The sequence below is a fragment of the Diadema antillarum genome, unplaced genomic scaffold (genome assembly GCF_040938485.1).
Source record: "Diadema antillarum isolate AM-2024a unplaced genomic scaffold, OU_Dant_1.0 seq00000345_RagTag, whole genome shotgun sequence".
NCBI classification, from domain to species: Eukaryota; Metazoa; Echinodermata; class Echinoidea; order Diadematoida; family Diadematidae; genus Diadema; species Diadema antillarum.
Window position 1 is genome coordinate 167287 of NW_027271356.1, and position 51296 is coordinate 218582.

Below are 51296 nucleotides of genomic sequence, written 5' to 3' on the forward strand. Positions count from 1 at the left end.
TCTTCTTTTCTTTGTAATTACGACGCTATGTCCAGTCTTGTTCAATCGATTGTATCATGTTATTTGTGTTTGAGATGTGAAACAATCAATCAATCAATCAATCAATGGGTATATGTCTCCGTGATGCTGGATTCATTTGTGTGTGTGTGTGTGTGTTTGTGTGTGTAGGAAAATCAACCATACAAAAATATCAATACTTACAGAAACACATCAGACCCTAGTGAATTTAATGTACATGTACTACAGAAGTCATTCTCCAGACATGACTGTCATTTCACCATATATTGTCTATTCAAATACAGAAACAATCATTTTCCCCTAATCTGTACAGACGGTTTCTGACAGTTGCTTTTAATTTTTTCACTCCCAGCTCATGTTCTGTGAGAAATTTTCCAGCCATCACAAACGCACAGACATCATGAACATCTCACTCCACGTTTGACTTCCTTTGTTCTTTCACAATTCCTGCACACACATATCATGTACAATGTTGTCAGAATGACAGAGCTTTACTGCCATTGCTCCTGGTTTTGCTCAAGGGTGTGCAAGCACTCATGTCACAATATAAGTCCATGGGACAGGCAGTTTTCATGCATTATATCCAAATGTCATAAAAACTGAACAATAATGTATGTGAAGATACATCACTGTACATCCATAACCATTTTGAGACCTGAATTTTCACTTCATTGTAAGAAGATTTTTGTTACGGCAGGAGTGCACCGATTTTCATTACTCCTCACACCACATCTCAACTCTATGTTCATACACATATTACACTTTTTCCCCTTCTTTCATTCTTTCTTTTCTTCAAAAATCACATATGCACACATCCACTTCCAATGCACAAAGTGTTGGGCCATCTAAGACTTTGCAGCTGATATATTTTCATACATTAACAAATTTTTCTTTGGGGCATGTTTTCTTTCATCACTACTGAACACATCCCCACAACTTACGTTTCACCTTTCTCCCATTCTTTCCTGTTCTTCTTTCTCTCTTTCACATATCATCTAACCACATCCCTTGAACCATATACTGTTGTTACAGAAAAGAGCCAAATTGAGAATCGGCATCACAATCTTGGTTACTAGTAATGTGTCATTTATTACTTTTTACAGTCTGAAGAAGAGGACTTGATCAGTCAACTGATCCGGGTGTTGTGAGTTTGATGTGGCTAAAACTGGCACCATGCGGCTCAAGTGTTGTTGATGCAAGTTGATGATGGCTGCCTCATGCAATGGAACCAGCGTTGCTGGCAATACGGGGCCACATGTCTGCACATTCCTTGGCTACTGGACCTGTGATGGCAGAACCTGCCGAATACAAAACAATGGGGGGGGGGGGGAGGGGTCAGTACACTGAAAACATAGTGTGCAAAAGGCCATCTTCATCAATAGATATACCACTTTGCCAAATACTATACAGAGAGTGAATAGTCAGGAGAGCAATGGTTCAAGATTTCATTTTAAGTGAAAGATGAGGCACTCTCTTCAACGAGGTACAGCCCAGTTAACAGAGCATCTCATCTTTCACAGAATGCAAAATCTTGTTCCATTGCATGGATACAGCCCATATACAGTTCTGATATTGCTGCATTCACTTAACTGATAAGTATACTTGCAACTCTCACTATAATGAAGTCCTCGGGACCCTCAGTTTCCTTTCTTTTTATCAACATTTCATTATGGCTACAAAATTCTATTCGTTACATCAAAATTTTGTTATACCCAAACTGAACAAATACACAATGAAAAACATAGAGCGGATAATGTTGGGACCTGAATTTTTACTTTGGTGTAAGTGGAATTTCATTATAATCTGGTTTGTTATAATGGAAGTGCACTGTACAGACAGTAATAGCGGCACATTAATTTTTACTTGTAACGAGATTCATCATAATCATATTTGTTATAACAGGAGTGCACAGAATTTGATTTCACTCCCTTCTCAGAAAGCTGCTGCATTTAAAAACAAAGAAAGGTAATTGTATCACACACAGTATTTCTAATAAAATGAAGTTCAAATGAGTAAACCTCTAAAAGTTTAATATTTGGGTCAGTTTAAAAGCTCCAGAAACCTTTAAACTTATCATGACAAGTATCGGGCACTGACAAAGGGTTCATCTCGAAAGATGGAGTCCTTTCTATGGTTACATTCCTTCAATTTGACGATGTTTGACATGTTCAGTCTATGCACAAAATGACACTAAATCTTGTCAACATATTTGAGTTCTATCCGGTCATTAAGCTTCAATGTGTATGAATATCAAATTAAGGCTGATAAAAACAATCAAATGCTAGGGTCTGTGTGTCCATAATTGACAGCCACAGGACAACATCACAAGCCACAACTCTGGATTGACAGCACAGCCTCCCTTTACTGCAGGAGATCTCAATTTTTCTACACAATATAGAATAAGGATGCATATATTATTGTTGATCTCTGATCTTAAAATAAATATTTTTTTTTTCATAGTTCATTTGAATAACTGACCTTTCATTTCTCCTTTGTTGTTCACTATGACCCCTGCATTGTCTTCGAAGTAGAGCACTACGCCTTCTCTTCTTCTGATGGGTTTCCGTTGTCGAATGATGACAGCAGGCATGACTGAAACACAAGATTACCATGTCTGTATCATATTTTGTTCATGAAGCATTTTGTGGATGCACAAAACTTTGTACATGTGCATATACTCAGGTCAAATTACTCAACCCTTGTCAGGGGCCACGGAACACTTTTTAGGGTGGGGCAGCCCCAATTGGGGGGTGTCAAGGGTCAATATACAATACCCACAATTCCATCGCTCCTGTTTTATTTCATCTCCTGTTAACCTTGATAGACATAGCAGTGGGCAGCAAGGAGGGTCCTCCACAGAAAGGAGTCTTCCACACAACTCTCAACTCTTGTAGTGCCTCCTTCTCCATTGGAGAAATACAGAATAGCAAGAATTACATTCCACATACTAAGAATGTTGCAAGAGGATTGGTCCAGAGCTGATCACATGATGAAGCGTAGTTTTGCCCATCACATCACTTGGGAAGAAAAGTTCATTACACTCTATGTTGATAGTACCTTTTGTTTCGCTGATCTCCACACAGTCCACACAGTCCTAACGCAAGATGAGTACGCGCGAAATGAAAGTGCGTTGCACTGTGGACTATCATGTGACCTAGGTCACTTGACAGTACACAGTGCAATGCACTTTCACTTCGGTGCCGCGCGGTGAGCGCAGCAAATTCATTGTTTTGTCATCTACGTGCACACGTAGCCTAAGCCCTAAGGATACCTAAAGACAGTTAAAACGGTTTCAGATGTGGAATAAAATGGGAATATTTAGGACCCTAGATGTGGAATATAAAGCAAACAATCAACTTTTAGTTTCAGGCAATGAGACAAACTATCACTTCCTCGGCGATCTGAATGTGTACGCTATCATTCCTCAGCTGCGCTTCAGAAAGATAGCTACATCCAGATCACCTCGGAAGTGATAGTTTGTCCAATCAGCTTCACCAACATTGATTATTTGCTTACTATTGTGGTAACTTTGCCATCCAATGGTAACTACCATGGCAACAATACTCAACAGCCAATCAAAATCAAGAATTTCATGGAAGTTACCATTGGATGGCAATGTTACCCTACTAGTAACTTTTATGCAACGGGCCCCTGGTTGCTATACTATCGTCACAAACTACAACTAGAAATGTCGCTATGGCGACTGATGCCTCCGCCATAATGCATGATTCTCCCAATGGGTGTATAGTATAATGTCTTCACAATGTGTGATGACAGTTTCCCATAACTGGCAAAATACTGAAATGACAGGTTTGTCAGAAATATCTTGAATGTTCACTTTCCTTGAACTACGTTTGCTATAATTGTCTATTAAAGAGTGCAGGTACATGTATTTTTTTATTTATTTATTTATTTATTCAGTTTTCTTTACCCAGGGTAGCCCCATCAGTGGTTTAAACACTGTTATCCTAGGGGGCCCTGCAACAGAATGACAAAATATAACAGTTCAACAAACACAAAATAATAAATCAAGGACATTCCTTTTTACATCATAACATCAGCACAATATCAATATTCTATATAAATGAAAAAAATGTAAAGTTAATCGTTGACGACAATAATATAATTTGGGGAATTGAGGATTTTTACTTGACTTCTGACTGGCCCTTTTATAAGTTTATGCATTGAGTAATTTTCAAGGTATGAAGACAGAGTGTAATTACAGTATAAAATATATATATATATATATATATATATATATATATTGCATTTAAACCTGGCCTTGACCCTTAACCTTTGACCTTTGACCTTCTGGCAGGAAATTTCCAAGAGAACATTTTCACCTAATCTTTGACCTTTTGACCTTTGACCTTATGACATGAAACTCTCTCTGGAGAATTTTTATGCAGTAGTACATGTCTACACTAAGTTTCAAGAAAATACCTTTGGGCACTGCATGGATATGGGGGAAATAGCAACATTTTTAGCATTTGATCTTGACCTTTTGACCTTTGACCTCTTGCCAATGTCCCTAAAATCTACTCAACTAATTGCCCCATCATACATCATCCTTGGACCAAGTTTGGTGAAAGCTGCTTCATCCAGTTTTGAGTTATCACGTATAAAGATATATTTTAGGATTTGACCTTGATCTTTGACCTTTGACCTCTGTCCGATTTCACTCAAAAATTAATCAAGTAATTGTCCCACCATACATCATCCTTGGACAAAGTTTGGTGAAATTTGCTTGATCCAGTCTTGAGTTATCGCGTAAACAGATACAATTTCATGATTTGACCTTGACCTTTGATCTTTGGCCAATTTCACCCAAAATCTAATCAAGTAATTGCCCCATCATACTTTATACTTGGACCAAGTTTGGTAAAATTCCAGTCAATATTACTCAAGTTATCGCGTAAACGAATGCGGACGGACGTACGGACGTACGGACGTACGGACGTACAGACGTACGTACGGACGTACGTACGGACGGACGGACAACCCGAAAACATAATGCCTCCGGCACCACTTCGTGGCGGAGGCATAAAAATATCAACAGCACAATATACAAAACAGATACACTCATATGTGCTACTGTAAAAGCGGAAATTCTCGCAGTGTTGAAATTTTCTTGCATTTCACGCAACCGGAGACTTGCGCGAAAAATAAAAGCATGCGAATATCTTTGCTTGCTATATGTTGCAGGAGTGCATGTCTTATCTCCGCGGAATTAAAAACATGCAAAGCCAACCTTATTCGGCCGAGCGTGAACAATTACATGAACGAAATTATCCACCTTTACAGTATATGCCAGTCTTCATTACATCCCTCTTGCCTAGTTTTTCCTTCGGCACTTACATGTGTGTCAGAAAGGCTACAACTTGACATTTGGCACCTACAATGAACATCTGTTTGATACTAAAATGAACTGAGAAGTACAACCTTTGACCTTGAACAAATCACCTTTTGCCTCACAACCCAATAGTCTAATAGTTCATCCTTGTATGAACAGACAAAACAACCTCTGTCAAAATTACCTGAATTTCTTCTCAAGCTACAAAATTTCACTAACTTGTGATATTGACACAAATTGTCAGATAGTATAAAATTTCAAAACACAAAACTTGCTAAATTGGAAAAAAAAATGTACACAACTATATCAATATTACATGGCAAGAATGAATGCCATTACTGTACCAAATATATTACTTCATTCCATGGGACTCACCCTTTTTCCTGAGTTCTGGCTTGCCTTTCTTGACAGTTGCAACAACCATGTCCCCGAGACCAGCAGCAGGCAACCTGTTCAGCCTACCCTTGATGCCGCTGACAGCAATGATGTACAGGTTCTTGGCACCTACACAACCATAATCAAAGAAATATACACACATCATATTAGTGTGGTTTGAAGGACACCATGCTGGTACAGCACATGAACATAGCTTTAGTATGATTTGTGGTAGCAATAAGCATAGAAATTTTGCAGATTACAGCACTTGGAAAGATGGTATTTTAAGTATAACATATTGTAAGTAAAAGACATAAAAGATGCGAGATATTTGATATCTATCTAGGGTGTCATGATGGCATAACCCTTCTATTTTTTCACTCTTTGTTTCTCTTGAGAGGTATTGAGGGGTAGGAGGAAGGACGTGAAGAAAATTAACAATCCCAAATATATGACACTAGCACACATGGTTACCTTTTACGATCGAAACACAAATGGAGATTTATAATCACATCATTAGCACGCCTTATATTTACAATCAAGAGGGCAATATTAGGTCATTGCATAAGGTGTGAAATAGCTAAGCATTAGCAAACCGATACAAAACATTGGGATATCCTGTTATTTTTGCTAAACAAAATATTGGACTGATAAAACACCACGTTCTTTTGATTCTTTGGAATGCAGACAGCCAGACAGGACAACTTGTAACATAGTTCACCCTCACATTTGAAATAATCTGAGATAAATTTGTGATGTAATAGCAAATTATTACCTCCTCCAAGGAAAGAAGTTATGTTTTCATTGGTGTTTGTTTGTTTGTTTATCTGTGTGAAAAATAACTCAAAAAGTTGTGAACAGATTTGGATGAAACTTATGGGAAAGGTTGACAATGACAGGAGAAACAGATGATTAAATTTTTGTAAGAATTTTTTATCTTTTGGCAGGTAGGGCCAATGAACATGGGAGTTCAAGCTGCAAGTATTTGAGGTTTGCCTGCGCACACTTGAGTGCGTGCTCTGCTCGGGCAGGTGCTGCTCAGCTGGAAGCTGATGACGTTCAACAAAAGGATTCTATATTGGGAAATTGGGCTATTTTCACTTTCAATATGCATATGAGTGGAAATCACTGATCTAGATGGAAGAAGACCAGCGACAAAAATGATAAGCTGCCTGGAAGAGGTCAGCTCTCTCAGAGTGCTTTCTAGTTATTTTTATCATTGTTGTTATTAGTAGTAGTATTAGTATTACAGTTGAACCTCTCGTATCCAGACAAGTAGGGACCGGGGCTCATCCGGATAAGGGATTTGGCCGGATACGAGAGACTCAATGCTTTATACATGTACATATACATACACATGTGCTGACATAGCCCATTGTAGTACCACATGTAGTAATGTGTATACTGCAACCTTTTCATTGTTACACTCAGTAACAGACCCCAAAATAGAGGTTCGTGTTTGCAAGAATGAAATCCTTTTGTTTTATAAATTCTTGGGATTATTACCTAAGTAATTATTAAGAAATGTATCAAGTACATCTTGAAAATATCCAGTATGAGTCGACGAAACTACGCTTCAAAATTCAATCATCACGGCTCGGCAAAGTCGACTGTAGGTCGCCATTGTTAGATGGTCTCCCTCTCTCTCTCTCTTTGTGTGTGTACTGTGTGTGAACAATTTTTGAGTGTTCAATATCATTCGTTGCTCAGCCAATGACTCGAAACAATGCATGTCTATCTAGTCATATCGACGGCTGTGTATGGACCTATATGTGGCAATGCGATATGAGAGGATTCGAGCGCATAATCTGTCCATGTTCTTGCGATGATTTGGGGATGTTTGGGGATGTTAAAATGTCTGAAGGTAAGCAATTTGGAAGGAAATTTGATGTAATGTATGTTAATCATGTTGGATTATCTTGGAAGTAATATGTAATTCATGTGTGTTTGTGTAGGAGTTCTCAAGGAGTTGGGAATCCCCCTTTCCTCCCGTAATTATATTTAAAAAATATAAAAAAATCACGGCGAGATTGCGTCCGTATAATAGAGAGATCCGGATAAAGGGAGGCCGGATAAGAGAAGTTCAACTGTACCATTATTTTGTGAGAAGAGGGAGTGCTTTCTGGTAGGATTTTATTATTGTCCCTTTCACTCTAAAGAGTCTGAATAAGAGCAGATTCTATGTCAATGATACCTGTATTGTCTGCACAGTTGACGACCGCCCCCACTGGCAGACCCAGTGAGATACGGAACTTGGATCCAGACGAACCTCCACGTCCTGCAAGATGAACCAAAGACATTGTGAAAGAAACATGAACACACTGATTATGCTAACAATAAGTGAAACAGAAGTCGAGAATATACCCCCCAATGCGATGGTCTCAGCATTGTGCAAATTGCTTTTAATCCAACTCAGTTGTATTAAATTCAGTCATTTGATTCTGATACGAAATCCATCATTGTGAGAAAACGAGCAAGATAAGCCCTACAGAATGTAAGAAAAATAATGTGAGTCGGTGATGCTGGTGTGTGATGATGTCTTCTAAATTTAATAGCGTTTGTCATTCAGCACTAGATGGCGCTCTCGCACACATACATCCAGTGCCGTATATTAATTTAAGAGAGTCTGGCCAACTGCTAATTTGGACGCCATGTCGTTACCGTGCGTATTACGCGTCACAGGATTAGCGTGTACGCTCAGACGTAACAAAATAACAAAGCCAAATAAGGGGCAGTTAACAATGGGCATTGCGTATGAGCGCACTTCAGTAACGACATGGCGCCTGTAGATCACGGGACCAGCTTTTGACCAATCACAGGCTTCAAAACACGTAAGCCAAAAACCGAGTTGGCCAGACTCTCTTAATATATGGCACTGTATACATCGTTTTCTATGCACGCAGTGCTCAACTTCTGAGCCCATTCGCGACAATCGCTAGCTGTATCAGTTATGACAGTAGTGCACTGATATCATTCTTTCCAAAGTAATACGGCCGTATGGCAAACAACATGTTCAAATCACAAACCTGAACTGCTTTTGCCTTCCTGTACATGGGTTTGTGTCTGCTACCTAACGCTAGTAGCCCAAGGAGGATGATCTATTCAGCACGCCGTGTCGAAATTTCGCACAATTGTCGTGACCTTTGGTGTATTTTGTACTTACGTACACGACGTAATTATTGTGGTTAAACACCAAACAAGCGGCTGTATCACAGACTAGAATGATCGATTATCGTTATGTCGCTCTTCCACATAATCGATCATCCACCATGCTACACTGTGACACAGCCATCGATCGGCTTACTTTTGAGTCAAAATTAGCTACTTTTCTGCTGTAATTGCCTATCAATGAAATTTCATGAAACCATCAGATATGGTCCATCTTGACATTTCCGATAGCAACAATAAGTTTTCATTGACAAATTAAGGAAGGAAATGGTAGGGGTGCATGGTGTGCATTTCTACATGATTACCACAGACTTTAGGGGAAGTAGAAACCCTAAAGATAGAACTACATAGCCCGCAGCAGCCCGACCAGACCCAGTGCCCAGACAGCGCCAGCCCAGGGCGGTGTGTTATTATCACGCGTACGGTGAACCACAAACGTTACAGACAGTAGCAAAGACTAGGGCCTACTTTACAAAGTAATGTTAAACCATTGTAAACGGGCTCTCGACCGACCGAGTGCTTCAAACTTCAAAGACTGGGGTAAAATCTAACGTTAGCTGTCCACCATGACTTTGTTTCCTTTAGTTGTTCTGTGTAGTTTCTTATTCGCATTCGTGTGTGGATAACCATATGCCGGTACGAGAAACACTTGCATTTTGCTGGTTGTAGCGAAAGCACGTACACTGTACGTCTCTCATTCATTGGTACACTATACCGAGGCATAGTGTTTTCCCTACGTACGGCTATGCATGGATAATGTGCATGCCTAAGAAGAACATTATCATCAGACATCAACGTGCATAGATGTGCGTAGATGTGAAATAAGACATCCCGTAGCATATATTCTCGGACTGTAATCATAAACAGCCCCTTACACGATGTAAAAAGAATAAAGAGGTATCAATTTGTTATGTGCAACAACTTAATTAGTAATTGATTCAATTGATTTTAAGCGATTTTACTGAGGCTTCGAAAAGTTCTCGTACCTCGCTTCGACATTTTGGAAGAAAGAGACAGACGAAAGGGGGCGCTATATCTAGTAAACATCAGACACACGAAAATCCGGACGAGGATTCTCAAATCGATCCGGCGCGCCGGATACATAGTACGATACATATGCCGAGGAGCATGTATCGTAGGCCTATGTTTTCATTTTGAGAGCACTGAAAAGTTATTGAAAGCTAGATTAATACATAGGAAATGATAAAAGAAAAAAGAATGAACAATTCATGGTTTCATTATCAAGTGTAAACATATCTATACTGAGCTTTGATTGAAAAGTGCAGTGACGTATCAAGGGAAAACGGCGCCCTGGGCAAGCGCGAAAATTGCGCCCCAAATTTCTGAAAAAGTGTTCAACCCCAACCCCATCCCTGTAGGACTTAAAAAAAAAAGTCCACATGATATGCTTTTTCAAACACTTAAGAAGGGCCTTTTGAGGGCGATTTAAATGTAATAAATTTTGATAAATCTTGGCGAGCGAGCGCAGCGAGCGAGCCGAAAATTTTTGTATTAGTACGAGCGAGTAAGCCGAAATTTGTATATTTCTGTGTATAGGAAACGTTGCACTTATCTAATAGTTCGTTGTACTTGTAAATCATAATGCTGGCACAAACACTGTTATAATGGTGGCTTGCCCTGTATATAATTATGAAATAACAGATCATGCGACAATTGAATCCAAAAGCTTGCTAAAACTTACAAATCAGTCAGTGCGAGCATATTTTCTTTTTCCGTTTTTGGCGCCCCCAGGGAGTGGCGCCCGGGGCACGTGCCCCCTTGCCCCCCCCCCCCCCCCCCTTCCCCTGTGATTGTGTGGTGTGCCCTGGGTTCAGTTCCACGAATGCAAGTAACTGGGGCGGATGTACGGGGGAAGGGGGTTTAAGGGTTTTTAAATCCCCCCGCTCCGTTTTTGTTCTTTGTTTTGTTTTGGGTTTCAAAGGATTAAACCCCCGTTTGTTTGTTTGTTTTATTTGCTTTTTACTTGTCAGCCCATTTTGGGAGAGAAGTGGCAGCAAAAATGAAATAAAAAATGTAAAAGTATGAAAAACTTTTTTTTTTTTTACTTCCTTCCTTTTTTCACACTTTTTTTTTTGTTGCGACCTATCGTCATTTGGTCAATCCCCCTTAGCAAATAGTAGATACCGCCCCTGAGCAAAGCAATAGTTTTCATGGAGTTTGATTCTACGGGATTGGTTTTTCAACTGTGCAGTGTTTGAACATTAAATTGTACTGTTCTCCCTCTATCGATCTTTAGGGTATCGTGCATTTTTTGAAACACAAACTCGAAGGTTTCTAAGTTTTTGTTTTTTTCTGGAAGTTATCGTTATGTGAGAGTTATGTAGTATGTGAATGAGATCGTGAGTCTGTTGCTGTGTAGGCCCACTACAGTGCAATGTTGTGCTGACAAAGACCGCATGCACTTCTCGCAATCCGACATGGCCAAACCTTAATACCCCATGTCCATGCAAGGTAAGACAAATCTGTGTGCGGATCACGCTTTTGAGTTTTGGGTGCCGCTTATTTTCTTACTTTTTCTTTTATTCAGAATAGAAATATTTTGAAACAATGTTGTGTGACATTGCAAGTACTTCTAACGCTTTAGAATTCATTAAACACAGTAGGCCTATTATAATTATTTCAAGTAACTATTTCACTACTTTACGACTTCACTATTTAGGCCTACATTGCTTGTATACTTTGTATCGCCTCTTGTTCGATGAAATGAAATTTATTTTAATTAGAATTCACAACATTTCACTGGTACTGCATTTGCAACCGGGATTATCATATAGATTTTTATGTCTACACGCATTACTCAACGTCTACACATTCGAAATATAATGATACATATGCATGATATATAGAATAGCTGTAAAGTCTGCAATACTTGTACAATTTGGTTTTGCGTGAGATTTATCAATAAACTATGTATGTGTGTTTGTGTTGTACTATTTCCCTTTAAGGGAAAGCCGAAAAGGATAATTATTTTAATGATAGCCTTATGATGATAAACAAGCAAGCTTCATTTATGTGATATTTTCTCTGAAAAAAAAAAATCATGCCCTGCAAACATATAAATTCTCTTGATTTAGAGATAGATTGAGATTTTTCAGGAAGAATTTCTGGACAGTCATTTCAAATATAATGACATTTGCCAAAATTGTTCAAGAAGATCTCTCCCCCCGTCACACTCCCCCCCCCCACCTCTTTCTCCTCCCCTCCCTCTCTATTACTCTTGCACAATGTTTATTTAAGAAAGTGACTTGTTTTCACGATATAACATTAGCTGACTTTGTCAATCTGAATTGCTACGAAAGAGAGCAAAAAAGAACAAAGAAAACATCACATGATAATTATGATATATTTAGAGCAGTGCTAAAGCTTTGCACGGGGGGGGGGTCTACTCGCTTAGGGGTTCAAGGCTCTACGGTATTGTCTGACATCATTATCCTTATTAAAATTATTGTTTTCATTTAAATTGTTGCTTGTTTACATATCTATGCATTTGTTGTGTGTGTGTGTGTATGTGTTTGTGCGTGTGTGTGTGTGCGTGTGTGTGTGTGCGTGTGTGTGTGTGTGTGTGTGTCACTGTGTGTGCTTGTATTTAGTTTAAAGGGATGGTACAGTAATTGGTGGAGATGAGGATTGGGCTTTTAACTTTTTGGGAGATACCAAGAAAACACTTATGAAACAGTACAGAGCATACCATTTTAAGAGGAACTCAAAGTTTATTTGATGAAAATCGGGTTTGGAATGACTGAAACATCCAAAAACGAAGTAAAACAAAGCGATCATAAGGTGGGTCCCACACTCTTTATCAGAGTCGCTCTGTTTTGGATATCTCAGCCATTTCAAAACCTATTTTCATCAAATAAACGTTGAATTACTCATGGAATTACATGCTCTTTCATATTTCATAGGAGGTTTCTCATTATCTCTCCAAAAAAAAAAAAAGTTAGAAACCTAAAAATAGGTCTCAACCAAAATTATACAATTCGTTTAAATGGCAGCTGGAAAGAACCACTAAAAGTACTTCGTCAAGCGATAAACAGAAACAAAAACAAAAGACACGTATTTTTGTGACACGAATGAAAATATAATTTAGTGTGACAGCATCATTCAATCGGGCATTTATAGGATTCGTTGTTGCCAAGCAACTACGGCAGTATTTCCAATGAAAAACGTAACAGGGTTTGAAAAAATGTAGCTGACAGTCAAAAGATCTATGATAACACGAGTCATTTAGACTATATAACAGTGATTACTACTTTTTCGGAGAATCTGCTATTGTTGTCAGCTTCCGATGCGTATCTTGGTGGGTATAGTTTCAGATGAGAAGCATATTGAAACACAATACAGAGACATGCAGTCAGGTGTAGAGAGTATAGATTACGGCAAGTTTATTTATACATTTTATTATGCAAATCTATGGTGCTCATACAATATTCCTATAGAGTACTATATATATATCCCTACATCGAATCAAAATCTTTGCACTACGCTTGGCGTCAGTAGGGGAGACCGGGTCTAGTTGTTACAATTTTCACATTTTTAGGTCTGTACAAAAAACGAATAGAGGAATCGGCTTCATTTTTGCTTTGAGGATACCTTATTTCCTCCTTTAATTAAAAACAGTACAAACTTTGGAAGTCCAGATAATATAAACAAGATATTACGTAATCAATAAACACAAAATTTTGTAACAACTTTCCCCGATGTTGGGGTAAGTTGTTACAGCACATGGGGTACTTTGTTACACCGTAGAAAGTCAACTCAAATCGGGTAATGCAGATCTGACGTGTTAGGTAATTCTTAATATTAACCTGTCTGGGTGTGCATGTTAGCCTATGCTGGGGTGTATGAGTGTGTTGGGTGTGTGTGGGTGTGTGTGGGTGTGTGTGTGTGTGGGGGGGGGGAAGTTTGTGTGTGTGTGTGTGTGTGTGTGTGTGTGTGTATAACCATAAATTCAATTGAAAGTGCATTGGGGTAAGTTGTTACACCACTCGATTCTCCAGACGGGTCAAGTTGTTGTAACAATTTGACCCAGTGCGTTTTCAAAAACTTTTCACACGTGTGGCCAATAAACAATCAAACATCACGTGTTGCTATTTTCACCAAAAGACAGCCAAAACACGCTTCTTTCAACCACATACTCATCACTTACTGGAGAAGAATGGATTTGGTGTAATAAAGAAAAATCGAATTTTTCAAAATTTTACTCGGAGAGGTAAAAAAAAGTGTTTTTTGGACCTATCTTCTACATGTGACGTCCAGGCAACGCCAGATTTCGCATGCAGAGATCGTTGGCTATACGTTTTGATTTGATATTACTTGTAACGCCCTCTTTTGATCATACCTAGAGAAAATGACAGTGTAACAACTTGCCCGTGTAACAACTAGACCCGGTCTCCCCTACATAATTATTCAAAAAGAGCCACTAATCCCCCCCCCCCCCCCAGAAAAAAAAAAATCAGGCTTTCTGTAAAATTTTTGTCTGAATGTTCTTGACACTATAAAAAAGAAAAATCGATATCAAAGAGTGATAGGCTACATTCCCAGAAAAAGTGATCAAACTATTACTCTCAAACTTTGATTTAGCTCTAAGTCCATTATATACACAAAATGTTTGAAAAGAAAAAAAACCTGAATTCTTCAAGTGCAAAAATGTATAATATCTATATAGTGAAAGAACCTGAGTGTTGGCTGAATCGTGAGTCTGTGCTTTATGTAGCAGTATCATGATCAATAATCACAACAGCGAAATACTGAACATTCATGATCTATATAGGCCCATATCACAATATTCCGTGCTTTATACCAAGTAAGTGTAATGTCAGAGGCATTCATTGCCATGGTAACTGGTTCGAAACAACCTCACCTGGCACGGTGTCGCTAACCATGCTTGCACTTGGTTCCAAGCCAAGCTAACTTAGTATATACAGCGTGTCCCAGAAAAAACGAAACCGAGTTTCCTCTTAATTTTTTAGTATCAAAATCATAAATTTGTTTAAAACGTTTCTCCTCTTTCATTTGGTGTACAACACAAAGTTTATAATCCACGCATGACTGAGTTAGAACAATAGACAGTAGTGCTACTCAATTTTCATTTGCACGCGGAAATGGTGATTTTAAGTTAATTTTTCAGACTTTTACAATTATGTTTTCGAAAAACAAAGTTCATGACCCGAACATCCATAATTTCTTCTTTTATATGAGACCTTATTCTTCAAATATGAACAACGCATGGTCGGAAAACATTTGCATGAAAATATGATTAATTTCTACCGATTCCACGGATAGTCGAAAAACAATCATTCAGCTCTCCCGAATGGGCTCGTCTGCGCGATTGAATTCACACAAAACAACCGCAGTGGCTGTGCTACAGTGAATGCTGTTTGGGGCGGGGCATTACAGACAATGCTGTATTGGGACAGAATGCCTGTTGTTGTAATGTATTTTGAATAAACTGAGATTTAACTAATAATTAAAGACTACTATCGTGAGTATTTTCAGGCTGCATGGAGTCTAATGACTATGGAAAATCAATGCTACAATGATCCGAACATTTTGATAATATTCTTGTTAGTCTCATGCTTTTTTCAGTCTTTTCATTCCTCGCTACATTTCAAAGACAATCACGGTTCTTCCTTCATAACTGAAGGGGAAGGCGGGACGTTTGTTTGTTTGTTTGGTTTTTTTTTTTAAGGGAGGGAAAAACAGAGATGAGGTTCCCAACTTTTTATCACTAAACTTGCACTCTTAACAATTCAAAAGTACAAGTGCAGTATAGACAGTCCTTTTGAGCTTTTTGTGTGATTTGGTGTGTGTGTGTGTGTGTGTGTGTGTGTGTGTGTGTGTTTGCTTGTTTGTTTATTTATTTTTGCATGCAAGTTTTTCTTTTTTGGTTGTTGTTGTTGTTGTTTTGTTTTGTTTCGTGTGGGTTTTTTTTTTTTTTGTTGTTGATTTTTTTAGGCGGGTCACTCTCACTTCAATCATTTGGTTGCCACTACTTCATTCACTCACTTCAAGCAACATCTCGTACAAGTAATCAATCATAACACATTCAATGAAATCAAGCAAACCGGAAGATCGCACCAAGAATTTTTTCAAACCATTCGCTGATTAAGCATGAATTATGTTTGGAATTAAAAATGAAATAACTTGAACTAAATTGAGTTTCATCGTGCTTTTTTTTTTATTATTTCATGATCATAACACAAAAATAAACTGATTAAGCTTGTCAATGAGAGTTCAAGTTCATGCAACATGACCGCCGTCTCTTTCGAGGCATGTCTGCGCCCTCGACCTCATGGTTCTCACTGTGCGGCGAATCAATCCTCTGTCCTGTCGGAGAGCGTCCACCGCTTCGACGATTCTGGCCGTCAGATCCTCAAGGTCACGAGGAGGAGTGACGAAGACTTTTCCCTTGAGGAAGCCCCAGAGAAAGAAGTCGCAAGGGGTGAGGTCAGGACTCCGCGGAGGCCATTCGATGGGATGATTCATGGCGACGACTCTGTCTTGGAAGAGCTGATGCAATCTCTACCTCACGATCAGTTGACGGTGGGCGGGCGCCCCATCCTGTATCCACCACAAGCGACGAAAGGCGCCGTTTCCATCTCGTGCATGTTCCCTTTCAAGGCGAGGAACTATCTCTTCGTCGATCAGGTGCATGTAGGCTTCTCCGTGTAGATTGCCGTTGAAAAAAAAAGGACCTATCAGAGCCCCGTTGCCGCAGAGACCGCACCACATAGAAACTTTCTCTCGGCTTGCATTCCTTTCATAAATGAATGCAGGTGGATCATGGTGAGGTGCGTACTGGCGGACGTTGTGACTGCAGACGCGGCCATTCATGAAAAAGGAGGACTCGTCGCCGATCACGATATTTTCCAGAAATCGTTCGCCGTGATCAAGAAGCCATCTGGAATACTGTAGACGACGCGCACGGTCTCCAGGCCGGAGCTGATGCCGACACAGCATCCTGTAGGGGTACCATCTCATATCTTGCCGAACAATGCGATGGAACGAAGACCTTGATATCGCCAGCCCATTCCTCCTCATAGAAACTTGGGGGTTGTCTTCCATGGTACGTCTTACTGCAGCCACATTTTCTTCTGACCTGACAGTCCTTCTTCGACCAGATCGACCCTTGTTGAGATTGAGGCTTGTCCCTTCATGCTGATACTTTCTGATGTGTCTCCAAAGCGTTGACTTCGCAGGAACATCACGATTTGGAAATCGGTCATGGAAGGCTGCTGCAACTTGTTGCAGGCTCCCAGAACGAGACCACTCCGTTACAATGAACACTCTTTGCTCTGTGGTCAGCTGCATGGTCAGGCAAGCTCATGATCGTCTGTTTTTTCGACCCTATTTACAGTCAAACTGCTTCTATTGTTCTCTTTATGTCCCCCCCCCCCACACACACACGCACACGCATTTGTGTAAATTCATCGGAGCATGACGGCCATTGTTATGTGCGAAGTCGGGAAATCTTAATGGCTCCTTCTTTAATTATCCCTCTTTCAGCGTAGAATTAAAGCATATTTTCAAATTAAGATTTCTCTAGCATATGTGAACCTTTTTTTACGCACGAGCTGTCATATGATAGGAAAAATAATGAATATTAAAGTTATAACTGTCATTGTTGAAAAGGAATGGCGAAAAAGTACGAAATATTCGCACAAAGTTACAATTTCCTCGTGCAAATGAAAATTTACTAGTACTACTGTCTATTGTTCTAACTCAGTCATGCGTGGATTATAAACTTTGTGTTGTACACCAAATGAAAGAGGAGAAACGTATCTTTTCATTCATGTACATTTCATAAAGAAAATTTATGATTTTGATACTAGAAAATTAAGAGGAAACTCGGTTTCGTTTTTTCTGGGACACGCTGTATAGAAGAAAATACTGCAACATCACTTCGGTACGCTCTAAACCATCTCTATAGTAATTTTCTCAGTCTGTTCGAACGACGATGAGGAAGCACTCATTGCAGTGCCGGTGGCGTGCAGCTAAGACAGTAGTAGACTATCACTATTTTGCTTTATAAAAATGATGAAGCAGATCCTCATCACCGACACTGACTGACTGAGACTTGAGAGCGGTACACGTGACCATACATACAGGCATTATTTGCTTAACACACAATTTTGCTTGTGTCTTGTCATAAGTAAAATAATGATGGGCCATTAGCACTTTCACGTTGCGATGACGACAGGACGAGATGTCACTGTTTTATGTAAAAGTATAGGAAGTACATATCATAAAGAGAGACTTTGAGATGAGGGTCATTCATCAAACAACATCATTTTGTAAGGCAAATAACATACATAATTTCATTGGAGCATGAGCATGATTACCCACTATCGGTACAATGTATACCTTTGAAACAGTCCAAACACCCTCAGCTATAATAATGCCAGGACGTATACTGTTCCAAAAGGTATAGGGCCTACATTCATAAGGGTAACTCGTATGCCCTCTGATAAATGAGATGTGTATTGCTTGTAGGCACCTACATTATTTTATACTGCAATGTGAACAAAAAACTGTAAAACAGTAACTTACATTTTTTTATACGTTCTTTTTTGCATTATTCATTTGTGTGTGCTTTTGTGTGTGTGTCTGTGTCTGTGTATGTGTGTCTGAGCATGTGCATGTGTATTAGTTAAGTTGGATATTGAAACCTTACAGCGGGGATTATTAGGTATTATGAGATAGGACAAGGATAAGAGTGTTTGATATGGACAAAACGAGATAAAACAAACCCTGTTCACTGATGATATTTCTCGGTTTGTGAAAGATAAGTTCTCAATCAATAGAAAACAATATCTTTTAGACGAATTAGGGAAAGTTATTGGTCTCAAAAGAAAAAAAAAATCAAGAGAAAACAATTCCATGGATAACAATCATCTCATGAGGAGGAGGGTAGATCAGAAGTTATCTTGTTCTTGAATGAAGTTCAAAGACTCAAAATTTCAGGCACTTGTTTTTTCTTTGGATGTCAAAGGAAAGCAGAATTGCAAATATAAAGAGACACTGAGCAAGACAATATAAAGACTAGTAACAGTGGCGGATCCAGAGGGGGGCGCAACCGACGCACGCCCCCTTTAATTGTCGTTAAAAACAAAAGAAATAAAATGAATAAAATGAAATGAAACCCGGAAGTGGCACCAGAAATATTAGTTGCGCCCCCCCCCCCTTTACAGAATTCCTGGATCCGCCCCTGAGTAAGGTACATTAAAGATAAGGTGGTACAAAGAATAAGAGACTTAACGCTTATGGATAGGGAAATACATCTTGTGAAGAATTTTACGTCATATCACTTATAGCTGGTCCTTGTCATAACATTTTCACAAGAGGGGTGAATATCTGCTTTGATTTTTTTACTATGGAATAGCAAAGATTGCATAGAGAGAAAGCAGCATAATATCAAGACTATGAGTTTAACGATTTTAAATGACAAATTTTCTGACATTTGCCGAGGCAAAAATGTTTAAGAATTGGGTTAAATGTATGGAGATAGATAATATTATAGGGAGAAATATATATGTATTTTGATTTCAGTTGCGAAACAGAGTATGAGTTAACTGATGTTCGAACGTGACTTTGATTCATCTGCTTTGACGCATAAAGCGCCATCATTCCTACTTCAAAATAGTAAATGCTTTAGCCATTAGCAGATATTGAGAAATGCAGACATTAATCCAACGATGTTGAACAAGAGTATACAGATATGTGAGGGGAAGGAGGGCGGACACAAGGGTGGACTTGGCGGAAGACGGGATGGTGGAGGGGACAGGCAAGGTTATAGAGGTACAGGGTTAGGAGGGCAGCTATATAAGGAGAGTTGTGTGGGAGTATACTTGCTCGTTGAATTGCTTTCATTATTCTCTAACATTGCCTGATATTGTTTCATTTTATTCATTTTATCTGATTGTTATCAATCAAACAATAGAAACATGGGCTCTGATTACAAGTTACTTAATTTTCAGTTTAACTGTTTGAGAAATAGTATAGGCCCTAACTGAAAAGAAGTATCTTTGTCTGGTGTGACCACATAATGCAATTTCGTTACTGCATTGTGCACTGATAGTACTGGTTTGATTTACTGTCTTGCATGATATGTGTTTAAAATAAATTGAATATAAGTTGTTGAAAGAATGGTGTGTGTGTGTGTGGTGTGTGTGTGTGTGTGTGTGGTGCAATCTTCTCCTATATACGCTTTCAATTCAATTTCAATTTCAAATTGAATTGAAAGTGTATATATAGGAGAAGATTGAACCACACACATACACACACACACACACACACACTCACACATACATGATAGGATTAGTTAACCCTGTTTCGGATAATTATCATGATTCATTTTCAAATTTATAGCGTTTGTAGTATAATTTCATGAATATTTAGATACATGCAGATGTTAACAAAACTGATAAAGTTTCATAATCCAATAATATAGTCTTTTCAGTCACACACTGCTCTGCTGAGAGCCCGACTAATTAATAACTATACTAATATACTCATTGCATTTCTTTCTGAAGGAATATATTGCAATGAACGCAGTTCCTAAGTACGAGCACAGTTCTCATTTTCAACTCAGCAACTAAGTGAATTGATTGAGAATGATAAGCCTATAGTTGATTTTATCGTGACATAGTGACTTTCATATAAATACGTTAATAAGTTAAAAGTTTATAAAATAATTGATGTTGAAATTTACGCATAAAACAATTTCGGATATTGCATACATTACACTTTCAGCAGTAAGCAATTGTGACATAAATAACCACTCCTTTCACATATTGACTACGCGACACTGAAAACTTTTGTAGAAACGGAAGCTCTTCTTCAAAAGAATTTGCAAGTTCTAAGAAAGTTCGTCTGAGGGGGAAAGACACAGATAATAATATTGAATAGCGCGCATCGATGTTCAAGCTAAGACTCCGTTAACTCTTAAAAACTCTGTCGAAATCATTTCTAAAACAGCTTATCTAGCTACCCATATCAAGTGATTATATCAAGGCAAGCTGCGACAACTTTACTACAAGTTCACACGACCAATTACATCTCGGGTCCCCATGTTGATGCTCCGCGGCTCATCCGGTATCGGTCGACACTTTGGATAGTATCCCCTGTATGATCACACGTGTTTTGATCATAATTTCTCTTTTTCGTTCAGTCTGTCACAGAGATGCTTCTTCATTTCACCTTGTATTTGCAGTCGAATGATTGTGTCTTTGAGGTTAATCTCCGTCTTCACTGAATGTTCATCTTCTGCTCTTACAAGATTACACATCCCCTTTGCTGCTGCGCCTCGACTTGTTGTGTCGCATCCTGGATTTTGGCGCTGCGTAGCCTCTGTTTTATCCCCCTGGCGTATTTCTTAGGAATGAACGGAGCCTTGCTCATGTGCCTGCGAGCATCAGCTGCCGTAGTCGGTCGCGATTCACTGATCCAACCATCCGCGCGGCTGACTGCGGTTTTTGGACGGAGTTCGACGGCGGGGGCATCCGGGTGGAGGATGTGGTGAGCAGCGTCGTGAGGTTGCATGAACCAAATCAGATCTGGGTCACTTACGCCCTCTCCGGTAGAATCATGTAAGGCGTCGGCTGAAAACTACATAGTAATTGTCACAAAATCGAGTTTAAAACATTTGGCATCAGTGCGGGTTGATTGTTGATAAAAACAATATTACTGCATTGAAGTTAAAAATAACAATCATTTATCTTCCAAATTAATGTATGTTACTCAATATCTAGACTCATGGCAGGGAAACTTCTTTTTCCGTAGGACATAAATAATGTTGTCCTGTTTCTTTCATTATTCTCAGAACCAGATGTTGCTTAAATCATTGCATTCAATATTACATATTTGAACAATTCTTACTTTCTTTGTATTCAAAGAGATAAATGACGTTTCATAAAAAATGCATTCAAACTATATTTTGCAGTAAAAACCTGAACCAAACTTACAAATTTGCTCAGGAAGTTAAGATACAGTATCCATCGTTACTATGTTAGCTTATCATTCAATATACCCTGATATATTAATATTGATTACGAGTGTTTTTCTTCTTTTTTTTTAAATTCCCAAATCTAAGCGTGTCATCATGATATGGGGCAATACATAATTTCATAATGATCAAAGAGAAACTAATTAATTTGTTATCTCGGACACATCTGTGAAGTTAGATTGTGAGAAGATTGAAATACGTTATTATTAGTGAATAATGATGGATAGCTTTTACCTCTTTCTTTTCCCCGACTTTCTCGAAGATTCGCTCAGCATCCGAAAGGGCAGTCTGCAATGACAATAGCGAAAACATGACTCGAGTCTTCTGAACTGTTCATGTTTGTCAAGTAACTTTTTACATTCGACGAAAACTCTCTGATTTTTCACAATTACTTACTAACATTGATGCTGCTTTAATCTTCTAGGTAAGAACTGTATCATTTTACCATCTGTGTCTGTGTAAAGATAAAGGCGTACGTAAACATTTAATCTTCTTGTATTATAGATTATTTGGCTTATCAATCTAACCAGCTGCGGTGTTGTTGACGTAGCATATAGTCAATATTATGCTCAGACTATCCTACTTTGAATACTTAGTTTAAATGCTATGTAATTATTTCTAACATGTAGAAACAATAAATCGATTTAAATCTAACCAGAGCGAATCAGACAAGAATGGGGTACCTGAAAGACGTCATTACTCGAGGTTTCGGAACTCCGTGTGAAGGGACACGGAGGGGCGTTGAAGGAGCCCTGGCTGAAGATAGCGCTGTGCAAACTGTCGCTCTGTTCCGAGTTGATGCCGAGGTCCTCCGAACCCACGAATCTCCAGTTGGCCGTTTTCGGATCACACGAGTACTGATGGGGAAGCACCGAAGACAAAATCACAGTGGCAAAATCTTTACGATTATTTGGCGTTCTCCAGCGTAAAACACCTATTAGTATAATTTGTATAATCACGTGACAAAGCTGACTGACCACAATGATGATGGCCTGTCGAAAGACCAGCCTATTTCATATCTTGGTTAGATCATGGTAGAAAGTGCTCTCGACTCTACCTGCGTTCGATTCCTGACCAATGCGCACATCCAAGAATGTGGTGTCTTGTCCAAATTGTTTTTTATGTTCCTCAGGAGGAAAAGAGTACTTGACAATGTTTAAGACTCCTTGGGAAGAGTATAGTGATTACATTGACGAAAATGCACCCTCCCCCCTTCCCAGTAGTAGTCGCAATATTAATGCGTTGATTATGATCACATCGTCATCATTGGCATCATCATTATTGTCATCATTATAGGGTTTTTTTGTTACCTGGGACAGCATCTTCCAGCCGTGTCGTCCTATCGCATCGACGGCTTCGAGGACGTAATCGACGACGGCATCCGAGAAAAAGAACGGCAGATTCAGTCGGATAAATCCTGGTCTGTTGCCATAGAAAGAGAGGAAAAGAGAGGAGGGGGCAGACAGAAATTTAAAGTTTGCTTATCTTTTCTCAGGGGCTAATCTTTTCTATACTCGCTTCTCATACACTCTGACGTGGTAACTTACCTTTGCAGATTATGCTCAATTTGATCGAAGAAAAAATATAATACTCACATTCAATCCCTAGAAGCATTATGAACTGCTTATAAGAATGATGAGTGAGGTGCCCGTTAAAGCTGATGGATATATTTCTTTTTGTTATTTCTATTTTTCCATGCTTTGGCGTATTTCCGTGACGTTGCGAAGATACGCATCAAGATGTCCTCAACAAGCTAAACTTGCTAAATCGTCTTGTACGTAACAGAGAGTAATAGTGCTGTCTGCGCTGTGAACAACTTCACATGTCAGTGACGTAAGATTGATTTCTGAAATCGATCAAAAAATATCAGTTTCAATTCACCGTTAGAGACACTTAACTGATGTACAAATACTTGCATCAAATGACTCCAACTATCATTACGTGATACTCACTTCATGATTTCCAGCGGCTCGGCTGTCGTTTTCAGCGATTGGACCATCTTTCTTGATTTCTTAATTTCAGGTGTTTCAAACTCACTGTACGAAAAAGACCACAATAACTGAACTTTATTCAGGGATGAGGTCTCCAGAAAAGCATATAAACCGTTTACAAATGAGTTCCCCTCAGATCGCAAAATAGGCTTGCTGTGTATAACCTTAGAGATGTCCATAATTCTTTCTAAAAGGAAGAAATCAAGAGGGTAAGTGCTAGTTTGCTCTTTGTCTCCTTGAACATTGATTATCTTGTCGGCTTCTAAACTCTTCATGGGATTTAAATCTCTAAAAGAATATACTTCTCGAAAAGGAAAAATGGACTCTCGGATAAATTGTTGGATGTTGGTAAGAAATGTCATTTTATGGGTATAGAAAACTACTATATGTGTCACAGAGACTTCTATTCAATATCGTCACCATAAGTAATTATCATCAAAGACAAATCTCTGTTTTATCTTGACAACAAGCCAGCGGACAACAAATTAAGTTATAGGAGAAGCTGTCCCCTACAATATTTAGAGCCACCAACCTGTCTTCTTTGAGAAAATAGATGAACTTTGCAGCCAGATCCTCGTCAATGCCAAGGAGATCCTGAAAGAAAGAAAAAAAGTGATACAATTTTATCAAGTCTTCCCCCTAACGCTGTGACATCTCAATCCTTATATAATGGAGCACAGGTGACATTAGGGAGATTTTTATTTTTCTCGTGATACTGCACACAAATAATAACGAGGAGGATAACAAAGTTACCTTAAAATTCTTTTTCAGTAATTTATACATTTTAGTATGGTAACTCGATGGGAAGTTAACGTAATCATCAACCGAGAGTGGTGTTCATCAAATTATCATAACCTACATCAGATCAGATCGTAAGGTACTTCGTGCTTGTGACGTACACTTCACACACATTAAATCATCTTATAAATCAAATGTGCAGTTTGGAATATGGAACAGGTAATAGAGTCTCCCGTTGAGGAGATGTTCAGAGTTGAAATCTCTGCTATCATACTAGCTGCCCATCATTTTTCACAACGTTACTCACCTGAGCGTACGGCCCCGCGCATGCGCATCCTCCCCTGGCCTGAATGCCGTAGAGGTCGTTGAGGAGGACGGCAATGAAGTTGTGATGTAGCATCTTGCCGGTCTTAAGGTGGATGATGAGGAAGGAGAAGATGGGTAACCGCTCTGCCCGCGTACTCCCCAAGAAGATGAAGCTAGGATTTAGCTTCCATTTCAGGAACGCCTTCCTGTTTATAGGATAACGTAAATCAATCGTTTAGACTGACAAAACTATAAGTAAACGCTTGTTGCCGCCGCTCGTGATAACCGGTGATGTTTGTTATTCCGAAGGTTCATTAATCCGAAAATGAAATGAGGTTCGTTATTCCGAGACACACGAATTCCCTATACATAGATGTTCGTTAATCCGAAGTGAAAAGAAGTTCGTTTATTCGAACATTGGTGACCTTATTCCGAAGGTTTGTTATTCGGAAACACACATATTCCCTAAACTTAGATGTTCGTTAATCCGAAGTGAAAAAGGATTCGTTAATCCAAACATTTTTGTGACGCTACTCCGAAAGTTCGTTGTTTCGGAGGTTTGTAGTTCTGTAAATATAACAAGGCTCGTTATTTCAAAGGTTCGTTAACTCGATAATGAACATATTAAGGTTCGTTATTCCGAAGGTTAGTTATCCGAATATGAAAAAAAAAATGGTTATCTCGAGAAAAAAAAAATAGATGCCTACCGTCGAACCTTCGGAATAACGAACTGTTTTACAATAAAAAGGTTTAACGTATTGCTGTTTGCTGAGTCACCGGCAGTTCGTGAGAGAAATGTTGCCTTCGCAGTTATTGAAGTCGATTCCAATTCCCAATGATATAATTATCGCATAACCACATGAAATTTAGGAAGGGGAAAGAAAGTGAGCGAAATTGCACTTAGCAAGACACGTGTACTTACTTTGTCAGCTCATGTTCTCGTTCCTCTATCAGGTCTGTACCAATGGCCTGCATAATTTCAAAAGTTTCAAAACAGTAGATTTATTATCAATATCAAATATTGCAGGAATGTGGAAGGATTCTGTACTATGCTAGTAACTATAAGCCACATTTCCTTGCAAAACTGGTGCTACAGATTCTGATGCATAATGACAAACATTATATCAACATGCAGGGCTGTACTTTACTCAAAACATGTAGAAACAGTAAGAAAGATGTCAATAAACTAGTAAAACTGTCCTGTAGGGCCACATGCCTTGGCTCGGATTTGTAAGAAAGAGAGGCATGGCTTTTATCTGTGAATTCCATGTAAGATGAAGCTGGTTCCTTCGAGCCACATATTAACAACAACAACAACAACGACGACGACGACGACAACAACGACGACGACGACAACAACAACAACAACAACAACAACAAAATTTCATCTCACGTGTTTCAGCTTGAAGGTGAGGCCTGCGCGGATAGATTCGACGATAGCTGGCGTCCCACCCTCCTCCCTGTCTTCGATGTTGGGCAAGTAGTGATGGGTTTCCCTGGTAACCTGCACGAAGAGGACACATCATTTTGGGATATAATGATGTCACTCTCCCTGTGTTTGACGTGGCGGTATTACACAATATCGCATTTATGGCAGCGTTAAGAAAAACATTATCGGTCAAAATGCCATCATCTCACATACCATCACCTCAATACCAATCAGCATCAGATAATGAAGATCACAAAACTCGCGAGTCAATTCAGCCCAATTTCATCGTCATCCCTGATTTTTCATCTCTCTTCTTTTGTTTCATCTTTGTCACGCCTAACATTTTACACATGTCTGGTTGTAGAAAGCTTTATTGCAATTGCTTCGATTTATGCACATTTGATTTTGAAATGAAGAAGAAAGATTTCAGAGTTGAAATTAATCTTCACGACACGAATGCTCAGGGGATCTCAGCTGTCCTTTTAGGTGAGACAAGCTAAGTTCAGTGCATGGGAAAGATAAGAATCGTCCCGTCACATCTCAGATGCGTGGATGTAGATTGGATTTTCGACATTGTTGCCGAATAGTCGTCGACTTACATAGAGCACCGTGCCTCCCCCGACAGAGTGTGGCACAGGATTAACAAACAGCTTCTTCTTTGCCAGCAGCACACCTGCAGTGGAGCAATAACAATGTAATCGTTTTTATTGACCCAAGACGCATATTATAATGTCATGGTAGAAAATGTCAGCTAGCAATATCTAAAATACCCATTATAATTCCAGAAACCATGTAGAAATGATCATATCATTATGTAACTACGCTTTTTAAAAGGAGACTCTTGATCGGGTTCATACAAGAAAAGTTCTGAAAACAAAAGTCAGCATTAAAAAAAAATTGTGAAAGTTTTTACACTAACAACACTATCTTTCAATATTAAGAAATGCCGCTCATGCAGATCTACATGCTCAAGAAAAAAGCTGATTTCCTTAACTGATGATTGAAATTAAACGTATGAGAGTTTTTCTCGATAAAGTTTCCAGTATCGTTTGATCGCCAAAACAGGATCAGTCTTTTAATATGGAACATGCATAAACAACGCAATCCAAGACATTGAAAATACAAACAAACAAACAAACAAACAAAGACGCAATAAATATCTGGCATGTTACACTGTTATAAAGTAATCATAAAACCTAGTGCTAAGTGTGACTTAATAGTAATGAATGTGGCTCAAATCTTCATATCTTCATTGGAGTCACTTTTTTTTTGCCACTAGCACACCAACTCATCACACTTTCTATATTTTAGCACTGTTCCTTAGTGTGGAATGAATCACTTGGTCAGTCAGTCTGTAATCCAAATTCCTATAGATTCGGATGTCGAAAGGTGAATATCGAATAAAATTACATTCTTGTATGCAAACTCTTTGCTTACCGGGCGTGCCAACTCCGCCGACGAACTTATGGGGTGACAGATAGACGGCGTCCTTACTGCAGTCCCCTTCGATACTGCTCGGAGGAAACAGTAAACATCCAGTATGAGTATATCACCACGAATCAAACTGCGAGCAATTCACAGGTTCAGTTGATCATTATTTAACCGAAAGCCAAATTTCATCAGATTCACAGTACAATGAGCAAAGTTCTGGGGCTTTTCCAGCGACATGAATGAGCATATTTTGGAGATTGCAATAGCTGTATACACCTCACTAAGACTAAGAGAGAACATTTTTTTTTTAATTATTATTATCATTACTCATGAAACCGTGACATCGAACCGTAAACGTTCAGTACGTCGAGGTGATCAAATGTACCTGATTGTGAGCAACAGTTGTCTTACTTTTAAGATTCCAATCTATATTTTAGTTTTACTTTTTACTTGACATCAGGAGGTGTGTGGATATCCCCTCTTTGAATACAGACTTGACATAAGATAATTTATAGCATGGTAGAAACTTTTTATGTCTACAGAGGTGACTTAGAATTTTTTTTAAAAATGAAATATTCAGGATCAAAATTCAAATATCGTTTCCTTTATGGTAATTCATTCTAAGTTCTTTTCGCTACTAAAGTCTAATGCTTTCAAAGAACTTACCCACTGTTTTCCGGATTCATGTCTATCCTCATGTATGGACCTAAAAGTTGACGAGAGAAGGGGGGGGGGGGAGGGAGGAGAGAATACTCAGTAGACAATACTCAAACTTAATTTCGCAGTTATCTGAGAATGAATGATGTATTAATGTATATATACAGGCCACTCCTGTTATAACAAAGTGCTCGGGACCGACAGTTGTTGTTTTGTCTGTTTGTTTGGGTTTTTTTCTCGTTATATATGAATTTCATTTCGTTGTAATAAGGTTTATAAAAATATGGAGACAATAATTTGGGGACCTGAATTCTTACTCCGATGTAACAAGAATTTCGTTGTATATACGAGCGCATCATATGCAATAGTTTCTTTAGGAGACGTAATTCTACAAAGAAAAGAAAAGGACAAGAAACAAAAACAGTGGGTCCAAACCTGCAGTAGCGTAGTCCCAGAAGGAGAGGGCGCCAAATTTGTGTAACAGCGCCGCCACGGCGTGAGTGTCGGAGATGATCCCAGTGACGTTCGATGCGGCCGAGAAGCAACCGATGAGCAGACAACCCTTTTTCTGATGTAACTGGAAATATGATATCAAAGAGTATATACCTATACTTACCTATACTTACTGGGCTGTTATCTTTTTATTTAGTGTCATTTAGCAAATGATGTAAAAATGCTCTTACTGAGAATGATTCTCTTTGATGGTGTTTATCCAGGTTTGTTATCATTTTATAATACAACTGCAAATGAAAGTTTATTGGTGAATTCAAATTGTAAAGGGATGAAAGTTAAGGTCAATAACTGATAATAGCTGGTGTAATAAATTGATGTAAACTAATGTTCTCCGAGGATATAGGCACCGAACAGTCAGGCATGCAGAGAAAGAAAATAATTTCTTAGATAGGAGTATCCTCTGCAAGAGATTTGCTGAAATTCGATAATGATGGAAGAATGAACGATGAAGGAACTAAAACGATATAGGTGAGTCAGCATGTTTTTTTCTCCAAAATTTAGGGAGCATAAACAAAGAGCACACTGTCGCTTTCTGTTCAGTATACCTACTCTGCGATAATCTTCTCTTTTTTTTTCTTTCTTTCAAACTAGACGGAGATTTTCAAAGCGTCAAGTTTTTATTTTTGTTTGCTTTTTTAAAGGTGGATCAAGGTGTCGTTCTAAAAGATAGCCGGCTTGATCAAGAGGAGTGTGTGTTGATGACCTTGCTCTCAATGAGCCCAATGTTAAAGCCTGCTTTGAGCTCTATAAATGGGGATGAAGTATCCAGACCCTTTTAATAATTCACAATGGATCACATCGATGCGCTTTTATCTTTGAATGGTCTCTGTGGGACCGACCAGCCCTTTGTAGCCTGCATGGATCAAGTCAAGCGTTCATGCGCTTAGAGTAAAAATAGCTTTCGACTATTTTATGGCTAGCCTAATTCCCTTCTCTTTGTTGCGTACCTTCGCCAGAGGAACGAGTCATTGTTTTAGATTTTTTGTTGTTGTGCATTCCCAGATTGTCCATATATTTTCATATAGGGTTAAATTTCAAGTGTGTTCAGTAGTCATTTTAATTTTAAACATCGTTATTTCTAGCGCGTTAGTAAAATGTGACTCATTAACTCACCACTAACTGTTGTTCCAGGATTCTGGTGTTTACCAATCCTTGATCGTCGTCTCGAATCCTGACAATCTATGATGAAATATTAGTTGGGTTTAAAAAAACAACAACAGCATAATCGTATGTAGACACAATCTGATGAAATGATTGGCAAAATTAAAAAGTAAAGCAATTTGCAAAAAAAAAAAATAGATAGATAAATAAATACGGCTATTCTAAGGTGAAGGAAGAAACAGCACTGTATGAGGACGCGTCAATAGCAAAGCCTCTCATATCCTTGAAATCTATCTTTAAAAGAACGCCTGCATAAAACTCACTTATCAATACACGTTGGGAGAGAAAGCAGCAAGCTGTTACCAAGCAACCAACATGGCATAAGGCATACCCCTTCCCTTCCCTTCCCTTCCACCTCTTTCCCAATCACCAACTTACAAGCAAACTAAAAAATGCTTACTTTTGCCCCAGACTCCTTCCAAGGTAGAATGTTGGAGTGGTGTTCATAGGGTCCAACAAACACCACCTGTAATATTAGGAACATAGACATCACAAGTATCATGTCTGAACGATTCAGGCAAAATAGTTGACTCGAGTATCGTCATTTTTTTTTTTCAAATCCTGGAAAATGGTATACGATAGGTTAAGATTTTATCGTGGAATCGAGTGCTAAGCGAACCCCACTTCTCTCTGTATGTTTGTCTGTATGTATGTCTGTTCGTCCGACTCTCTCTCTCTCTCTATCTTGTTATCTCTGTCTGTCTGTCTGTCTGCATGTCTTTGTCTGCCTGTCTTTTTTTTCTCTCGCTTTCTTTTTTGTCGTCGTCATGTTCTGATTTTTTTTTAATTTAGAGGTAATTCAAATCCTCTCCACAGTGATTGCCTCACGCATCACACAATACTCTATTTGTTCATTCATATATAATATATACGTCTTCTTATTGAAAATGGGGACATCGGAATTTCCCCCACACAATTGAAGTAGAGCATTCATACTGCGTCTTTGCAGAACTTCCCGAACCTGTCAGTTCTTTGTTAGAACTTGACCTTTTTTTTTCAACGGATAGAAATGTTTATACCGAAGCTGACGGTGGGGTGTTTTTATTTCATGAGTTTTGTTCACAAGCAGTTGCACTTTTTTTCTCTTTTCAGTCTCTTTATAAAAAGCGTCACTTTTCTATAACTGAAAATCATATTGAAAAAAAAAAACCAACGACACAAAGAGGGAATTGGTTGAAATGGGAATTGATTATGCCGACGTCAAAATCTCGCCTTGGGCAAATATTTTTCCAGGCCGTCAATAACTTGAACAAGAACTGTAATTCATCTAGGTATGAACGTTAAATGCGTTCCTTGTGTACTTGTACGACAGATCTTGTTGTAGTATTCGAGACGAATATCCCCGTACATTCCTCCTTGTGATCTGAAACGGAACTTTGAAGACCTGAAACCAATGTAACTCAAATTTTCACTCCATTGCCAATGGGGCTATTGCGTCCTCGTAAGAGTACTCACGCAAGATATTAGGATTTTAAGTGAAAAAAAACAACAACTTGATATCTGTATACTCTAGCAAGACAATGATTGAAGAAAACAAAACGCTTGGAGTAGAATGTGCAATAATAAGTCCCTCATCAGAATGGAAGGAATATCGGGCGATCCTCCTTACCGTTTTCTTGGCTCGGGCGCCCTTGAGCATGAGCGCGGAGACGAGTTTGTTGACGGCACCCGTCGTCCCGCTACCGGTGAAGATGAGAGCGTCCTCGTCGGTGGCGTTCACGCACTTCTTGATGATGTCTCTTTAAGATTATTTGATTTTTTTTAATTTGAATTAATTTGCAAGCATCTTTTTATGAGTCAATAAACAAACAAACAAACATATTCATAAAGTGCAGTGAAATTGTTTGGTTGGTTTTGAGAGAGAATTAGGAGAAGTTTGAGGACTTAGTGCGTGCAGCGATGCGAAGGTTTCCTCTTCTGAAAAGTTATCCGAGACAAAAGCCCTACGAATTGTATGCAATGCTTTTATTTCATAATGCAATACTATTCCACTATTCATTCTCGAACTGTCTTGAATCTACCAATATCAATTTTGCATTTTATGTGCTGTTATGTCTATGTGGTGCGCAATATCTGTCATGTTCTCCAAGCAAAAGATGGAGAAAAAAGCACCGAAAATTGGAATTTGGCTATCCTATATTTAAAGAAAAGCTTGGTAATCCAGCTTTTTTTATTTAACGCAATATTCATTCACCCAAGTTGTCTGATCAACAAAACAGGAGACAGAATAACCAGTGGTGAGCGGTATAGATGTGAAACATTTGGGGGAAAAAAGAGAGGGACCACTCCCAACATTATCTATAATACCTTGCTTCGTGCCGAAATTTGGTGGTCTGTCGTGCCATGAGTCCCGTTGTGGTATGCGTGTTGGCATACAAGGGTTGAACGTGGTCTTTGATGTAATCCTCAATGAAAGACAGCGGTCTGAAAAAAAAAAACGGAATTAAGACACTGCCACTTCTACCTAAATTTTGGCACGAAAATTTTGTATGTTTATGTCATAATTTTGAGCTGCGTATCTGTGAGGAAACGCAATTCTTATCATATGTGGTTTTAAAAAAATGAGGTTGATCCCAAAAGCCGTCGTGAGATTCTGAATTTAAATTTGGCACCTTTCGTGTGCAGGCTCGTTCAAAGTGTTGACATGAATTACTTTTTGACAAAGCATAAGACGATTGGTATAGTTTTTATCACATCATAGGTTACTCAACTAATATCTGTTTGGGTTTATTTCTATATTTTTGTTATTATCTGTGAGCATAGTCAGCATGAATGTTGGATCGCGGGTTTTTGTACTGACGAAATCGTTGAAAAATTTTCATGATGTTTTGTATTCGGAAACATTCATCATACATGTAGATTAAAGAATAATGTATGCTGACGGACCCTGTGAGAAAATTACGCATTGTTCCTGAATAACACTCTATGGATAATACACTCTTAATTTGACAGTGATAGGGGGCGTTCATCCACAGACGTGCATGATAATCCCCATGATTTTAAGTAGCCATGGTAGGTTGTTTGATTTGTCAGATGACATATCTGACTGTTTCCTTTCTTGCTGAATAAACGAGCCCTCTTACCATCAGTTTATGTTATAGTAAATCGTCATAAGCTTTCCGCACATCCGCCAGTCTGTTTAGGACCACTGTTATAAAAGTCTCATCAATTCAATACAAACGGAAGACAAATTTTGCGTTCGCGATACCTCCAACTTTTCAACGATTGCATCCCTCATCTTCTACCAGAGTAAAATCCACTCTACATGATTATTCTACAAAGGAGTCATCCAGAACACTCGCCCATTGTAATTTCTTTTGCGAGCAAAACTGCATTGTCGAATATATAGGCCTTCATGTTAAATTCTTCTTCATCCCCTCCCCCGCCCCCCCCCCCCCCCACTCTATTGATTCCTTGTATACACCACTATTTAGATAGGGGATATTGTTCTTACCTCCCCGACGCCGTATAGTCACAGTAGACCACTGGTGCAAAAGAAAAAGAGAGAAGGAACAACAACATCAACAAAATGGCTTTTTGATTCCAAAAGTATGATTCTCCCAGAATGATAATGGGGGTCGTCAGTCAGACGAGAAATATTATTTGCACTTGACTCTAAACTGATCGTGTGTGTTTGCATTGCATCGAAATCGAACTCTCAAGCTTTCATACTAAAAAAAAACTGTAGGAAAAAAAGTTTCTGATCAATCAAGGTGAGCCGAAATGTCAGTGGCAGAAAGAAAAGCGCCAAGAAGATAGATGGTCACCAAGCATTGACTAACATTATTGTGTATTCATTGTATAGACACACACACACACGCACAAACAACACGTACCAACAACTCGATACCAAACCTCACTCGTACGTCATAATCGATTCGAATATCACGCAGCGTGTTAGCATTAATCAGGGGGGCATTTCATGAAGGAACTTGTCGGATAAAATATCTGACAAGTCAATTATATCCGACAAGTTTTGAGAAATTCTTTAGTCTGATTGGCTGATTTCTCTGAACTTGTCGGATATAATTGACTTGTCGGACATTTTATCCGACAAGTTCCTTCATGAAATGCCCCCCAGGAGTCAAACAGCACAACTATAGGGATCATATAGAATGGTATTCTTTCTTACATCTATCTCATTTTGTTTTAACCTTTTTTTTCTCAAATTTTCTCAGGACCCGAGTCGTCACGTGAAACCCGGAATTTTATGTACCCTCTAGTTCTTTTTCATGTCGACTGACGTGATATCTCCATTAGTAACGAGAAAAAGAAACAATTGTTATATACCTTAGTTATTTACCATGACTACAACTAAGACACCTGTTCTGTGTACATGGCAACATCACGCTCATAAACATAGGCAACTTCAACTGAAGTGAGTTCTTGTGATGGGAATTATACACGATATAGATTATAAAATGGAGTCCCCGATTCTGACGAACATTGTCACAATAGCTTTTAAAGACATAATATTACATAAAAATGATCATCACCAACATATTCAATTCTCATGTCTGTCTATAAGCAATTCAGTCAAAGAACTTGTAATAGGCGGATAAAAGAAACACGGATTTCACTGATTGAGGTTGGAAAGGAAGAAACTAACACTTACGTATATAATGTTTTACATATTGGCTGCAAACCGGTAAAGCAATGTATAGGGTATGATACGTTTATACTTTAACCATACATTGTATGCAACATATACACACATACATATACTTACATATATGTAGACACACATACACACACACACATACACACGCATACACACACATACACACACATACGCATGCACACATACACACACTCATACAGATACACGTACACATGCACTTTATGTATATATTTTTTCTTTCTGTTCTGACATTTTCTTTGCTTAAAGTTGTCACTAATAAATCATTCGCTTGCTGTCAGTTTTCTCATTATTTGTTTTCATTATTACTTTATATTTATAATGTACATATATTTACAAGAATATAGGCAAAGGTTACTCATTGCCTTGAGTTTGTATCAATATAGAAGTTAATCGAAAGTAGGCCTACAGATCTCACACAGCATAAAAAAGGACAAAACATAATTAGAAACACCGAGTCCTTCATGTAAATTTGTGTGAAAGAATGACACAAAAACAAAAGACTAGCACGAGAAAACAACCTTAAAGGGATGGTATACTATTGGTTAAAGGAAGAATTCAGCTTTTAACTTTTAGCGATATGATTAGAAACCACTTCATGAAATGCTGAAACACATACAATTCTAAGAGGAATTCAAAATTTATCTGATGGAAATCGTTTTAAACGTGAAGTGGCTGAGATATCCAAAACAAAGTAAAACAAAGCGATCCTAATAAAAAGTGGGTCCCACCTTTAATTAGGATCGCTTTGTTCGGGATATCTTAGCCATTTCAAAATCAATTTTTATTAAATGAACTTTGAATTCCTCTTAGAATAACATGCCCTCTCATATTTTTTCATAAGAGATTTCTCATTATCTCAATTTTGAAAAAAAATCATGATAAAAACAATGGTAACCTCAAGCCCCATCTCAACCAAAACTGTACAATCCCTTTAAAACAAACGTCATTAAACATCACTAAAATCACTCCAGGACTGTAAAGTTGCATTTTCTTGCTCAGTGTTCGTTTTGTTCTTTTTTCCTATGTTGTCTTTTGGATATTCGAACGGATGCTGTCAAATCGGTGTACATGGTGGAAATCTGATTTTGGAATAGAGTTTTGTCGGTAGTATAAGCTGATTAATGCTGGACCACGACGCTTTTCTATGACTGGTACTATATCTTGGACTATTCACACTATTTGGCGTTGAGGTTTTTTACAAACTCATCTTAAAGTTTTCCGAGTTTGGGTCCATGTCTGGCACTTGTTTTGGCAACACGAGTCAAGCTGCATTGAAGTTAGCTGGTTACGCTAATAGAATTAAACTATTAAAGAAAATGACACGGGAGCAGCGTCTTTGAATTCCCCTTACCCTTTATTGAGCCTTTGTCACCCTTGAGTTGATCTTATGTCTACCTGCAAACCGTTTTCGATTACATCTCATTGTTACGACATCCTCTTAATCAGGTATCGTTTTAAGTAATCCTCTATTATTCTTGGTATTCTAAGTTCTACCAGACAAAGTATCGCCTCACCCCTCCCTTACCCCTCCCTCCTCATCCTCCCTCCCTTCTTCCTGTCTCTTTCTCTATGAAAAGGTAACTGACACTAATCTGTTAATCTTTGGGCGTCGAGCGGAACGTTCCATTCTCCAGAATAGAACGAAATGGAACTACTATAGTACCTTCCTTAAGCTACGCACTCCAGTCACGGCTATGAACATAGTGTAGACTAGTCATTCTGTGTAAAAGCCTATCGATATCCCATGAAAAAAACCGCACACGCACGCACGCACACACACACACACACACACACACACACACACACACACACACACACACACACACACAAGAACTTTACCGTAGAAGGGCATCAGCTACGGTTAGCACTGGTTAGGCTGGTTTTAAATTTTGCACAAAAATGTCCTGGAGACAACTAAAATAATTTGTGCAGATGCACTTGTGTAAATTTTTCATGTTGACCGCTGTAGACTGACCGAATCGTGACGTAATAAGTGTGTACGTCACTGTTTTAGCTTTCATGCATAAGCCTATGTCTTTTCGATTCCCTCCCCTACGTCACCCTCGCTAGTCACAAACAACCCTTGTGAAACGGGACAGGACGGAAGTCATGAAATATCCGTGTTGAATCACTCCTCGTGATTATTAACTTGATTTACATTAGATGACATGTGTAGTTAGGACTTTCCAAGAATTTTCTTTTTCACTGAAATGAAGAATCAAAATAAGCAAAGGTCAAAACAATAATTAACAATAATTTAACAAAACAAAATCATTATACAAATATACTTAAATGACAATCACGTAATTATCCAGGTGTTAAAATATAATAGCGATATAATCATCCTGTTTCCCTATCTTATATAATAGCAGTTGTGTCATAATATAGTAACCTTTCAATCAAACTGTTTCCAAGATCAGCATGATTCAATGACTCGTGTATTTCCTCTGCTTGTATAAATTTATCGACTTTATCCATGTCTGCGTGCAGTTGAGTTTGTTTAAGCAGTAAGTGTGTTTGTTTGTGCCCAGGTGTGTTCTCCAATTTAGTGTTCACTTTTTCTTTCTTTTTTTTGAGAGAGAGATGGAGAGAGAGAGAGAGAGAGAGAGGGAGTGAGAGAGAAAACGATGATGCCAGGAATAGACAACTGACATATGCCATTACGGACAGGTATTGGTAGTGGCTTTTCATGGATTAATGTGGTCACTCATGCGTTACGGGCAAGATTAAGACAAATATCTCTCGGGAGGAAAACAAAAAGAAACTGATTAAATGGTGGCTTTAACACTTCAAGATGCGTTTCTAGATTTAGAGAAATTTGACCATAGTCTGACAGGTCAGAGTAAGTTAGACGAGTACTTTGAACTCTTCTGGCAAATATAGGTCATCGATTGTTTTTTTCGTAAGTACGTTACATTTGTACGTAAGCGTCATTCAGTCTGCCTGATCCGTTAAACAAAAAATAAACGAACGCGAGCGCGCGCACAAACATGCACACACGAATTCACACACACACACACACACATATATAATGTCGTTATATAATTTAATATATGTAGATATTTAGATATTCATATATGTAATACAGTTTACATTCAAATATATATATATATATATATATATATATATATATATATACATATATATATACATATATATACATATACATATTCATATACTTATAATATGTAATACAGAGCTTGACACTACTTTTTTTTCAAAAAATTGATCAAAAATAAAAGGAAATATAACAATCTAGGCCCTATTTCGAATCTTAGTTGCCCAGACACGCCACCCAAAGATGGGCTGTTTGAAATTTTGGTGGCTCGACGTCAATTTTTACTGGCGCCGGACCACCGGACCATCCGACCACCAGGCTTCCGCTAAAGTCGAGCCGTTAATACGGAATACAAACTGCACACCAGATGATAGCATGATTCATAAGAAAATTGAATATCTAACCTAGTCGTTCTCCAAATGGTCCCGGAGACCACGTGTCCTTCCCGATTACGTGTTCTTCCACGTAGCTGAGCAGAGCACGTCCCTCGGCTTGGTCGTTTTCGCGACCGTTTTCGCTTCCAGAGCTGTGGCCCGAGTCGGGTGAACTCTCTCCGCCACGACGAACTTTTCCAACGTGTTCCTCTACGATCGCGTCATCGAGATCGCGCAGGAGTTCGTCGGCAGCACCGAGGGTGATGTCCACGCCACTGATTGTCCGATTGGACGACGTCATGTTGGAAGCAGATGTGGGTTCTTGTCGTGTTTCTATTACGATATTTTCTTCATAACAAATGTCACAGTGGCGCGCGTCGAAATTGCAAGATTTTTAATGGTATTCAATCTTGGAAAAGTTTGGAAATAATATGCTTGTCAAACATTTTCAGCCCATAGCATATCTTCCATCCGATTTTCGTATAGCTCTCTGAAATGACAATAGAAAAAAAAAACACTTTAACTAGTTGCAAAGCTTTCAAGATGACTTGCAGCTGACATGATTTAGGGCTAAAGTTTTTCACTCATAGCTGAGGCGACGAACTCATGGCAAATCGAGGTGAACAAACAAGAAATACATGAAAGGGAAACAATGCTATGGCAAAGGAAACAGTTAATGTTTGTGCAAAGAAAAATACATTACAATTTCATACATTACCCTCTGAAGCACGCAGGTAAAATGACCTGCTCGTTTTTCATGCACAATTTGTCTTCAAATTATCTGTATGCAGCGATAATACATATTGAACTTGTTACACGTGAGATCCGCACATGAATGAATGTACGTTATAATCTCTTTTAACAAGAGCTAAAAAATGTCACGCTTGAAGACCTTTTGAACGTTAGGACATAACACAGATCCCGAATTTTCGATACTATAAGCAACAGCAATAGGGTCGAACTTTTCGTCTATGTCATGGTAGGCGGTTGGACAATAATATACGCATGTCTGTCTGCCAATGAAAGCGACAAGTTAAGCTCTCGCAGACAAAAAAAAAATCTTTCTCAATTATGAGGGAGAAAGAATAAAGGCAAGCGGATTGAACATTCAACTGTATCATTTCTTTTCTGTGGTCAGTTTCGCAGGTGTGCAGAGTTGTATGTTTGACTCTGTCGAGGTATGTCGAGTACCGACCGACAAGAGTGCTCATTCGTTTCCTTTGCCCCCCTTTGTACCCATCACAAGTTCGCTCGACCCTGCACCAACATTTTAATCTCTCGCTATATGGGACAAGCATATAGTGTAAAGACTTGGAGCAGACTATACCACGCAGACTATGCCTTTCTCTCTCTTTCTTCTTTTTTATGTCGATCCATTCTTTCATTACTTCATCAAGTGACTATACTACCAATGCGGATTCATCCGACATTACTGCAGAAAAAAAAATCCTGCTTTCTATAATCAGTCCATGGGAATTACCTTTCTGCACGAGAACCAGTTCTCTTTTGCTAATGTTCCTATACCAATTATCATTCTCTGAGTCTACAATAATGTTTGAGTGCTTATTGTGTGAAGGCTCATTTATCCAACAAAACAGATGTGTTTGTGTGTGTGTGTTTTTTTTTCAAGAATAGCTCTTTTTGGTAATTTTTAATCGTCATGCTCTACTTGCAATACAATTACGCAGATTGATCTTTATATCTCTTTTTTTTTTTGGGGGGGGGGGGGGGAGGGGGGAAGCTGTACCTGTATACTCCAAGTGTCTTGTACATGATTGTATATACCATTTCGAATCCTAACATCATTATCATTCATCAAATATAAAGCTGCAATTCTACCGCTCCCCCTCCCACTCCATTATTTTCATATTGGGTATATGTAGCTCCGAAAAATAAATATGTTCTACCCAGTGTCTCCTCATTGATTGAGATAACTGATCAGAACCCAGATACATTTTGATTATACAGTGGTGAACAGAGCCTTGTGTAACCTGTCCATTGATGAAATGTTATAATCAGTATAATCTAATGAAGAAGACATGCATGCGGAAAACTGTCTCGAATAACTCATATCAGGGATTTCTTGATATAATTGTGTCTGGTGGTCAATAAACAGGTGAATAGAGTGTCTCGGTTGAGGAGATAGACTTTGCCATCTTCAAGTTCAGCAGTAATCACAACGAAAACTTTTCATCGAGTTTGTTGATGAACCCATCCAGGGCTAGAATTCAGATTTGTTTGTTCGTTTGTGTGTTTGTTTTATGTTTTCTCTTTCATTTCCATCTGAGTATGTGGCTGGATAGCCCATGTTTAGCTACTCTATAGCTGATCTTCCATGGGGTCCAGTTGGATGGGGGCGGGACTCTTTATACGATGTATGAACGAAGCGACATATCTACCTGCATGAGTTTTATAACTCTCACACACGCGTCATCCATTATGTCCTGTCCTACCTGTGTTTTTGGTGTATCATTATATTATACTATTACTGATCATTTTTAGCATTTCACAAGGAACCAAAGAGAGAAAAAAATATATTCCATTGAACCATTTTCTTGTCTCTAGATTGTTTCGGCAGCAAAAAACAAAAACAAAAACAAAAAACAAAAACAAAAAAAACCTCGTAATTGCAATATTTACGGCTATATTCCTAAATCGGTAACACATAATGTAACTAACAGGGGGTTCCGTTTCTCCTTTGAATTTCGAAATACTTGTATATTTCTTTCTGACTTTGTGTAGAGTTAAAGATTTTAACCACTTTGCTTATAGTCTTTATCCAATGATATGCAGCTTAATTCAGACGTGTCAGGTTAATGGCGATAAGGTGATGTTTTCTACTGCAAGATTTCTATACGGACTTAATGAGTAATGTATCAGGATAAAAGTTGGAGGCATATTTAGAGCATTAATCATCAGCATTGTTGGATGCCAAAGTGTCTGTTTGTGTGTTGTTGTGGTATAAAGATTGCGTTACCGATCTCATTTATCTATATTCGCTGTTATCTTCTGCACGTCTTGCAAACAAACAATAATTTCCAAACTGAAATTGTACGACCGCAAAACGAAAAACCTGTTCTACTGCAGTATTGGCAAAGATGACTACTTTTCTTGACGTTTTCCTTGATTGCACAATCTCATTTCACAAATCTTTCTCTTTCCTTCTTCCTCTCCCTTTTCTGAATGTTTGTGTTCTTGTCAATTCCTCTGATATTCTGTAAACCAATTTAATTTCTTCAAGTAATTAACATCTTACATAATTTCGGCTGACAGAATCGCCATAATCACATTTGTTACAGTTGCTTGTGCATGAGAAGAATTCGCATATGGCCTATTATGTGAATAGCGGAATGCAGTTTTATCGTGAAGTATTGCAACTAATGCGAATTATTTCATCGTTCATTTGGTGCCAGGTATAGCACTCTCTCGCTATAGTTATAATGGTTAACATAAACCATGAATTTCAATAACGTTGGAGCCTTACTTTCCTAGAATTGACCCCCAAATTTGGCAGGATGAAAATGAAGAAATCCCCCCCCAAAAAAAAAAAAAAGAAAAAAAAAATGAAAAAGAGAGAAATCTTTATCTAGACAGACTGGTCAGCAAGGACTGTCCTTTACCCCTCCATGTATTGAGGTGGATTCTTCGATAGAGGCCACCGGAAAAAGAAAATCAATATTGTTTGACCACTCCTAAATTGACTTAGCCAACTACAGAACCAGTAACCGTAACGGTGCACATTTCTTTCATTCATTCATTCTTTCTTTCTTTCTTTCTTTCTTTCTTTCTTTCTTTCTTTCTTTCTTTCTTTCTTTCTTCATCATCTTCTTCTTCTTCTTCTTCTTCTTCTTCTTCTTCTTCTCCTTCTCATTTTTCTTCTTCTTGTAATTGTGCTCTTTTGCTCACTGTTAGTCTCTCTTCAACTGCCCTTACAACATGTCACGGTAAAACCTTGTCACAAGTTTTGGAAAAGATTTGTAGACATATTGCAAAATAGTCCCTTTAATCCCCACTGTGTCAAGCTCCAGTCTAGTGTTGATGCCGATTTACACTGTGATTTTCTTCAGTTCAAAACATAGTGTTCAACAATGGCATTGCAAATGAAATCACATCACAGTGATGCAAACAAAACAAAAGCCCCGCAAGTATAATACCATAAACTTGAGTCAATATCAAGTCCGTTGAAAAGAATAGCCCATAAAGATTGAATTCTATCTCTATATGCAGGCATATATGCCTTTCTTGATGCTACTCTTATCCTTCGTGCTTCGGACATAATTATACAGGTGTAGAATGTTCCTTAATATGTGGAGGGGGGTTGTTTACACTGTTCTTTTTGTGTCGATATTTTTCTTCTCGTTTGTTTCAGAAGTCAGTTCATAATGTTCTGTTATTTATTTTGATTATTTGTCAGACATGCATTGGAAAAATATCATATCGTCACTTTTTTTTGATAAACAATCTTAGCGAACGCTAACCATGATAAATCTTGCGATAAGATAATTATTATTTGCGTACCCGCACACATCCGCATGTGCAATTTCACAAGAATTCGGACGCGTTGAGGCATCATAAATAGACAATATTGATTTTAGTTATTAAATTAATTCATAGGAACTTTGGATTATGATGGGTGATAACGTGAAAGACTTTGTTTGAAGACAGAGTCCAATGCACTGCGGTCATGCGTCACTATGTTCGCCATGAAAGCCCGCAGGCATATTGTGGGCACACTATGTTTCTTATCAGTTCAGTTTAGTTATCATTTCAGTTTGATTTGATGTCGGTAATTTTTTTTTTATGATAGTCATGCATAAAATAAAAATAATTAGGATGAATCCGGGGCAAAGTGACACACCCCCATTAAACATATCAGTCTTAAATCTAAAGCTTATGCACCAAGGACTCTCTAGGGGGGCTACATCTTTTGATATCAGAGCCGTGCAAATAAGTAATTGTATGTGTGTTTTTCATAGGGAAAAGTAAATTTGAAAACTGTGTAAGTAGGTCTTTAAGGAAACAGGACGTTCAAAACTATACGAGAATGTACAAGGCCATAATAGAGCAATATAGCAGGAGGTATAAGGGTTTTTACGTATAGAAGACAACCTCTAGGGGAAGTGTTTCACTTCGTCCCAATGGTCTGGGGCAAAATTGAATTTTCATACTTTTTCAAGTTCACAATAATTTATAAACCTGCTAATTTGAAAACAAAATCTACTGCCATTTGTTAGCGGTAATCCTAAGATAACATTATAGATTAAAAACAAATCTTGTTTTATTCTGCTCTGAATTCCCGTTTTGGCTGGACAAAAATTTTTGGTCCACTTTGCCCCGGGTTCCCCTATACATGTACAATGTATTTGAATTTGAACAAAAATCTACAAAATGAATGCGCAACATGGAAGTCGCAATAATTGTTCAAAATGTAATTAAGAGCAAATACATTGAAATGAAAGGAGCCAACATAGCAATTAATTCCAATTTGTAAGAGAAAAATGAAGGAGTCTGGCATCTTAAGCAGATGCTTCATTGTTGATGATAGTCTTAAAGAGAAAAAAATAATCATATAGAAGGCAAGGAGTCATAGACGTGTCAGAAACTCTTGATGGTCTCAGGTCTATGATTTATCCGATGTATACAAGCCGGCAACCTTCCAAGGTTGCTGTCATGCCCCGTATGCAGCGTTTAATGATAATACCAACTTGTGTAAAAGAAGAAAAGAAAAGAAAGAACAAAGAGTATAAAAACCTAAATTCTTTTCCTTCTCTTGAGGAAGGAGATAGTTTACCCTTCAGTTTCCTTTGTTGTTGTTTTTTTTTCAGTTGAATTCAATTCTATTTATTTCCATTCAATTCAATTCAATTCATTTTAATTGTTCAATAAAAACATTACAGGAAATTCAATACGGGGTTTTTACATATGAATGACGAAGCATAACAAATCCAATATATGTATATATATTATAAAACCACGAAATAGTAAATGCTAGATAAGTAAATAACTGAACATGCACAAAAAATCAAAGTGGAAAGGGCAATCGTATAAAAACGTGACATAAAACCGACTCAATTGGCATGATGTTAAAAACTCCATAAATCTTCCCTGTTGCTACGTTCCCAGTCCCACCCCCCCCCCCCCCCCCCCCCCCGCTGTCAGACGGTGATAAACTGAAACAACTCAAACCTGCTCGCCCTAAAATACCAACACAAAAAGCAGATTTGGCACCTGCGAAAATGATATCAGTGATTGCATCTAATTGCATCTAAATTCCACTAGTATCGCACATAATCACTTTACAAATTATCTCAGATACATGATAACAAATATAATAATTTGAATCCAGACAGCTTCTCTGAATATTCATAAAGTCCCAGTCATCTCCTTGATTTTAAAAAAAAAAAAATGTGACACAGAATATCTGATCAAGTGATCCAAAAATAACACTTTTAAATGTTGCTGGTTGCTGACTGCCTGTTGCTCTATAGAGAAAACTTCTGAGTTTTCTCTGTTAATCATTCTTATGAGAGGAGATTCATAAAGATGCCAATTTTAACTGGGATCTGCTGATGTACAAACAATTATGTAGGGCCAACTTACGTGGTATAAGTCCCAGCTAGAGTTCCTTCTGGCCAACAAATTGTTAGAGATGTATCTTGGGAGTGACTTTTTGCAGTGAGGGCTTCCGACCATTTTCCAATTCCAACTCCAGGGCTACAGCTGCTGTCTAGTATAGTGCGCAAAAACCTCACGACGCCGCACTCCAATGTCAAGGCGAGGCGCCGCAAGTTGGACTTTGTTGGCGTCAGCGCTGGTTCCTGGAGCCAGTACTCGTGAGCGCGACGTCACGGGGGGAATTGGACCAATCACCAATACGGACTTTGTTACGGTGGCAAACGCCCCAACATAATGTCTTGGGGCAAAGAGATCGATTCTCCGCCAAGAACAAGATGAGTAATGCCCCATGCACAATCAAAATAGGATATGAGATCAAAATTTTACAGTTTAATCATGTCATAGATTAGAATACAAGATAAGCAAGACAAGTCGGTAAGTCATCTATGATTCTTGATATTAACATAACAGGTGGTTTTCTTTCTTTCATAATATTGCAGACATAATAAACTGGGATGGACGTCTGTTCAGCCCAGCAGCCCCAAAGTTAGGGAATCGTGTAACGCAGCCTTATATAATTAGGTCACCATCGTCAGCCCCGTTAATCTGTGAATACTTCAAATAAAACGGGGATTATACTCCGGTTCATTTTGAAGTGCTAGGATTTTCGCCATCAATTGGAATTTGCATGTTTGCTTTGCTCTCATCAATGTCTCGGTTTCATATATCCAGACACCAAGCCACGGTCGGCCAGCGTAGCACGTATACATTCACATTACGATGCACACCCCGTTTGATTCGCTTATGTTGTCAAATTCTACGCGCATTATGGTGTAGATTTTACCTTATTTTAGCTATTTTAGTATTGATTTTCCTCTTATATACGTGCACATCTGTTCACCTATAAGAGAACATTATCTAGAGAGGTTTCGCTTTTCCTTCTGATCTTTTTTTAATGTATCTATGCAACTCGTTATAGTCTGCCTTAAAAATGAAAGACAACTTCAACTTGTCGCATTCTTCCTTTTTAAATGCACATTTCGTGTTTACCGTGTTTACTACTCCATAAGTGACTACTAGAATCAACCGTTTCATGACTTTATATATGTCAACGCTCACCATTTACTAAAAGGTATATGCAGTATGATACCTTTTAAATAGTTTGCCCTCTTTTTTTTTTTTTTTTTTTGATAACGTGCTCATTAACCAGAGGACTAATACGGTTACTGGTAATAACTTGATGCAATTCTATAGCCACTCATAAATCCCTTTTCCTGATCCGTTAGGGATTTCGTTGACTAGCAGGTCGAAAAATCCATGCTGAAAAAAAAAAATCATATGAAGAGTATATCACTTTCTGAGAGCAATTTGTGGAAACTTTGACTTTCTTCTTCAAAAGAATGAATGAGGACATACTGAAATGTCTTTATTATCCAATATTCGGCAACTCTCACCATATAGTAGCCATTCTATACACTCTGTACGTCACACTGATCCATCGGCGATTTCTTTCATGATTGACGTGTAAGTTATTTGCCTTTTACGTGGTAACACTGAAACAGTATCGGCGTCATATCGAACATTTATCGTAATTGTCAACCAAAAGACAGAAAGCTCACTTTTAATGATGACAATATTATGGTTGTATTCATCCAGTGTAGCCTCTGCAGTGTTAACACACTACTCTTCCGGAGGCCCTTGCTAATGTCCAAACTGTCAGATAATCATTAAGAGAGACAACGAAGGTACGAAAAGTTTGTCCAAGGGGCATGTGAGGACCTGGCTAGATTCGAAGTTAGGACCTCGTTTTGAAAGTCCAGAGTCTAATCCACTATACCATAGCACTCACACACGCTGTGTGAATGTCTGACAGTGATTGAGACCACACTTACTACAGTGCCTTTGAATTAATCTTGTTTGCAACACCACGTGCACACATTTACAGTTTGATAAAGGTTTAAAGGGAAGATAAACCCCAAGAGCAATGTGGATTGAGTGAAAGCAGCAACATTAGTAGAACACATCAGTGAAAATTGAAGAAAATCGGACAATCAATGCAAAAGTTATGAATTTTTAAAGTTTTGGTGTTGGAACCGCTGGATGAGGAGACTACTAGCGGTTATGACGTATGAGTGGACAACAATACCAAGAAAATATAAAGAAAATACTACAAAAATCCATTTTTCATGAAAATTACAAATTCCATCAACTTGATATTGACATATGTTAAGGGTAGCAATTATTCCCCCTGCTTTCTGAAAGCGGTTGGTCCATTGCTCTTTCATAATTCTACTCTCTAAAAAAAAAATCGAGTGAAAATTTTCACTCTAAAAAGAGTGAATACAAAAAAGAGTGAATTTCGAGTGAAATTGGAGTGAATTTTGAGTGAAAATGCTCATTTTCACTCATTTTGGAGTGACGTCAGGGATCACTCCAGTGATCCCTGACGTCACTCCAAAATGAGTGAAAATGAGCATTTTCACTCAAAATTCACTCCAATTTCACTCGAAATTCACTCTTTTTTGTATTCACTCTTTTTAGAGTGAAAATTTTCACTCGATTTTTTTTAGAGAGGAGAAAAGCGAATTTTTGTTGAATTTCCTTTATATTTTCTTTGTATTGTTGTCCACTCATACGTCATATCCTCTAATAGTCTCCTCATCCAGCGGTTCCAACACCAAAACTTTAAGAATTCATAACTTTTGCATCGATTGTCCGATTTTCCTCAAACTTTCACTGATGTGTTCTACTAATGTTGCTGCTTTCACTCAATCCACATTGCTCTTTGGGTTTACTTTCCCTTTAAAGATAGATTGTACAATTACTATAGCACAACATCTACAAAATTATGTAAATAATAATTATGGACATGCTCATCGGTTATAGAGAATAAGAGTACAGTGTATTACACGCTGCGAGTCAGTTGCCGCTATCCATCTAAAAACATCCGGTAACCAAAACTTTAGAAGTAGTTCTTGTTAATCTATGACGTACTTTTCGCATTTTGACAAATAAAACTTCAGTCAGTCCAGTTGAGTTCACTTCAGTTCATCTTAGCTGGGCTTTGAACGGCAGTAAGTCGGTAGATGTTTGATATGACTGGTGTGTGACAAGTTGGACTACATATATTCCTATGCATGTATATAATGTAGGCATACTGTTCCCAAACATCTCATGACGATTCATCTCATTTTTATCGCGCAGGGAGCGACTGGAAGGAATCAATGTATACATTCATAAATACATGTTGCTCCCCCGTTATCGAACTATAGACCTTCTATAATGTCATTAGTTTGCACATGCACATCGCCTTCTTACATAATATTGTGCTTTTACCCCAATCGCCATCAGCTGCGTTCTATACAATTTAACTAACCGTGGGATATATTTCTTCTTTCAAGATGGTGACACCACCGAGTACATTTTCAGTATGGACAATTTGTACTGTATACCCATTGTTAACTGTCTGATAATATTCTTCATCAGATCTTACCCATGAATATCTTTGTTGCCAAGTTTCATTATCGTTCTGTCTTTTATTTTTTCTCTAAAGAGAGGAGGGTGGAAAGGGTGAGGGGTATAATAGTATTCTTAGGGACAAGAGCTGGAGTTGAAGTAGGGATATGGTTAAAAAGGTATAGCTAAAAGCATGATACCGGAAATACGAATTTTCTCGGACCTTGTCGAAGCACTTAAAACTTGTTGAAGGGGTCTTAGAAATAAAAAGACATCAACAGCTATCAAGACGTACTCGAGAGATTATGGAACTATCTATAGCACTTTTGAAAGTTGCTAACAGCTGTTTGGTTTGCAAAACGGTGGGCCACTGGGATGGAATGGGGCCGAAAATTTAAGTATGAAACCCAAAAATGATATCTTACACCGATACATACTGTATTAAAGCTTCTTTCCCCGAATTAGTCATATTCTGAGAAAAAAAAAATGCAAAAGATTCAATGTGGTCTCAAAGTAAACCGTGGGGTTTCGTTTACTCCTGATATTTTAGAGGGGTTGATACATGGGGTCCGCTTTAATTCCACTCTTATAAGAGTCGCTTCTATAGGCAAATTGAATTCATACGATTAGAATGGTAGAGGTTTCACCAAACTCAGAAATGAAGTTTAGAAAGTTATCGAATTTCAGAATTTTCCATGTTTTGTATGAAACAACGATATTAGTATAGCAGACACGCCAGACATCAACTCCTAAAAAGTCTCACTTTGACGTAAAAACAATGCTTCACTGAATTTCTTCTTTTGTTTTCTACATGAAATAAGAAGAAAGCTTCTATTCATTGCATTTATAACCTTTTTATTGTTGCAATGACCTACATACCTATGTTGACTTTTAGGGGAACGGACTGTTGCTGCAAACATTATCAATCACAGACGCACCTTTCTGATATTCATGAGCGAAGACCAATGACGGGGAAGTAAACAGATCAACTTCTGAGAGACTGCACGTATTATGTGAAGCCGGAAGCCCTATATAAAGACTAAAAAAAAAAGAAAAGAAAAGTGACATCTCATAACTTCCTGCCTCCAAATTGTAATTTATGTAGCGTGTTTAGAAAAGGATTCCACCAGCATCAGGCAGAAACTGACAAATTCTTATGTAACTGAAATTCCTTTTTTTTTCTTGTTTTATTTCTGTATTATCAAAAGTGGTGAGGCTGCGGAGGATTTCAGTTTTTATCTCCCGGTGCGCCATCCTGCTGCATCTTAAATTTCATATAAGACTGAAGAGACAGTTCCACTGCAGGCATGATGGGAAGGTGTCATGATTGTACAGGGGCGGGGTTCTATTACACCCTTTTCATGAACCCAAGGGGGTATTTTTTAATTCAGGATGGCGCTTGATTAGAAAATAAAAATAAAAGAGAAAAGAAAAGGCACAGAAAACTTATTGGTTCGTTTGTGACAACGTGTCTATGGCAACAGTGTTTTGGTGTACCGACATGGTAGAATTAGGCCAGTTAATTGCATGCCCCACGCGGACAAAAATGCAATGTATACGCAATGCTGCCGGACTTGTTTGAGAAGAATAAATACGACAATACATATATCTTACATTGTAACAGCTAATGTAAATACCCCGTTGTATCAAACTCGGCATTGATAAAATCCGCAGCCAATCATAATAGTGCTGACTTAAACATGCATGCCTGAACTTTGAGCATGATGACGTGAGAATGGAGACTTCTAAGAAATTACTATCTTTATCATTTCTTTTTGCTTTTTGTTTCCTCTTTGAAATATGGAATGGGATGGCACATTCCAATGACAAATCAGATAGATATCAAACACCCTGGGGGGTAATGGAGAAGAAAAGGGAGTCAAAAGAACGATGTGCAGTCATGTTCAACATGGATATGTGACATGCTGTGTTATGAGGTGATTAATACGAATCGATTTCAGCTCTTGTTGATCTCGTATCCATGGCGACTGCATGTGTCTAAACTATGCTCTCCAATGTCATCACATGGCACATTGAGTATTGAATAATAGACTATTCATTTCAGCCTAATTCAGGTACGTTGTATTCATTTCTTCACAATCTTATATCGAGGTCACGTCAAGCATGCGCTCTGGTCGAACAGCAAGAGGCTGTGAAATATCATGTACAGTAGCTCACGTAGGGTGCAAAGTGAAGAATTACATTATTTTCTGTTTTTTCATTAGGAGACAAAGTTCCGTATCCACCACGGACAAATAAACAAAAAAGTATTAAAAGAATTAAGCATCCATGAAAAGTAGTCCATTTGACTGAAATTTATTTACTTAATTGTTTTCCTCACTCTGCTTCAAAGCATCTCGGTGTGTAGGCGTTATACGGTAGTCAAATAGCTTGACACAGAAGTGTAACAAATATAGCAGTTTCTACGAATTATGGAAAATACATTTTGAAGGGCTGTCTTCATCACTTTCATTTTTCACTTTGCCAAAGGTATTTTCCTCTCCCATACGGACGCTTAAATCATTGCCATTGTTAGAAGAAGAGGGAGAAAATCACACAAGAACCAAAAGAAAAGTGTAATAATGACAGGCCCTCTCTATTCTCTGAAATTCCACTGTGAACTAATGCCCTTGCAATATCTTACCGTTGGTTTTCCCAGACATTTTTTAAATGTCTGTGTTTCTACAAAATACTCATGCAGGTAACTGAACCCTCTTGATAAGAATTCACTCAAAAATCACCACTAAAATCTAAAGACCAAATTTTTGTCCTTCGAATGTATTGTGTATTTCACGGTATGATTTGTAACATTTTATGGTCGCGATATTCTTTAGCTTGAGTGGTAGGCAGGCTGAAAATGACCATTAAAAACAAAAGGAATCGCGCAAACACGAAAACTGACACAGGCACGCACACACACACACACACACACACTCACGCATACATACACATTTTTAAATGATATTCTTTATTTGAATTTCATTCAA

At 38.3% G+C, this 51296-nt stretch overlaps 2 protein-coding genes across 2 annotated transcripts; both read right to left on the reverse strand.

Moving 5' to 3' along the window:
- Positions 1-1087: 1087 nt before the first annotated feature.
- On the reverse strand, positions 1088-9921 carry LOC139730937 (large ribosomal subunit protein uL14). The gene is made up of 5 exons (XM_071641820.1): positions 9901-9921; positions 7941-8024; positions 5747-5875; positions 2497-2610; positions 1088-1316 (listed from the first exon to the last, which is right to left on the reverse strand). Exons 1-5 carry the CDS (start codon positions 9911-9913, stop codon positions 1234-1236), a joined length of 423 nt encoding a protein of 140 aa, XP_071497921.1. The 5' UTR covers positions 9914-9921; the 3' UTR covers positions 1088-1233.
- An 11284-nt stretch (positions 9922-21205) lies between these two features.
- Positions 21206-38539, reverse strand: LOC139730963 (probable cysteine desulfurase). The gene is made up of 19 exons (XM_071641843.1): positions 38269-38539; positions 33619-33649; positions 32472-32588; positions 31774-31903; positions 30565-30630; positions 30117-30182; positions 28926-29067; positions 28500-28539; positions 27840-27913; positions 27002-27075; positions 26367-26477; positions 25896-25942; positions 24975-25179; positions 24462-24523; positions 23891-23974; positions 23249-23360; positions 22622-22795; positions 22173-22226; positions 21206-21541 (listed from the first exon to the last, which is right to left on the reverse strand). Exons 1-19 carry the CDS (start codon positions 38537-38539, stop codon positions 21206-21208), a joined length of 2196 nt encoding a protein of 731 aa, XP_071497944.1.
- Positions 38540-51296: the final 12757 nt, after the last annotated feature.

Coding starts and splice junctions, on each gene's coding strand:
- LOC139730937 (XM_071641820.1), bottom strand. Junction 2,611..5,746: donor GCCAGAACTCAGGAAAAAGG/GTGAGTCCCATG, acceptor CTTGTGTTTCAG/TCATGCCTGCTGTCATCATT. Junction 1,317..2,496: donor CAACAAAGGAGAAATGAAAG/GTCAGTTATTCA, acceptor TGTATTCGGCAG/GTTCTGCCATCACAGGTCCA.
- LOC139730963 (XM_071641843.1), bottom strand. CDS start 38,539: ATGACGTCGTCCAATCGGACAATCAGTGGCGTGGACATCACCCTCGGT. Junction 28,540..28,925: donor CTGGGACTACGCTACTGCAG/GTTTGGACCCAC, acceptor GTCAACTTTTAG/GTCCATACATGAGGATAGAC. Junction 21,542..22,172: donor AAGTCGGGGAAAAGAAAGAG/GTAAAAGCTATC, acceptor ATTACTATGTAG/TTTTCAGCCGACGCCTTACA.